The sequence below is a fragment of the Lissotriton vulgaris genome, chromosome 2_2, assembly GCF_964263255.1.
Source record: "Lissotriton vulgaris chromosome 2_2, aLisVul1.2, whole genome shotgun sequence".
NCBI classification, from domain to species: Eukaryota; Metazoa; Chordata; class Amphibia; order Caudata; family Salamandridae; genus Lissotriton; species Lissotriton vulgaris.
The window spans coordinates 4,341,877-4,413,965 of record NC_141688.1 but is presented as its reverse complement, the minus strand read 5'-3'; positions in this window follow the sequence as shown (position 1 = coordinate 4,413,965).

The window sequence follows — 72,089 nt, the reverse complement described above, 5'->3', positions numbered from 1 at the left end:
AGTGAAGTACTGAACGGCTATAGTTCACTTCCTGCCTCCATTAGAAAAGGCCTGAAGACCTTACATTCATTCAGTTGTCTGCTGGGCCCTGATATAATAGGTTGTCCTAGGGCAACAGTCCTAGGATATTCCAATAGTGCTCCCATTTTGAAATTCATCAAGACGATTTACGCCACATATGGAGAGATAGCTGCCTTCATTGTCAGAGCACATTGTTTCATCTCTAGCTAATAAAGAGTGGAGGCAGTAAAAATACGCTGGTATTATTTTACTGCTGCCAATGCAGGGTCTGGTACAATTTTCATCACACTGGTTGCTCAAGGTCATCATAAGTGGTGTACCACAAGAGATTCTGCCCTAAGTCGATCTAACACATGCAACAAAGAAGGGAACGAGCCCCTATAACCACCTGGAGCCTGGCTGCAACAATATCATATGCCAAACAGAAAAAAAGTGTGGCTCCAGCGGGAAGGATTAAAAACAAAATATTCGAGTGATAGATGGGATGGGAAAAGAAATTGACAAAAGTGACGCCATTGTGGGAGGGTTGGAGGTTGCCAGAATTTGTGAAACTGCAGGGCTTCAGTGGTTGGGACATGGTTGGGATCGCGGCAGTGGGTGACATACTCAAAGATGGGCACTTGTTCACCTTTGCGGCTCTTCAAACCGAACAACAGTTGATACAAACTCAAAAATACAAATACTTACAAATGCAACATGCTTGTTGGCTACAAAAAGTTGACACTACAGGCATCTCCGAATATGCACCATTGGAAGGTAGACTACTACAAGAGGAAATACACTCAAAGGCGGTTTCCTGGACATGCAAAACTCTAATAACAATATGCCTGACAGACTGATATTACTCAGGACTAAATGGGAGGAAACGATGGGTCCACTAGATGACATCGACTGGGAGGGTCCCTTGATGCACCCAAGAGAGGTGGAGATTAAGCTCTGCTTAAGGATGATGCAATTTAAACTCCCCACCGGGGATATTATGACAGGCTACACACTATGGGAAGAGCAGAAACACCCAACTGTCTACGCTGTAAAACAGACCGAGGCACCTACATACACACGTTAAGGGAATGTCAGCATGTACAAAGCTACTGGTCACGACTAGTAAAGGAACTTAACGATATACTAGAGGCACAGATACCTATGGACTCCGAATATGTTATACTCGACATCCCTACAGATGTTGATTTCCTTAGGCACAAACTCCTATTGAGCAACTTAGGGTTAATACTTGAAAAAAGAGACATTGCCAGACACTGAAGAGTGGAGGATTAGCTGAATGGCTACCCCAGGATGCTCAAAAAAGATTACCATAATATGGCAGTCATGGCTGAGATATTACAACGTAGAAATCGAGGGGGCTGACAATACACACCCAGCACACAGGTTAGCAAGTAGTTAGTGGATTTCTTCACTTTTTAAGAATATGTCAATGGGAAGGGCCACGTTTAATCCAGGGAAGTGGTATTGGTGAATGAACTGCCTAATTGTAATCTTTGTTTCCCTGAAAGTAATAGTGTAAAATCTATTATGTAAAAGGTTCACCTACTGATGTTCTGACAGATGTTTAAAAATACAAAGAGTTTTCAACAAAAAAGAAATCACAAAAGCCAACTAATTAATATACAGCCTCTGGTATAAATGCTTCCCTTGTCAAGTCAAACCTTTTTTGTATTATCGTATCGCTTCTATCAATCCAGAAATTTTTTAAATATTGCTGTACAAAAAGAATGGAAACAGAGAACCACAAAGTACTTCGTTATTCAAAACTTTTAATTTCTCTGTTAATACTTATCAAAAACTTAAATAATGCTGAATCCCATCACATAGTTATTAGAATTTGAAATTCAAAATAATTAGATGAAAGGGCTGTTAGCAAATATCGGTTAGTGTATCCTCCTTTGGGTAGATGAAGAAAAACGGTCTAAGGGATCCAATAATAATGCATTATATACCAACTGATGTCAGATTAATTAAGTCCAAAGTTAGTTATATGGTCTGCTCCACGTTGGGTTCTCTTCTTTTGTTTTGGATGTACAGTGTTGAACCTTAAGGATGAAAATGTTGACGCATTTTGGCCTCCAGATGTGGCCTCCTCTGAGCGATGCAGGACCCAAAGCTGAGTGGTTTTGCAAAAATAATTTTTTACGTTTGTACTGGGGGATCCGTAGGCGTGCGTCCCTCGGAAATACTGGTTGTTGCTGGTTAAAAAGTCCACACTCGGTGTAACGTTGTGCTGCTAATAATGACGCTAGACACTGTTGGTATTTACGAGCTCTTTATTTGACTTCTTTACTGTTCCCCGTCCCTACTCCATCGAACCCTTTCCTGTAGCTGCTCCTCCTCTTCCTCTGTCCCCCTATCTCCACCCACCAACAACTAGACTGCACACAGTATTACATCTCCCCCTTTGTTAACAAAATGATGAAATAAGAGTCTAACTTGATCATAGTTCTTCGACTAGCCGCACAGGTCGTCGAATGTCTCTTCTGGGTCGCAGGACCACACCTCTCTCTTCCGCTTCAGCTTCGGCCGAAATCTCAAGTCTCTGTACGGCAGCTGCACTGCCTGGTCTCTCGGAGCCTGGTTGTTCATTCATTTTGCTGAGGGCATCCTTAACAGCCGGAGTGCACCGTTGAAAATGCGAGACATTCTTAGTAATCCTCCTGTTCTCCGACTCAGCTGTTACCATTGTACCCTTTTGTTTGGTAATCATTAAAGGTTCAGCTCTAAACTTGCAATCTGTCTTTTTTCTGTTGTTCCTGCTTGACCAACACACAGTCCCCTTCGTGAAGAGACGGAGATCGGGCTCTCCTCCGGGTGTCAGCATAGGACTTCATTTTGTTCTTGTGCTGTTGGTCGGCTACCACTAACTCCTTATGTACACGTGTTGGCGACACCAGTCGCAGGGCTCCTTCCCACGTAGGTATCATTGTTCTGATCGGTCATCCTAACATGAGTGTGGCAGGACATTTTCCCGTAGTGGCATGAGGTGTCGTTCGATAGGCTCTCAGGACTTCATTGAGAGCCACTTGAAAGTCCTTCTTATCAATGGTGGCTTGTTTGAATGTTTTCTTTAGTGTTGCCATGAATCTCTCTACCATTCCATTCGCCTGAGGCCATAGGGGAATGATCTTGCGATGCTTGAAATTGAGATGCCTCGCAAATTCTCCAAACTCATGTCCATTAAAAGGTGGGCCGTTATCCGTCTTGAGTTCTTTAGGGACACCCCAGGAAGCAAACACTTCATCCAACACAGCAATGGTGCTCGTGGCACTGGTGGATGATACAAACTGTGCTATGGGCAATCTCGAGTATTCATCTATTATTACTAGGACATATTTGCCCTACTGAAGGGGTACATAGAAATCCATGGCTAGCTCTTGCCAGACACTAGTAGGTAGCTTTGACATCTGCAGAGGAGCTGGAGGCTCTCCATGATTGACCAGTTAGCACTGGGGGCAATCCTTTAAGGTGAGCTCCACCATCTGATCAAGTAGCGGGAACCATACTCGCTCTCTGAGCGCTCTTTTTGTAGCGATCACTCCACGGTGACCCTCATGGGCTAGATTGATGATGCCCAGGCGGAGTTGCTTAGGGATGACAATTTGTTGATCCCTCAGTAGGAGACCCTCTGAAGTGGCAGACAGTTCTTCACTCACATGCCGGAAAGCCTGCATCTCTTGACGAACATGTGGGTCGCACCCTTCCTCCTCGTTGTCGTGACGGCAGTGATTGGTCCGCAGTCAACACATCACTCTTTTAAGGATATTGTCTTGAGCTGTGGCCTCACATATCGCCTCCAAGGGAACCGCTGGTGGTCTGGCTTGGTCCACTACGAAGTGGATGTACTCTTCTGCCACGGATGGACGTGAAGCCTGTGATGCTTGAGGGTGTCTCGACATGTAATCGGCTGGATTCGCAGATTGTCCTGGTTTGTGCACTATTGTATAAGTGTACTCTTGTAGACGCAAACCCCAGCGCTCAATTCGAGGTGGCATTTTGGCTCTGGGGTTGCCGAAAATGGTGACTAGCGATTGATGATCTGTCACTAGCGTAAAATGTTTGCCGTATATGAAAATGTGAAAGTGCTCACAGGCCCACACGACATCAAGGCTTTCCTTTTCGGGTTGGGAGTAGGTCTTCTAAGTGTCTGACAAACTCCGGCTGGCATATGCCACGATGTGTTTCTGGTCTGTTTCGTTGTCAAACTGAGCCAGTATTGCACCTAGTCCCACTGGGCTGGCATCAACGGTGATTTTGGTGTGTCTCTTGGGGCTGAAATATGCCAAGTTGTCCGCTGACTCAACAGCTCGTTTTATTTCCTGGAACGCCTGCTCACATTGGTGAGTCCAAATGAATGGTTTCACTTGTTTAATAAGCACACGTAGTGGGTGACTGATGGTGGCGTAATCCTTTATGTATCTGGCACAATAGCTCGCCATGCCTAAGAACGAACGAATGTCGCTCACATCTTGTGGACTTTTGGTATCGTTCAGTGCTATCACCTTCTCAGGATCAGGCTTCATCCCTGCTCCAGAAAACACATGTCCAAAGAACTTAAGAGTCGATTGATGGAACTCACACTTGTCTTTGTTGACTGTGAGGTTGGCCTCCAGGAGAGCATGGCACACCCGGTCTAGTGCCTTGTCGTGCTCTTGGACATTTGATCCGTAAACTAGAATGTCATCACTATAGTTTAGTATATTTGGTATGTGATGTATGGTCTGGCGAATAGCTTCCTGAAAGATCTCCGCCGCAGATGAAATTCCAAAATGGAGTCGTTTGTAGCGGAACAACCCTAGATGAGTGGCAAATGTTGTTATATAGCGCAACTTTTCATGTAGTTCCAGCTGGTGGTATCCTTTATTCAAATCTAGTTTGGAAAAGACTCTGGCACCATTTAAGGATGAAATCATGTCACTTAAATGAGGCCCTGGGTGGCGCTCCCTTTCGATGGCAGTGTTTGGAAGCCTCATATCTACACACAGGCGCAACTTTTTGGGTATACCCTTCTTTGGCACGATGACTACTGGTGAAACCCACGTGTTGGCCCTTCTGTCCGCTCGATAATGTCCGTTCTCAATAACTCTTGGATTTCATCCTCCATTGCTTGTTGAAGGTGGAAAGGCACCGGCCTGTGATGTTGTGCGACAGGACGTATTTGTTCATTAATGTGCAACCGGATGTGGCATTTGTTCATTTTTCCCAGTCCGGTGAATAGTTTAGGGAATTTGTGTATGATGTCGGGGTCATCGCTTACCCTAAACAGAATTTCAACCAGCCTAAGACGCTCCGCAGGGGGCAAACTGAGGAGACAGTCAGCTTCCGGGCCTTCAATGACATGTACATAGGCCGGCACTGAGGTGGTCTTGTGCTTAAGTGTAGTTGCAAATTTTCCCAGGCATGGGAAAGGTTTCTACTACATCCACGTGAACACTCTGACATGGGCCGGGCTCAACGTGGGTTGTGGTTTCATTTTGTTGTATTCAGTTACAGGGATATAGTTCAGTGATACCCCAATGTCCAGTACGAACTTGGTTTTATGAGTTCCCACACTGATGTCTAATCTTGGGTATTTTTTTTGTTGGTCTGGACCAGCTACCATGCTGGCATACTTATCAGTGTACACCGATTCCAAAGACGCTGACCTAGATTCTCTGGGTGGAGACCTTCTCACCCATTGGGACCTGCGAGACTCTCTGCTGGAGTGTGAGGAAACTGAGGACGACTCCGGCCGATCCTGCACCGCCTTTGCATGATGTCGCCTTGTGTCTGGTCGAGACGATCTCGTTGGTTCTTTCATCCGTTCTTTGTGATATTCTCCGCACATAGCTTCAAAGTGATTTTCCCTTCCGCATTGCAGACCAAGTGCTGGACAGACATCTGTGTGCGGAAAGTCGTACCCGCATTGATAAAATTTTCGTGGGCGATCTCATTTCTTGTCTCCACAGCCAGACTCATGGCGTCTGCGCCCTGTGTACTGTTGGCGGGAAGACGGCCTGGATGACCTCCGTCGATCTCGAGAGTGTCTGCGAGTGCTCTTGGCTTGTACACAATAGGCTTGTTTCCGTCTCTCACTGTGTCTCATCTCCATTCTTCTAGCATGTTCCTCTGCTTGGTCATGCACCCGGGTCATCTCTTCTATCTCATCAAGGATGTGACTCTTCCTTAGTAGCCGCCTTCTGAGCGTTTCAGATTGGCACCCTTCAATAATTCGCAACCTTATGGCATCCTCCGTGGAGAATGTGTCAAACTCACAGTACCGAGACAGTCGTCGTAGTCTCATTATGAACGTAGTCATCAGTTCCTCTTTTTCTTGACGGGCTTGGTGAAACATGTATCTTTCATAGTCCACATTTCTTTTATGTAAAAACCTTTTATTTAACGCATCTCGCACCTTGACATATGATCCTGTTTCGGCTGTCGGCAATTCCTTTATTAACTTACTTACTTCTTTCCCTACCAGATTTCGTAATGCAATTAACTTCTAATCGTCATCCGTGACTTTTGATCCTTTCATATAGTCCTCAAAGTCCTCGAACCACTCCTGCCGTCTGGGGCCCTTTGCCCCTCCAGCTATCAGGGCCAGTGGTTCTGGGGCACGCAAGTATGAGATGCCCACCGTACTTGGCGTGGTTGCCGCTGTGGCCGCGACATTTCGCTGCGGTGATGTCGACATTTTGATGTATTACTTTATCTCTCTTTCTTTGCTCGTGTTTCCTTCTCTTTCTTTTCTCACTGTCTTTGCCTTGGCTTATGCTTGTTGTCTTGCTTCACCTCTTACATTTGCATGTGCTTGTTTGCTTATTTCACCCTTTGCGTTAGCTTGTGCTTGTTTGCTAGTTTGTCTCTTGCAGCAGTTTGTGCTTGTTTCCTGATCTACTTTGCATTTGCTTGGGCTTGATGACGAAACTGGAAACTGACTGACTTCAAAATGGCCGCTTCTTGGCCTCGAAAGGGGATTGGTGGGGACAGCCTGACCTCAAAATGGCCGCCGTGCTTGAAATCTCGTTCCTCCCGAGATTTTGCCTCCCTCCAATGCAATGCAGCTACCGGCCAGCTTCAGGACACTCATCGGGCACATGAGGTCTACACTGGATGCTGGGGCCTCCGCTCTTCGCCCCCTCCACTCGCGAAGGATCTCCTCTCACCAGGTAGGACCGGGGTGAGGTCCCGACGTTGCTACTGCGCCTGCAATTCCTCACGCATCTGGGGTGAGCACCCGATGCTAGCGCTCGGCAGTGCTTTTTCCGGCTGGGCAGCTTCAGCGCTCGACCACGCTTTTCTTGCTGGGGCTTCACGCGAGGGCAGCTCGTATTCACCGCTGGCCGCTTCTTTCTTGGCGGCGCTTCCTGCCAGGCACACGTGTCGCGACGGCGACTTCCTCAGTGTGCTGGACGGGACTGGGCACTCGTCTCCAGGGGTCCAGGGGTGGCAGACTGCACCATCCCACTCTCGTCGCCAGCTGTAGCGTCGTGCTGCTAATAATGACGCTAGACACTGTTGGTATTTACAAGCTCTTTATTTTACTTCTTTACTGTTCCCTGTCCCCACTCTATCTAACCCTTTCCTGTAGCTGCTCCTCCTCTTCCTCTGTCCCCCTAGCTCCACCCACCAACAACTAGACTGCACACAGTATTACACTCGGCATGCTTGTTCCGAAGTAGCTTGCAATAAATCTTAGAAGATGGAATGGTCTATCTATCTAGACTCATTCTGCAGCGCCTCACTAAGTTGATCTAACGGCAGATTATAGAGATTTTGTTAAATTCCTGGTCTTCAAGGCACCACAAATGTAATTAGAAATTATACTCTCATCTCCCCAGTCAGGAACTCACATAGAGTCACTTCCCAAACACAGTCTAAATACAAATGTTGCCACCCTACAAAAGAAGTTCAACAAATCAGCATTAAATCAACAACCCAGACCTCTTTCATCCAATGTTCTAAAGATTTGCACATTTAACAGGCCCACCACCATTTCATGACATACTATGTGATATTCAATCTGTTGCTATTTATCAGCTGAATATAGCTCCACAAAGTTTTTTTTGATTAGTATGTAGGGTAGTTTAGAGCCACTCTATGAATCACTTTGAAGAGTCCTTTTTCTTGTAGAGCATGTGTAGTTTCATAGTTGGACATTATGGTGCTCTCCTACATGTTTAGCAGCAGTTGTGTATTGTAAATTATATAATTCCCGATGTCTGTCTGAGTTCTAATCTGGCCCTTAGCAGCAACAGACTAGCCACCAAAGTCCAAACAATATTACACCCGCTGTAGTCCTAGGAGGATTTAGGGAACCATTTAATCTGCACGATCTGAAATGATTTTGGCCTAAGTGCTTTCTCCCTTCAGAGATTTAATTCCATGCTTCTTTAACTGCAAAGGTTTGATGAGGAAATACCACACAACAAAACTTGTCAATAAAGCAGGTGGCTGATGAATAGGTAACTATGTATTGCTGGGTTCAGAACAGGGATTCAGGTCTTTCAGAATACTTCAGGAAAAATAAATGCCCAAGCCAGTGGGTGTTTTGCGGTGGAACCAAACAAGAGCGAAGAATCTGATGTAAAGAAGGAACCACAATGAACAGTGACAAATTCGGTGTTTGGAAATGGCCCATCACCTGTGAGGTTTGAATGTATAGTTGGAATGTATGCGATGGCAACATTCTGTCTATGCCAGCAACAAAATATTTAAACCGGTATATTTAGGCAGGGACGTTAGAGGGGCATTAGAGCAATGTGGTGAATCCAGAAAGATTTTACCCTAGATTTAGCTTTTTGTGTAACTAAACGGGGAATAACAGGAGGTTTATATCATTCCCCCAGTTTGTAACCGTGTATTCACAGTTATTTTCCACTAGTCCTCTGGTGACAGAAATCATTCATAGCATTTCTGTGATGTGAAGAAAAAACCTGTATCACCAATATAAAATTTCTGCAGGACTAGAACCCCTGAACATGGGAGAAATATGTGGTAACAGGGATGCTGTCCAACACTCTAGTTTCCACAGGAATCTTAATTACCTCATCGGTAGTGAAGGTGTGTGCTTTGTTAACTTCTTTGAAATGGTTTTGGAGCATTTACCCTTTAGAGATGACATCCCTACAGATAGCATTGAGGCTTCGTTGGGGGTCATGTACCAGCAATGTTAAACAGATGGACTGGAAATTGGCGAAAATGTTGTTATTGTTATTGTTATTGTTAGTTTAGATTTGTAACGCCCTCAATCACCTACAGGCCTCTAAGTGCATTGGAAATAGATGTTGTTACAATAACTTAGCTTCACTCCTCCGAGAGACACCACTACAGGCCTACATTGCGGTCAGGGCTCTTCTGAACAGCAATGTTTTCAGGGATTTCCTGAAACGTAGGAGATTCACCTCCCTGCGTAGCCCCTCAGGAAGCTTGTTCCATAGCTGAGGGGCCAAAACAGAGAAGGCTCTCCCTCCCTTGGTCACTAATTTATAGCGGGGGCAAACCAGTAGCTGGGAGTCCGATGATCTGAGTGTTCTCTTCGGACTGTATACTTCCAGACGGGCTTTAAAATATGCCGGCGCATGGCCATAAATCGCCTTATGCGCTATACAGAGGCTCTTAAACTCAACCCTCTCTTTAACAGGGAGCCAATGAAGATTTTGGAGTAGAGGGGAGGCCTTTGTTCGTCTGGGTACTCCGAAGATCAGTCGTGCGGCGTCATTCATTACGACTTGAAGTCTGTTTGTCAGTGTTTTTGGGAGGCCAAGATACAGGGCATTCCCATAGTCGATCCGTGAAATGACGGTTGCTGCTACAATTGAGCGCATCATAGAATGAGAAAGGAGGGGGGCTAACTTTCTCAATTGTCTAATGATGTTCGTGCAGGTTCCAACAACGGTGGAAATTTGGCTGCACATTGACAGATCACAATCTAGTTTAATCCCCAAACTCTTCACGTTGGCACTAGGTTTTGGGGCTGATCCAAGCTCTGCAGGCCAAAACAGATCACTCCACGGTGAGGTGGTAGAGGGAATTACCAGTACCTCGGTCTTATCCGGGTTGATCTTTAGTAGGTTTTGCGTCATCCACCCCACGGTAAACCTCAAGATGTTTTGAGCTTGGATTTGTGCTGTCCCTGTATTATCAGTGCTCAGCACAAGCTGAGTATCGTCAGCATAGTTGAAGACTCTACAACCCATCTCAGCCAAAGACGCAATGAGGGGCTGCAGATAGAGGTTGAACAGGAGTGGGGACAGTGCAGAACCCTGCGGTACCCCGCACTCTAAGAATCCCACCTCCGATATCGACTCCCCCAGTTGTATCCTCTGTGTCCTTCCCAAAAGGAAAGATTGCAACCACTTAAAGGCCAAGCCTTTGACCCCAAAGGCCTCCAGTCTTCCCAGGAGCAGGTCATGGCTGACGGTATCGACGGTATCGACGGTGACGGGATGGATCCTAAAAGCAACACTAGTACCTTCATTTATAATTTGTGCAAACTACTTTGTGACCTTAACCAGTCCCTGTGTGAAGGTTAGTAGACCTATCCTGGACACTGCTGAAGCAGTAGTATGATTGATGATGGAGAGAGACTATGGGTCTCATTTACACCCTGAATATGAGTTACCCAGATTTCCCAGTACGGCCACTAATGTGAATTACCAAGTGTATTGGGCATCACAAGTGGTTGGCTATTATCGAGCCATGCATTGTTAGGTGTGGTAATATCACATTTTTTACTGGGGGCAATAGCTCCAGGTCATACCTAGAGGACCTCCACATTAGAAGAAGGGAATCATGAATCAGTTGGTTGGCTGGTCTGCCTGTCTGTCTGTCAGCCTGTTTGTCTGTCTCTTGTTCCATTTTTTCCCAGGTTCTTAGACTGCTAAAGAGACACTTTATACTGCTTGATTTTCTGTTAAAGCGTTTCTATATTTGCTTGTACAAACACCGGGGAGAGGGCAAACTTGAGATCGTACCTTGGCTCTGCAACTCCCAAAGGATGTGGTGGCGGAAGGAAATCCTGTAGGATGTCCCCAGGTTTGATAGGTTTCTATGCAGGAAAAATGGACAGGACGCTCAGGGGCCAACTGTGGAGCAAAAGACTTCAGAGGTCTACCATGGGCAGACTCACCTCAACCATCCTGATGTCAACCATATATGATGTGCAGGACAATGCTGGAGATAAAGAGGAACTACTTGGAACCCAGAACCACCAGCACCTAACGCAGCAGTATGTGGGCCACACATGCAAGTTCACAGTATCAGGCTGATAAGGGTACAGGTGGGTTCTTACACCATGTTCAGGGTTGTCCCCACCGCAGATCTTGCATTTTATGTGATTATTACACAAACTCTCAGAGCTGAGGTAAACTATTCCCTTGGTGTGCCCTTATGGGAGACAGAAGGGCCAGTTAGTCATCTGCCTCATCAGTTGCTGTTCTCACATCTAGTGTGAGGTGATTTAGACACTATAGAGAAGCCTCCTTGAAAGGGAAATGGATCTTACTCTAAAGTGGTAAGTCAAAGATGCCAGTGTGCTGCAATGCCTCATTTTCAAGTAGGATCTAAGTGTACCAGAGCCAGAGAGGGGAGAATTATCCTGTTTTGCACCCTGCAAAAATGTTTACCTTGAGGACAATGTAAACCAGGAGTCTCTGACTTTTTTGGTAGTGACAGCTATTTCTGATCAGTGAAAATCATTGTGAGCTACTGAGGGCGAAACAACTTGCACATTGTTTCCAGCTACCCAAACGCCCAACTTCATTGACTTTAAGCCTAAGATCCATAGAGCCAGATACTATGGTTGAACAAAATGCTTAAGTACGGGGCACTATGACAGGGCTGTCATGTTTGTCATTGAGAGCATGGTCTGTGAAGATGTATGAACAGGTATGTGTTTATGAATGGGATATACCTGTGTGGGTAACTAACAGACTGTGTTGTATGTACTTGCGATACAGGACCTACCTGTCTACATTAGTTATACCGTTACTTGTGTAACACAAATATACAATTATTTTTAATGGGAGAAATTTAAGGCATTATAAATTTCTCCAACTTCAAAAATAGCTATATTTTTTTCAGTATGAAAAATTTGATTTCTACCATCCACTGTGAGAAAGATGCCTGCTGTGTGTTAATGCAGCACTTTGAAATGGGAAAAGAATAAAACTAAGAGATTGGCAGAGCGCTCCTGGAGATCAGCCCCCTCTGCACTGAACCTAAAAAACCTGAAGAAAAAGAGAAATGCCTACTTCAGGAAAATAAAACGATCAAAATCAGACTTCTTCAGCCGTCAGCTAGACCAAGCCAAAAACCGTCCGAGAAAGCTGTTTGAGCTTATCCGTTCACAACCCAAAGAACAACCCCAACCTCTCAACACTATGTGCAATGCCCCGTCCTGTGAAGACTTTGCCTCTTTCTTTAACCAAAAAACGGATAACATAAAGAATGATCTCCTCATGGACGCAAGCCTCTATCCCAAACCCCACTACATAACACCCACTAAACCAAAAAATAATGCAACCTGGTCAACCTTTATCACCTACACGGAAGAAGAAATTGGCAAACTGCTCAGCACTCTGAAACCATCCAATCACCTCACGGACCCCCTTCCTGCTAACGCTGTAAAAGTCCTTACCCCGTCGCTCCTTCCACTCTGGACCAAAATCATTAACAGCTCACTTCAACAAGGGATGATTCCCGACTCCCTCAAAGTTGGACAAGTAACACCTTTGCTAAAGAAACCTACAGCCGACCCTTCTGACCTAAACAACTACCGTCCCATTACCAACATTCCGACTCTTGCCAAACTGCTGGAAAAATGCGCACAAATACAATTGACTAAACATATTTATCAATTTGATCTCCTCAACTCTCACCAATCAGGCTTCCGAGCCAATCACAGTACGGAAACTGCCATGATTCACATAATCGATGACGCCCTCCAAATACTAGATCATAACGATACCTGCCTCCTCATCCTCCTTGATCTCTCCTCCGCATTTGACACCGTCAAACATGAGAACCTACTCGAACTATTAAACACAAGAATGGGCCTATCTGGAACTGTGCTCAAATGGTTCACTTCTTTTCTGCATAACAGGTCGCAGAAATTCAAGAGCAACAACTTGATGTCCGCACCAAGACCTGTATCGCTAGGCGTACCACAAGGATCCTCCTTATCCCCAACTTTGTTCAACCTAGTTATGGAACCTCTCACCACCTTGCTGCAAGAATCCAATGTTCATTTCCACATGTATGCTGATGACACCCAACTTTATCTCAAACTACAATCACCCAAAGACATCACGCTTTTGAACTCAACGATCAGAAGCACCCAATCTTGGCTGGCCGCTAATCATCTCAAACTCAATGCCCTTAAAACAGAGTTCCTCCTGATCGCACCTCCCGCGAAGATCACTACCGCGCAAATGTGGCTTAAAGACCTAACGGCACTCAATGTCCAACCCACCATCGTGGACTCAGCGAAATCCTTGGGCATAACACTTGACACCAACCTCAGCATGCAGGAACACATCAACAAAGCAACTAAGGGAGCAAACTACCAAATCAACACCCTCAGGAAACTTAAACCTTTCCTTCCAGCCAAAGACTTCCAAACTGCGGTACAATCACTAGTCATACCTCGAATAGAATATGGCAGCACCGCCCTCTGCGGTCTCCCCCTAGCTACTACGGCACCCATAAGAGCCTCTCTAAACGCTGCAGCGAGACTTATCACTGGATCAAAAAAACACTCGCACATTTCCCCTGACTTCAAATCCCTGAACTGGCTGCCGTTTGAAGCCAGAATACACCTGAAAATCGCTTGTTTGACCCACAAGGCTGTACACCTGAGCTCACCTAGATACCTCCCTCAGAAGCTGACGATTTCTGGAGGCTCCAGGAACACTAGAGGCACAAACAATCTTTTGCTAAAGCCTAAAAGATTCCGCAAGGAAAAAACCTATAAACGCTCTTTCTCAGGAATGGCCCCCAGGATTTGGAACTCGCTCCCCCCTGAAACAAGGCTCATCACCTCTACCATACTGTTCAAGAGAGAAGTAAAAGCAATCCTCATGGCTAAATACACTTGAACGACTAATGGGGAAAACTACAAAGACTCGATACTCATCTGTACTACTTGTTCGAACCCTTGTATCTTATGTTGACTCTGAAATTGATTTTCTTGATTGTTTTATAATATCACTTCGATGTACTCCTAACATGATTGATGTATCTGCGTATACATGCTCCCCTCCTCTGTAAAGCGCTCTGATATCTGCGAAGACCTTGTTCGCGCTATATAAAACTTTCAAAATAAATAAAATAAATAAATAACTCAATTATTAAATTAACTCTTTATTATAATTTTCTCCCATTTAAAAGAAACTAGAAACATTGTTTTTCTCACACTCCAATATTAAGTTAACACCAACTTTTATTTAAAACGTAACTACATCAGTCCTTTGCCTCTGTGTCCTACCCTAGGTCATAAAGCAGAATTGAGCACTGATCATTTATGAGGCCCTGCTGTCTGTAGCTGAAAAGGTCTGACTAAAATAAAAACAGGCACCCATAACTTTAAAGGAAAAATGTGACACAACTCTGCCTTACTTAAAAATGAACTCAAGGCTGCGAGCTACTCTGAAGGTGTCAACAAGCTATCAGCAGCTCACGATCAACTGGTTGGAGACCCCTGATGTAAACATTTTATTTATACCAGCCTGCACACTCCCCTCCCCTCAGGGAAACTACTTCACTTGTGTGCACTTTCGGAGTCGATTCACCAAGCTTTCTAATCTAGGGAGTGAAGGGAGTAGTGCTCACAATGGTGTAAACAAAGCAGAATCTCTGATGCTTCACTTTCATCAATGTATACCTACCTCTTGCTTATCCTATTGACCTGCAAATGGTAGACATCTGATAGAGCGCCCTTTCCCCAAGGATGGTGTAGTTTGTGTTGACACAGGTCATCAAAGTTGGGGACTGATAGAGCGCCATGTTATTCTGAAAATTGTAGGGGTGCATTATATTCATGAGTAGTCAGCACCCGCATATTTAGAGGACTGTGTTAATGTGTGATTATTAGAAATGTAATACTAGGCCGAGAATATTGCAACATCTAGTAGCGTACTCATAAAATTTGGAGACTAATGTAGTGCTTTAACCGAGAATATGCCTTATGTAATACAGAAATTATTGTTTTGTGTCTAGACTGTTGCATTAGGAATAAGCTTGCCGTATTAGAAGCTGCCTGTGTAAGTTGCTTATTAATGAAAACATGTGATGCTCTAACATGAGAAAGAAAATGCCTTAGAAATATACAGAAATGTTATGCTTTGGAATGATTAATATAATGCTTGTGTTGTAGTATTAAAAATGCATTTAAACGTGTAAAGGCCTGAAACATGAAAAAGCCAGCGGAGGCCTAACTATATTTACTTAGCTTAGCTAAAACATTATAGGCTGAATTGTATTTTTCTTTGGGAAAAGGTTCCTGTTCGCAGTTGAATTTCAGATTGTAAATTGGAGCATATGCAAGGTTGTTTCTCATGCATTTCTGTTGCAGGTGCAAGGACACAAAGCTTGTTAGGTAGAATAATCCATTGTTTAGGAGTTAGGTTGGTAGGAGAGAGAACGAACGGAGTGGATCGGGATGCAGAGATGCTACATTTGGCGGAGAAGGTGCCTGGGACCCAAGGACACAGCAACGGTTTTTGGACGGAATAGAAGGTTTGCTGGAAAAGTCCAGGAGGCAGCACCTGCCCGAAGGGGTGTGTTTGGGGCGTGTTTACTGTTTTTGGGGTTTTGTATTAGGGACAGCACCCCAAGGGTGGAGAGCAGATTTTTGAGGCAGCGGAGGAACAGAATGTAGTCTTAGAGCAGATTTTGAACAGGCAGGTAGGAGACGGGTTAGGAAGAAGCATCTTAGAACGAGCTCTTTAGCTTGGGCTACTTACCTTTGGAAAGTGAGTATACTTCTTAGGAAATCTCCTCTGCTGACACCTTTATCTCTTGCCTGGGCGGGATGCTAAGTAGGGATGTCAACTTCGAGTTAGTGTAGGGACAGACGTACCTTTCCTTTCCTTTGTTTAAATGCAGTCGAGACTTCAAGCAGGAACTGTAATTGTATGGTTGATGCTTCTTGAGCTTACGCTGATTTTTATCTTGAGTCGTCTGAGACTCTTGCGGAGGATCATGTTTGTATTAGTGCCAGTTTAATTCTTGAACCTCTTGTTGAGGTGCTTGTATGTCCAATTATTCTTGGCTTTGTAATAAATCTTTTACATTTTACTTCGCAGTCAGTAGTCCTTATTGAAATTAGATTGATTTGTTCATTTGAATTGTCATAAGTAAGAAATTAGTGATCTTCCATTCTTCTTAGCAGACAAAAAGATTCGGTTGACCGTGGATTCTAAGGAATGGTAAAATACAAATCTAGTTAAGAATCCGGTCGTAACATATCCAATACTGTCCAGCTTCACCTTTGTAATATGGTAATAGCACTGTACAAATGTGATAACTACACCTTTCTCTAAAGCAGGCGAACAAAAGTAAGGCACAGCTCAAGTCCTAAAACATAGAGTGACATCACAGGAAGTGATGTCATAAGACATTATTTCACAGTCCTACCATCCATTTTCTTAATTTCAAAGAGAATTGACCTGTTTGTCAGGAACTTGGATCCTCTGGACCAGTCCCTCCCAGAAGCCCACTTTTTTGGCAGCTCCGACTCTGCCAAGGAACAGCACCGAATATCAGAGTGACTGGATGGTGGGGAGGAAATAAGGGAGGGTACTGAGGGGAAGGAGACCTGAAAGATGTACTCACAAAAACACAGATTTAATACCCCCCGATTCAATACGAACATGTGTAGTTCTTGGAGTGGTGCCTAGGAAGTCGTAACAGATATGTATCTTTCCTACCTCTATTGTACAATCAATCTGAATTTAGAGAGTTCTGTGGTATATATCAAGAGTGTTCTCCATTCTATTACAACTTTTAGAAACCTCAATACAAAAGGCAGTAGTTATACAATAATCAAGGCTCTGTGTTCTTCTGTAGCCTTTCAGTGTTAACGTCGCACACAAAAAACATCAAGTAAGTTCAAACATGAATGCCCACTGATTTGTTAGAACCAGGCCTACATCAGTGTAAAAGTCATACAATAATGCACCTCTGATTTCCCTGATTTTGAATTGTCTCTTGAGTTACTGCCTAAATCATAAGAAGAGGTTGCTGTTGTGTTTCCAGCCTTTGTTCATTTCAATGAGTCACTGAGTTCCAGCACTCAGTTAACAACCACCAAGGAAAGGTCAATGAAGAAAAGAAACCACCCAAAGCGGCTTTCCTACCCACTGTCCACTTCTTCAAACTTGTCTGGATACCGGCTGAGGATTCCTGCATTTTCTGCACCTCCAATAATCCTACCTGTTTCCTCTGCTGACCCGCCCCCCTCCATCATCCAGAAATACTCCAAATAACAGGCATGGGTGACCGCACAAGTAGCCTTTTTGTATAGCGGCTGGATTCAGGATGGCTACCAAAAGTTGGCGCTATCTTGCAGAGTACCCAAGCATCATGAGAGGTACAAAAGTACGGTGCAGGTAGGAGAACAGAAAACATGTGTACAGTTGTAGGCTAAAGGAAGCCATGACCTTGCTTGTTGATTTTGCTGACAAGCTAAATGTAGTATATGTCTTCTCCACTGTCCTTCACTAGATAGACTGTACCATGACATCTGTGACATCATAGAATGCCTGGGTGTCTCTCTGGCTCACAGTGCCTCTCTCTACCTCACTGTGGCAGTTGGTCAACTCAGGCTGAGCTGCTAACAGCTGGCTCTTGGTGGGGTCTTCCTATCTGAACTTCTTATCTTGTCCTATCAATGTGACTTGGAAGAAACTTACAATAAAGGAGTATAACTTACACAGTTGGACTGTGCATCATTCATTTACCACACTAAACTTAACGTGAGAGACAGGAGCTAAACTTAATGTGTCTCAGAGAGGTTTGTATGCACAGCTGGTGGAGGTGTGGGAGAGGTCAGTGGGGCAATCCTGGTGAGGGCTTTAATAGTTCTGTGAAGTAGGGGGAAACCACTCTCTGAAGGAAGGAGTAGCACTGCGGAGAACCTGAACTGCAGCTCCGAGCAGCTAGTTCAGGGACAGAAATAGATAGCTCGGTAGGTTTGCGATAGTGATGGGGAGAATTGTAAATAATTATCATATCTATGTAGGACATACATACGGATACATATTTTTTCTCCAACATAGAGAACATTAAAATGCTGTTTATTTCTTAAACTAGAGAGTGAAAATATTTGCTTTACTAATTGGGTCTCTCTTCTTATCTGAATGTTAGATTTAAAAGTAGCAATTTCAGATCCATTCGGACTCTTTTACTCCCCTGTCTAGTCGTTATATGGCAATTGGGGTTTTGCTTCCTATGAAATAGAGATAAAACTTCTATCTGATGAAATATGTAACAGTACTGCATCTGAGATACGCAATCTTCCCCAACCTGTTTTCATTTATGCGTTTTGTGAGTTTCAAATTTCTACCACAAGGATTTTTATACATTTTACCTTAGACTGTATGCCGTCTTTTACTTGCCACAGAGTGCTTTCATAGGGTGTATGGACATGTGCGTGAGGAACTGACGTTTGCTCTTGTACTCTGGGTTTGATACATACCCTTAACTGTAAACGTTCTGTGTGGATCTGTTTCCTTCCAACAGCCAAACACGACACAAAATAATCTTACACCTTCTTCTAGTGGTTCATTACAAGCCATTGCTGATTTTTTGCAGCAGTTCAGTGAACGTTGAAATTGCAGTATTATCTTTCACAGAGTCCATAAATAGGCTCTGGCGCATGTCACTCTAGGTGCTAGTTAGTGTGGCTTAAAAAGAGAAAATCTTGAAGAATGTGATCTTCCCTCTCTTCTTCCCTCATTTTCGTTGATTGCTGCATATGATGCTTTCCACCACTAAAGACTGTAGGTACCTGCATGTGTGACTATGTCTATTCTCATGCATTCTATAATACACTATGCTTTTAACCGGCGACATTCGACACACCATGCTCACAGTAAATGGTCAAATCTCACAGGCCTCATACAACATGTTACCTCTAGGTAAAAACCACAAACAACACCCTTTCAACTATGCACTCAAGAGGGAACCCAGGAACTTGATGCACTTCACAACTTCGTTAAAGTTATGAAGTGTTGAATAAATAATACAAGTGCTAAGACCCTTCCCGAGTGGGAGGAAATAACTAAAAAATGCCAATACATGCACATCTATTTTCTTGAATGCAAAGCAGTGAATTTACTTGGAAATACACACATTTCATTAAAAATAATGTGTACATTTATAAACATATACTAATGTTCATATTATTTAATAATGAACAAACGTACCTACTTTAATTAATAATCAATTAAACAAAAAATAAAGAATGCCGAGAATTCCTAAGACTTTGTTGCCTCATACAAGTTAAACCTTTACATTTTGAACTCATCAATTTCACATCAGGAATTACATATGAAGCAGTTATTATTTGCGATACATTATTAGTTTGTGCTTTTAAAATAGGGGTTGTGAATATGTTATGTTTTAAGACACTCTTATATGGCTTCCTCGCTGCACGAGAGCTTTACAAAACCTACAAATAAGCATGAACTCCCAGAGAAATGTAAATAAAGTTAATGTTTTCCAGTTAGGGAATTCAGCACACAGGGAGTCACAAAGAAGTTAATTTCAAACAAACATGTTCTTCTCACATTTGTATGTGTGATCATATTTTTTAAAGTATTATTTAGCTTAGAAACCCCAAAGTAGTATACAAATGGCAGACTGACAGAGTCAATAAAAGGTGTCTGGTATATTTTAAAGAGGTAATTGTTTAGGGTTCCTGTCTTTATTTCCTGCCCTTGTGTTTAACCATCATTAAAGCACACATTAGTCACATCTGGGCATCATTAAAGGACAGGATTTCATGCCAGGTGACCCCTCTGAAGTAAATCAGTAACAGTCGACATTAACCCAGCATCTCATCGAGCACAGATTAATGTCAATTCTGTTAACCTAATCTAACATAATTTACAGGAGGGTTACAATTATTCCGATCCAATTTAAATTATTGAATCCAAGTCAAAGGTTTGCATATATCATTTGAAAACAACTGCCTCATGGTACGTGTAGTTATGTTATTGTAATCAGAGAAGCAAAACTTCAAGCAAAATACAATTTATGAAACCACTTACACCTCACCTGTGGCAGTTTGTGTGCTGTTGATTTTATAATTTCGTGTTCCTGTGTGTTTGGGATTATTACTTACTAAGCTTTGTGGCTGCCTCTAACTTCATTACTGAAATATGATGGCTTCATTGTGCTTTGGAGGTCTTACCTGTGACAGCGCATGTGCTATTGTTTGTGAAACCGTTCATTAACAAACAAAACCTTAAAAAGAACTTGGGGACTGTTCTGTACTTACCATTGATTGGTTTAAGCAAATACCATTTTGCATGACCACCCCCCAAAGATTTGGACTGATGTTGCTGGTTTCTTAACTTTGAGAGTGCACTAAGGCCTGCTAACCATAACTCACTACCAGTGTTCTGACCCTAAAAGTATGTTTGCTTGTCTGCACCCATTTAGGCATAACTTTAGTCACTTATACGTCCATATTATATGGCACCAGTTGTATGCAGGTCCTGTATGTTAAAGTGTCCCACCAAGACTGCAGCAACTTTGTGGCCACCCTGAATGTGACAATGTGAACACATGTCTCCGAGCCTGCCACTGCAGACTGACAGAGCAGTTTCCAGCTGCAAACTATACATAAATCACCCAATACAGCAGGCCTATCAGGTCCTAAGGTAGGGTGCTGTATATTACAGAACCGTACATGTATCTGTATATGTCCTAACAGTAAAAAATTAAGTTGTCATTTTTTTCAGTGGAAATGGTATCAAGCGCGGAGAGCACAGGTAACAGCTGTGGGGCAAGGACAAGGGTGAAGTTGACAGATGACGGGATAAGGAAAGTAAAATTAAAAAAATAATAAAACCACTTACCATGCGCTCTCCGCATCGCCGACTCGACCCTTCACCTCGTCCAAAAATCCAGTGTTGCTTGCACCTCCCTTCCCACCATAAAATCATTGACGCATACACAAGACCTATTTTACTTTTTTAATGTTTTTAGCAATGTTACTGTAGTGAAAAATGGATTGAAGTAAAGAAAAAAATGCACCAAAAAGCACTTTTACATTTTACTTTCAGCAATGCAGCTCAGCAGTCGCGCTGCTGTGCATCATGGCTATACAAAACATTAACAAAGCAAATAGATCTCGTCGAGGAGAGACGTATTAGCTTCAGTGGTGACTCTTTTTTTAAAACTGTACTACCTTGCATTTTTACGAATTTTTTAATCTATTTGCACTTTTGCACAGTTCCACCTACCTGCACTTCTCTTCTCTGATGCCCTCTTGTTTTCCTCGTGCTCCCTGGTCCCCCGCGGGTTTTCCTCTTTGCTTTGGAGGGAGCATTCGGCAGGTTCACTTCCGGGCTAGAGGTGGGATGACAGACCTTAAATTCAAACGTTGGCAGCTCTGCGCAGCAGGTGTGCGCAGCAGGCGAGCCAAAGGTGCGCCAAAGGCAAGTTGTCTGTGCCCCTCCGCGGCCGGATGGGGCCTGGGGCCAGACCCCCTGCTCCAATTTTAAACAAGAAATTTTACTCTCTTAAAACTTTATATGCTCTTCCGCCTAGCCCCAACTGCTCACCTCTTAATTCTGATACAGTTTCTTCGAGCTGCTGCTGTTGTGGCTATATCTTTACAACACAGTACCCATAAGAAATCTGCATGTAACAAGTATAACATGAAGCCTCGTATGGCCAATAAGGGTTGCACCCCGTACTGAATTTTCTTTTTTCAGTCTCAATTGTAGGTCACTCCCCAAGCACAAGGGAGATATTCATGACCTCTTGGTTGATTCTCAACCTAATACCATCTTTCTAACAGAGACCTGGCTAAATGAGAGCTCGGGCCTGATATTGCTTTTGCTCTACCTCTCAACTATACGTTTCTCAGCAAGAATTGGAAAGATAAAATTGGCGGGGGCTTAGCAATATTTTTAAAACCTCCTATACCTGCAAATGGGAGGATTTATGCTTTAAGGACTGTGAAGCCAGTCTCTTTAAACTTTCACTCTCCTCTAACTTCACTCTTTCAGGGACGCTAATTTACCGCCTGCCTGGACCGGCAGGGCAATGGACAGCTACATCCCCTGATTCTATTGCCTCTTTAATATTGGAAGCCATCAATTGTATGATCTTAAGTGATCTCAACTTACATTTTCATAAAGCCTCCTGCACCATTAGCACCAATCTCATTGCTGATTTGGCTGCAATGAATGTTTCTCTTCACAACTCGGGCCCTACCCATAAGGTAGGACACCTATTAGACCCTATTTTTTTCCAATTTATCCATTGTGTCGTGCCAGACCGCTACTCCCATTCCCCTGGTCGGATCATTTTCTGGTGGAATTTAAGGTTAAACATGTCATGTCATGATAACTCCTCCATCCATCCGGGGTCCAGGAAATGGAGAAACTGGAAAAAACTTGATGCTAACTTATTATTATTATTAAAAATTTTTATAGAGCGCGTAGTCACCCTGAGGTATCCCAGCGCTAAGGATCCCTACACCTGTGGTGCCGGGGTGAGAAAAAAGGTGGGGGACAGCAATTTTAAACAGAAGTAGTTAAAAAAATTAAGGGAACAAGTGTGTTTTGAGTCGTTTCCTGAATCGCAGGTAGTTCGGTTCTTTCCTCAGGTCTCGGGGGAGAGCGTTCCATAGGCGAGCTGTGTGGATCGAGAAGCGTCTTCCACCCGTGCGGGCTTTCTTGAATCTCGGCAAGATGATGAGGGACTCCTTGTCCGATCGGAGGGATCTGGGGGCTTTATACGGTTGTATAAATTTCCTCAGAATGGGGGGGCCCTGATTCTGCAGTAGTCTATGGGCCAGGCTTAAGGCTTTGAATATTACTCGTTCCCTCACTGGAAGCCAGTGAAGGAGCTTCAGAGCAGGTTTGGCTGAAGCTCTGGTAGGGGTGTGCGTGAGGATCCGGGCGGCATCATTTTGGATTTTCTGTAGTTTGTTTAGGGTTGTTTCGGGTGCGCCCAGGTATATAGCGTTGCTATAGTCAAGCCTGGACAGTATGAGGCCTTGGATGAGCAGTCTTTGCGATGTGGGTGGAAGAAGGGGCAGGATCTTTCTCATCGATTTGAGTAGCCCGAAGCAGGTGCCTGCTACTTTTTTGGCCTGCGTGGAGAATGAAAGGTCTTTTTCAATCCATACTCCCAGGCTTTTTACTTCCTGTTTGGGGGCAGGGGGGGTCCCAAACAGGGTGGCCAGATGTTCAAAGGGAAGGTGAGTCCTTTCTGACCCAGAAGGAGAATGTCAGTTTTAGAACCATTCAGCTTTAAGGCTGAGTTATTCATCCACCCTTGGATCTGCGTCAAGCATTTAAATAGGTCCGCAGGTTGTTGACTAGGGTGGGAAAGGGAGACAACTAGTTGTGTGTCATCCGCATAACTGACAATGCTCATGCTCACTCCGAACGGGGTGACAACCTCCTCCAATGGGGACATATAGATGTTAAACAATGTGGGGCTCAGGGAGGAGCCCTGAGGCACGCCACATTGGAGGGGTGTGTCGGAGGAGCGGGTGTTATTCTCCCAGATCTGGAAGGAACGTTGGGCCAGGAAGGAGGAAAGCCAGGATAGAGCGGTGCCTTCTACTCCTACCTTCTTGAGCCGTTTGACCAGGAGTTGGTGGTTGACGGTGTCAAAGGCCGTGCTCAGGTCGAGGAGGATCACTGCCACTGATCCTCCCTCGTCCAAGAGCGCTCTGGCCTCCTCCACTGCTGCCAGGAGGGCGATGTCGGTGCCCTGTCCTGGGCGGAAGCCTGTCTGCGAATTTTTTAGCAGATTATTGGATTCAAGAAACTGGGAGAGTTTCTTATTCACCAGTTTCTCGGCGACTTTGCTGGTCCCGGGGAGGAGGGATATTGGTCGGTAGTTGGCCAGTTCAGCTGGGTCCAAGGAGGGTTTTTTTAGCAGCGCCTTAACAACTGCTGCTTTCCAACTAGGGGGGACGACTCCCTGTTGAAAAGAAGCGTTAATCAGATGGGTGAGGGGGGGGATGATGATGGGAGCGACTTCTTTGAGGGTTCGTAGCGGTGCAGGGTCCCTAGGGGATCCGCTTTTGATGGATTTGAGCGTGTTCTCCACTTCTTCGTTAGTTATTTGTCCCCAGGAGGTTAGGCGCGGACCGATCGCAGTGTCGGGGGGATCGTCAGTGTCGCTCGGATTAGTCGAAGGGATGGAGTCAAGAATATTTTGGATTTTTTCTTGAAAGAAGCTGGCTAGCTGGTGACATTTTTCCTGGTCTGCCTTTGGATCTGGGGGATTTCTAGGTGCGGGGTCGGGGACCTTAAGAAGTTCTTTCAGGATGGTATAGGTTTCTTTGCTTGAACAGGCTGCTTTTTCGATTCGTTCCTGAAAGAATCGACTTTTTGTCTTGTCGATCAAAGATTTGTAGGCTGATAAGGAGATGGAGTAGGCGTCCTTATTAGCGTTGGATTTTTCCTTCCTCCATGATCGTTCAGCTCTTTTTCAGTCCTGCCGTAGCGACTTGAGCTCTGGAGTATACCATGGGGCTGAGGGTATGCGTTTGTTGTGTCTGAGGGTGGCGGTTTTGGGGATAAGGGTGTCCAGAGAGGAAGTGATCCAGGAGCGAAACTGTTCATCGGCCTTTATGGCGTCGGAGGAAAGCGCCGGGGTAGTGTTGGAGAGGATGTCCGACCATTCTGATGGTATGAGTTTATGCCATCGTCTGTCAGTGACATTGATTTTCGTCAGCTGGGTGGTAACAGTAGGGGCCTCCCATGAAATGGGGACTAAAAGGTGATCCGTCCATGGCAGTGGCAAAGGTGGACTGGTGGTGATATTGGCATTAGTGAGGACGGGATCTAGCAGGTGTCCTTTATCGTGGGTGGGCTCGTTATTGACCAGCCTGATAGTAAGTGACAAAAGGTCAACTAGCAGGTCAGAGGAAGACCGGTCAGTGGGATCTGTAAAGTGGAGGTTCAGGTCGCCAACGATGAGAAAGTTGGAAACGGAGGCGGCTAGTTCAGAAGCCGTTTCGGTGACTGCATTGAGAAATTTCCCAAGAGTACCTGGGGGCCGGTAGATTAGGAGTCCCGAAAGGGAGTGCGTCAGGGAGGATTGAAGGGAAAATTGACAACTTTCAGAGTCATCAATTTGGGCGTCACTGGTTCTGCAGGTGAGATGTTCCCGGTAGATTATGGCCAACCCGCCTCCTCTTCCTCTTGGTCTTTGGAGGGTTTGGATGAGGTAGCCTGGGGGGAGGGCGGAGACAGCATCCGCATCGGTGCTGTCAGAAAGCCAGGTTTCTGTTAGAAATAATGCATCCAAGCCTTGGCCTTGGATCATCTCATTGATTTCAAGAGCATGCTTGGGGAGGGAACGGCAGTTGAGGAGACCAAGCTGTAGCCTGGGGTTGGCTGTGGTCTGAGTGGATGGGTAGCAACGCGTGCAGCTTGTAAAGGGTTTACCTGCATCGTGAATATATCGACAGCCGAGGTTTTTTTCGGGTCGGAGCTCCAGTAGCGTGTCTGCTAGGTACATCAGACGACTGGGAGGTGGATCTGGCAGAGTCCCTGAGCCTGGGTCCGTCCGGGCCCGGACGGGCCCAGACAGGCTTGCCTTTGGCGCGCCTTCGGCGCGCTGACGGCGCGCCCGCTGTGCCCGTCCGCTGCGCGTACGTGAGATGCACATGTTTAAGTAGGCAAAGAGGGCGTGGCCTCGAGCGAGTGGGCGTGGCCACAAGACCGGCTCACTGGCTGTTGGCGGCGAATCTGGGCGTTCCCGCTGCAGCGATTAGCTCTGCTGCTTGGGGCAAAGAGAGGCGATCAGCCCAACAAAGGCACGATCAAGTGAAGGAAGGGGGGGGGGGCAGTGACACAGTATACACCACACAAGTTTTTAAAATCAACAAGTTACAAGTTTCTAAAAAGCGATCCCGGCTGTGCCTCAGGAGTAGTGATCTGACCAGAGCTCGTGATCAGCTCTGTTTAAGTAGGCAAAGAGGGCGTGGCCTCGAGCGAGTGGGCGTGGCCACAAGACCGGCTCACTGGCTGTTGGCGGCGAATCTGGGCGTTCCCGCTGCAGCGATTAGCTCTGCTGCTTGGGGCAAAGAGAGGCGATCAGCCCAACAAAGGCACGATCAAGTGAAGGAAGGGGGGGGCGGTGACACAGTATACACCACACAAGTTTTTAAAATCAACAAGTTACAAGTTTCTAAAAAGCGCTCCCGGCTGTGCCTCAGGAGTAGTGATCTGACCAGAGCTCGTGATCAGCTCTGTTTAAGTAGGCAAAGAGGGCGTGGCCTCGAGCGAGTGGGCGTGGCCACAAGACCGGCTCACTGGCTGTTGGCGGCGAATCTGGGCGTTCCCGCTGCAGCGATTAGCTCTGCTGCTTGGGGCAAAGAGAGGCGATCAGCCCAACAAAGGCACGATCAAGTGAAGAAGGGGGGGGCAGTGACACAGTATACACCACACAAGTTTTTAAAATCAACAAGTTACAAGTTTCTAAAAAGCGCTCCCGGCTGTGCCTCAGGAGTAGTGATCTGACCAGAGCTCGTGATCAGCTCTGTTTAAGTAGGCAAAGAGGGCGTGGCCTCGAGCAAGTGGGCGTGGCCACAAGACCGGCTCACTGGCTGTTGGCGGCGAATCTGGGCGTTCCCACTGCAGCGATTAGCTCTGCTGCTTGGGGCAAAGAGAGGCGATCAGCCCAACAAAGGCACGATCAAGTGAAGGAAGGGGGGGCAGTGACACAGTATACACCACACAAGTTTTTAAAATCAACAAGTTACAAGTTTCTAAAAAGCGCTCCCGGCTGTGCCTCAGGAGTAGTGATCTGACCAGAGCTCGTGATCAGCTCTGTTTAAGTACGCAAAGAGGGCGTGGCCTCGGGCGAGTGGGCGTGGCCACAAGACCGGCTCACTGGCTGTTGGCGGCGAATCTGGGCTAACTGCATAAACTTCCATTTTAATAACGCCATGCCTGTTATCCCTGTAATTCATATAGATGATTCTGATATTATTCATAACTGGCTGACATCAACGATTGACACATGTCTCCCACTGTCCAACAATAAACTGGATTACCATTGCCCCCCTGCCCCTTAGTTTTCCGAAAGTCTTAAGCTAGAAAAAACCTAATGCAAAATTTTAGAAAGGCGCTGAAGGAAAAACTATGAGCCGGCTGCTAAAATCACGTATACATCCGCTCTAAATAGCTATCAAGCATTATGCAATACTGGTCGGGCTGAGCATGCTAATCACACCATTTTGTTGTCACAAAACTGTCCTAAAGTTCTGTTTAAAGTAGTGAGGGAACTGTCAGGTACTGCTTGTCAACCTGAGCCCCCGGGACTTGACTCTAAACACTGTGATGATCTGGTGGAATTTTTTGTTAACAAAATCGATAAGATTTACTCCGAATTTAATAATAATACCACCACTGAAGATCAACTACCCAATAATTCTGCCCTACATTGCGATGGCGCCTTGTTGGCTCGCCCGCAGGCGGACTTTCAAGATAAATGGGATAATCAGATCGAGGAATGGGCACCGCTTGACTTTTCCTCCTTTTCTTGTATTTTAACTAGCATTAAATCCGGTTCTCCTAAGGATCCTGTTCCAGCTTCCTTGCTACAGAAACTGGATCTCCCTATACTCAGTACCATCATGGATCTCATCGCTACATGAAGCAAGGGTTCCAACAGCCTGAAGAACTGGGGTTTTAGAACCCAGCGGCACCAGGGGCATGCCCAAAGTCTTCGGATTCACCTGTCTTGGTTTACAGAGACACAGGAATACTTCTGGGTGGCATCAGAGACCAAGTTTATTAGCTGCAGCCAGTAACAGTGATCCAAGAAATACAGCATGGAGGTATTTTAGGAGACTGCTCAAATTCGTAGAGCAAGACATCTCCTTTTATACACAATATTCACATTTACAAGCATACACTCCCACTGAGCAAAAATCTGACCAATGAGGTACATTCTCAAACAAAGTATCACACGACGAAAAGCTCAGTTTTCAATGTCCCAACCCAAAGTTAATCATTTAGAATGTCCCAAATCCAATTTCCACAAGCAGGACAAACCCATAATTGAAAAGCACAATGCATGTAATAAAGAACATAGAAAAGGAAACAATGTCTGATAGTAAGCAAGATAAGGCATGTGTAAGGAGACTAAAAGTTAACGATGTCCTGAACAATGATTGGCAATCTCAGACAATGATCAAACCAGGGAAATTGACTCTGCAGGGTCAGTTTCAGGTGAAGGAATCAGATCTTTGCAATTCACCTCGAAGTCAAGAAAGAAAGACCCTGTTAATGTATACCAATACGTGAAGGCCAGGCCGCTTCGTTCGTTCGACCATATTCGTCAGCCTGCATGATGGCAAGACAAAATGGAGGCTTAAACAAAATGGAACCCATGTTCGAAACGAAATCTCCAAATACATGGTGAACTCGCTAGCTATTGTGACGAATTCACTCCACATTAGCCGTATTCGCTAAATACGGTCCGACATCACCAAAATCGTGACAGAACCATGACCTTATATGACAAGGCCCGTTTTCACAGAACCACAGCCCTCCTTTTGCCATTACGTAGGCAATAACCTAAACTCACGTTAATCTGAATCTAGGTCTATCATCATCAGACCATCACGGTGTTGTTGGAGCATCAGCCTAATACTCTCTACTTCTCTCGAGACAGGTCTCCGCACACACATCATAGCACAAAGACACACAAACGGTGGGAGCACACTGGATACAAAGACAACAAGAGAAGAGAATAGCTAGAGCCATACCAAGGAAAATCAGAACTTTCCATCCCCATTTAGACAACAGTCCCCAAAACCATCCAATCAACGACCAGTTTCCTTCGTCTACATGAATAGACTCTGAAACCTTATGCAATCTGGAAATGGCTTGGTACACTGTCGGGGCATTATCTGGTATATAAACACAGCAACTAGATTGGAACAATTTGCATACCCCTCCTCTATCTACAAGTATGACATCTAACGCAACACGATTCTGCAATTTCATAACACGATCAGCCTGTAGCTCCACGGTAATATTGCTGAGAGCACCTGCAGTTTCATTTATGGTGGCCTCAACCACTCTCGTAAGCTGTCATATGTGTCTGCTATTGGCCATAGGAACCCAAAAGGGTAGGAAACCCTTATAAGAAATCTCCTACTTCCTGTGCTGCGGTATCTTCCTGATCGAAGACACCTCTAACATATCTTGTCCTGTGGTAATCCATAGCAGCCGTGTATGTAGGGGGAGGCAAAAACGCCACATAACATGTGCCTGAAAAATCAGGTGGCAACCATGTGTAGGCTCTATCGTGACAAACAAAATATGTACCTTTAGCTGGCACAAACGGAGGAGAAGTCTGGGATGCATAAACGTAGGTTTGAGCACATACACTCTCACCTAACTGAGCTCTCGGATTTCGACCATTACCACGTAAACAAAAGTGGCCTCGATGGGGTACGATCCAAATCGGGGGAGACCTCTTTCGTCTCTCCTTCTCTGTCAAACTAGTGCTATACCCAGTGATATCCCAACCAATATATGCCTGCGCTTCATCCTTAGGGTTAGCATTGTATGCATCAATAGCTCTGATCATATCTACTATTCCCTTTATCAAAGCACTATTACTCGGATTGTCTCTCATGGAACATATAGGGTATACCTCATTCGCATAGATGAACATAGTCTGCAAAGCCCATACAGACCCATTGGAAGAGAAAGGCAAAACCAGATATGGCATACCTCTATCTGTCGTATGAGGCATAAGACCACAAACCCAAAAATTTGTAGTATTGACTACAAACTGAGGCTGATGCAAAAGCTGTATAAATGAGTTGTTTACAAATTCCGATCTTCGTGTCTGTTCATGGTCAGGCAACATATAGAATATGTGCAAAGAAATAGTAGTAGAAGAAAACATAGGTTGGATGGTGGGTGCAGAAATCAATGGTGTATCATATACAACCCAACCCACACAAGCCAATTTGATACTTAAAAACACAAAAGAACACAGTATCATAAAACATTTGTTACGAATCAATGTACACAATCTCATTTTAAAATTCATTTTCTCAACAACTCTAACCGTTACAAAAGACTCCATCCTCTACCATGCTGCTCACGGCAATTTTCCCTCTTCACTTAAGTGTGCGTCCAGGCGTCCTAGACACTCCCAGAACCGCAAACCTTGTGTCAATACGCGGGTCACCCCTTAAGATCTTATACCGTGACCCTGCAGCTGAACCCGGATGGTGGTTCGAAAATGAAAAAGACAAAAAAGTCTCTTGTCTGATAGAGTATAGTTCACCAAAAAATGTGTAATCTTTATTTGGCCTTTTTACTTCGCAGATTATAGCATTCTTTACCAGACACAGTCTGATCCTGGAAGAGCGTCTCTGGATTGGTAGTGTCGAGTCTCATCGACGGAGGCACAGCTTCTTGCAAAACTTCATCATCCTCACGTGATGCACATTTCAAATGTGCATCACTAAAGGGGACAAACTCCACAACTCTCTCGCATTCTGAATCTGCAATACCATCAGCAATGCATTGGTCATACGGCAAAGGAAGTGGAAGCTTTTTGGCATGGGTGGCATACACCCAATTTTTCTTCCCGGAAACTTTGACAGACGTTTGAGTAGCCAAATTGACCTGGAATGGGCCGATCCACCTGGGCTCGAGATTCTTCATCCTCTGGAAATTCGGGACCAAAACCCAATCCCCAGGTTGAATCGTATGACCTGCATCCACAGAAGCTGAAAGCAAGGTATCGTGCACCTGTGAAGAACACGCAATTTAGCAGTCAAATCATGTAAATAGTCAACCAACATAGGGTACTCGATGTCACTATACTTCTTTAGCCTCGGCGCACCCCAAACATTCGCCGGGCGACCAAACACAACCTTGTATGGACTAAGTCCCATACGAGAATGAACTGTCGTCCTCGCTGAGAAAAGTGCCAACGGCACAGCATCGAGCCATGCTAGGCCAGAGCTCGCTTGTATCTTAGCCAACTTCAACTTAAGGGTGCCATTGTAGCATTCGACCAAACCAGCTGACTGGGGATGATTCGCATCATGACATTTCTGCCTTATTCCCAAACCTGCACACACTTTCTTCGTAATCTGGACCACAAATTCACTTCCGTTGTCACTCCATACCATTCTCGGCAATCCAAATCTAGGGAAAAACTCCTGCAATAGAACCTTAGCTGTAGATAAGGCAGTATTATCCTTTAGAGGGTAAGCCTCTATCCATCTTGAAAAGGCGCAAACAACCACAAGGACATACTTTAGGTTTTTGCATCTCTCCATATGAATAAAGTCCAACTGTAGAACCTCAAATGGATACGTCGGAGGAGCAAAATGGCCTGCTGGAGTTGGAGTTCCCTAACCAGGATTATGCATCAAACAAACCATACAATTCTTCACCAGATTGTCAGCACATTTTCGAATTCCAGCATTCTGCCATACTGGAGCCAATAACTTACATATCCCCTTCACACTGATGTGAGCCAATCCATGTGCCATCGTAACCACTGGAAGCACATACGCATCAGGCAACAACATTGCTGGTGTTCTGACAACTCAATCCAACAACCAGTCGAATACACCATTCCCGTAGTCTCTCTCCACACACACAATTCTTTCTCAGTGGCTTCAGCCTGAATCGATTTCACACTCTCTATTGTATCTTCACACATTCCTCTTTCCGAAACCCATCTAGCAGGGCCTGCAACATACATTCGACTCGTCACATCTTTCGCCGTTTCTCTCGCTACTTCATCCGCAAACGCATTACCACGACCAACGTCATCCGTAACCTTCTTATGTGCACTGCATTTCACAATCGCAACTTGCATCGGCAACGTAAGTGACTCAAGAAGTTCATTCACCAACTGTCCATGCTGAATCTTCGTACCATGGGAAGTAAGAAATCCTCTTTCTCTCCACAAACGTCCCAAACTATGAGCAACACCAAAAGCATATTGGCTATCTGTATACACAGTCACTCTCCTTCCTTTCGACAACACACACGCTCTCGTCATTGCAATCAACTCTGCTGCTTGAGCTGAATTCTGTGGAATACGTGCAGTTTCAACAATCGTGTGCAAAGTCGTAACCGCATACGCTGCAGTCATATCACCATTCGGATGCTTAAAGCATGAACCGTCTACCCATAAGGTACCATCAGAATTCAAAAGAGGAATATCTTTCGGATCAATTCTACCCTTCGTTTCTTCCTCTGTCCGGAGAAAGCAATCATGCTGTTCCTGAACATCTGTCTCTACAAAAATCGGCAACAACGTAGCTGGATTCAACGCGTTGCATCGTTTTATATGCACATGGCTCGACAAGAGCGTCAACTCATAACCTGATAGACGTGCACTAGTAAGGTGCTGAGTCTTTGTCTTATTCACTAAAGTATCCAGTGCATGTGGGACCATCACAATCAACGTATTATCCAATACCAGACCAGCAGACTGTCGAATAGAAACAGCCGCTGCCGCTGTGGCTCTCAAACAACTCGGCAACGCCGTAGCTACTGGATCTAAAGTAGCCGAGAAATACGCACATGGACGTTGCCTGTTTCCAAACTGTTGTGTCAACACTGACAACGCACATCCTTCTCTCTCGTGCACGTACCGCGTAAAAGGCTTACTGTAATCGGGGGTACCCAACACCGGAGCCGAACACAATGCATCACGCAATTCAGAAAAACTCTTCTGACATTCGTCAGACCAAGGAAGAGGATTCGGTGTATCCTTAAGAGTAAGTGCCAACAGAGGTTTCGCCAATAGGGAAAAATTCGGAATCCACTGTCTACAATACGAGGTGATACGCAAGAAAGCACGTACTTCTCTCTGTGTGGATGTTACAGTCATTTGCGCAATTGCTTGTATACGCTCTGGGGTCAATCGTCTTCCCTCCTTCGACAAGAGATGACCTAAGTAGGTCACTTCTTGGCGACAATATTGCAACTTCGAAAGTGACAATTTATGATGCCGTAACAAAGAAAGCGTAGCTTCTTTACAAGTCTCTTCATCATCAGCAGCAACCAACAGATCATCCACGTACTGAATAAGAGTCACACCAGAAAGCAAAACAAAAGAATCAAGCTGAGTCTTTAACGCTTGACTTTAGATTGATGGACTCTCACAATAACCCTGAGGGGCATTCTTGAACCGGAAGTTCGGCCTCCTAAAGAGAAGCCAAAAATATCTCTACTCTCTTCAGCAATAGGAATACTAAAGAAAGCATTCTTCAGGTCAATCACAGAAAACCAAGCAGCCGAAGCTGGAATCATAGTCAATAAAGCAGTAATGTCCGGGACACCATGAAACTGCGGAACAACAATCTTATTCACTTCTCGAAGGTCGATCACAAACCGATACACAGGTGGCTGAGAAGAGTCAGTACGCTTAAAAACAGGCAAAACCGGACTGTTACACACATTACCTATTGTTTCTTCAATCCCATCTTTCTCAACCAAATCATAGATAATCGCTATAAGAGCTCTCTCGCCATCACTAAAGATTCGGTATTGTTGAATGCGAGGCAACTTAGCATTCGCCTTGAGGCCCAAAGAGTATCAGGGAGAGAACGCAATTCCAGTGGAAGCCGATCTTTAGACAAATACATCGAAGAAATCACTCTCTTACCCAATGTAAGATGTACTCCTGCAGGAAAACAATACAATGTAGCATTCAATCTTTTCAACAAGTTCAAACCCAACAGATTCTCAACACAACCTGTCATTAGAATCAGAGGTGCTTCCAATTCACAAGGCCCAACAGAAAGAGAAAAAGGACAAGAAACCGGGTTACGAACTGGGGCGCCAGAAAAACCTACCGAAACATTCGTCAAGCCAGACAAAGGTGCGCCAGGGAGTTTAGAGTGCATGATAGAACTCTTTGCCGCACCAGTATCCAACAGAAAAGGTTCTGACACACCTGATGTAATCACTTCAACATAAGGTCCACTCTGGTCTACTGGAACTGACACTACTCCCTCTCTTTGTCTATGGCTGTCCTAGCTATCATTAAGATCAACATTCTCACTCTTAACATAGTAATCATCAGCATAGTATTGAGTCGACTGACCAGACGCAACGTTCTGTTGATCAAAACAATTCATAGAATTCTGTGGGGGAAAGGAACGTCCATTCTGGGGGAACACACCACGTCCTCTACTCCTAGGTACTTGCTGAAAACCGCGACCTCTCACACCAGTCACACCATTCGCACGTTGTAGCAAAATCGGACAACTATGCTTGAAGTGGCCCTCTTCCTTACAATAAGCGCACTGATTAGGGCCTACCGGAATTCGCTGCGGAAAAGACTCTGGCTTCTGCAACACTCTCTGAAACTGTGGGGGTTGCTGAATCTCACGCTGATTAAAACGAGGCGGATACGCCTGTTCCAAAAGAATCTTCGTCTTCAAGCCTTTTTCTCTGCTTTATCCTTCTCATCTTTATCTCTATTCTCATAATATTGTGCAGTAACCAATATCTGGGCTGAAGAAGAAACAGCCCATGAACTCTCAGAGTCCTTCAACTTATTACAAAGCTCGGGGAGCAAATTATAAACAAACTTATCCACAAACAACCTTTGGCCACCTTCTGTACCCATATCTTGACCACTATGATCTATGAATGTCTCTTCAAACCTAGTGAAGAAATCAGACACACTTTCGTCTTTCTTCTACTTATATGCTGCTAACCTATCCCAATTCACTCACATAGGAGGCATCAGAGTCTTCATTAAAGTAATAATCTTACCAGGGAGTTCTGTAACTAAAGGCTCAGGTTTAGCCCCTCCACCTTGACGACCATCTGCAGCAACAATATTAACCCACGTATCTCCTAACTCTACTGCATGATCCTCGTGACAGATCTTCGCCCACAAGGGTTGAGGGACTACATTCCCCAACAACATATCTATATCATCTAAATTCATCACACACGCATCAACTGTCTGGGACAACTCTTTATAATAACCTGCAGGATTTTTACGGGGGTCAGGTAGAGTCTGCTTAAGAGCCAGGACTTCAGCTCTCTTCCAAAGAACATGTACCCAAACACGCTGAAAATGAGCCGGTACTGCAGCAATACCATTAGCGACATCAGCCAAAACTTCCTCTCTCCATACTGGTGGAACTTCTCTCATCGGATACTGCTTCACTTTTCTCCTAACAGAAGGATCAGGTTCGAACAACGGCTGAGAAGGAAGTCTACACCTGAACGCAAGAAGCGTCTCTACCGCTTCCTCAACATCGGGACCCACTATCGTCCCTTTAGCAAAGTCGGACTGAACATTAAGTAACTCCGATGGAATCGGACCCAATTCAGTATCGTCCCACTCTTCACGGAGGAAAGTACACCTAACATCAAAAACATACCTTTGTTTTGGCGCTTTCCACTGTAGGAAAACATCCATAACCGCTTGCAGAACATACCTGGAGGCATTCAAAACCCATCTACGAGCAAGGAGATCTCACACAGTCCACTCCTCGGAACTAGGGAGCTGACTAAGCGTTTGTTTCCATATAGAAACTAGGGTCATTTTAAACGACCCAAAAAGAGGAGACAAAAGGCTAGTGGCAGTTTCAGCCATTCGTTGTCGAGTAGAAGGAGAAGAAGTCGACATGAGGACAGGAGACAAAGTATTCTGAGACAACAAAGACGTAGGGTCAGTAGAAAAGGAAGTTAAAGGCAAAGGAGTAGAAGGCAAAGGAGTTTGAGGCAAAGCTGGCGGCCCTAGAGAAGGCTGCGCCAGAGGTGGGAGAACCAACTGTGGAAGAACTGGTGGCTGTACAACAGCAGGAGGTTGAACAACTGGAGGTTGCACAACTGGGGGTTGCGAAGGTGCTGTAGCACTCTGCACATAAGGGGGTGGTGATCTCAACAAATGCGACATCAAAGGATCCTTTTCAGGGTCCTTTGTCACATTTGGGACAAGAGGTGGCAAAGCCGATAACACTTATCAATGGCCATGCAATGCTGTCTATCTGACACCTCAATCGCACGATCTTCTTCATCTTCTTTAAACTGCCTAGCAGCTTGCATTATCGACATATTCTTATCTTTCCTATCTCTTTTAGCTTGCTTAATTTCTCTCTGTTTGGCTTCCTTACGCCAGAGGCGGAAAGAGTCAAACATCGCCGGCTGGGCTTTCTTCCTGAATAGCGCAACTTCCAAATTATCTAAAACATCTGATTCGAAACTACCATGTTGTGGCCATTTTGAAACACCATCTTTTCGTGTATAGCGGACCCATACTTCATTATACGTAATGGGACCCACACCATGCTTTGAATAGAGCTCATAAGTCGGAGTTCCAACCGGAGGTATCGGACACGAGTCCTCCAATTGGGAATCCCTGTTGCAACTACAACAAAACAAATTCCTAAGTTGGCTAAGACCAGGCATCTTCGCTCACTAATCTAGCTTCAAACTTCAAGGGGTTATCAAACATGATATACTCGCAAATGTACGAGCCCCTCAGCTTTGGTATTTGCAAAAACCAAATCAAAGAACCCAAGAAACAAAGCCAGGTCGTGGGAGCGACCCACTTATACTTAACCAAAATGTCTTGTCACGCCACCAGAAGACCGTCTATCGTCTCGATCTACAAATCATCACAAAATGGTCCAAGACAGGGCGACAGTCAGGGCAGCAGTCCTTCGTAGCTGTCGGAAAGGGGAAGCCTTGCAGCAAAAACCTTAAGTCCACATTCGACATGCCGGGGTCGATGAAGTGGGGGCCCTCTTCCAGAATTTCCTCACAAAGCTCCTCACGATCTTCGGGCTTGGACCAGTACCGCTGAAGTTGCCCCACATTGGGCGCCAAATGAAGAACTGGGCTTTTAGAACCCAGCGACGCCAGGGGCACACCCAAAGTCTTCTGATTCACCTGTCTTGGTTTACAGAGACACGGAATACTTCTGGGTGGCGTCAGAGACCAAGTTTATTAGCTGCAGCCAGTAACAGTGATCCAAGAAATACAGCATGGAGGTATTTAAGGAGACTGCTCAAATTCATAGAGCAAGACATCTCCTTTTATACACAATATTCACATTTACAAGTATACACTCCCACTGCGCAAAAATCTGACCAATGAGGTACATTCTCAAACAAAGTATCACATGACGAAAAGCTCAGTTTGCAATGTCCCAACCCAAAGTTAATCATTGGGAATGTCCCAAATCCAATTTCCACAAGCAGGACAAACCCATAATTGAAAAGCACAATGCATGTAATAAAGAACATAGAAAAGGAAACAATGTCTGATAGTGAGCAAGATAAGGCATGTGTAAGGTAATGATGTCCTGAACAATGATTGGCAATCTCAGACAACGATCAAACCAGGGAAATTGACTCGGCAGGGTCAGTTTCAGGTGAAGGAATCAGATCCTTGCAATTCACCTCGAAGTCAAGAAAGACCCTGTTGATGTATACCAATACGTGAAGGCCAGGCCGCTTCGTTCGTTCGACCATATTTGTCAGCCTGCGTGATGGCAAGACAAAATGGAGGCTTAAACAAAATTCACTCCACATTAGCCGCATTTGCTAAATACGGTCCGACATCACCAAAATCGTGACGGAACCATGACCTTATATGACAAGGCCCGTTTCACAGAACCACAAGCCTGGAAACATGCCATGGTCCTTCCTTTGTTAAAAAAGGCAAACTCTGATCCAGAGGTCCTATCTAATTTCCGACCTATCTCCCTACTTCCAGTTTTCTCCAAAATTCTGTAAAAACACATTAACCATCAATTGACAAAGTTTGTTGTTCTACAGAACATTTTACATCCTTCCCAATCAGGTTTCAGAGCTGGCTTTTCTACGGAGTCCATGCTTTTGGGAGTGACGGAGACTATTTGCCAACAGGTCGACAAAGGAGACACTGTGGCATTCATTTTACTAGACTTGAGTGATGCGTTCGACACTGTATCCCATTCGTCTCTTTTACAAATTCTACAGTCGAAGGGAATTGTCAGCTCAGCCCTCAAGTGGCTGTCCAGTTTTTTGTCCAACAGGACCTTTCATGTCTTCTCCGCAATCGCTGACTCTCAGATTCATACTGCTCTGTATGGATTCCCTCAGGATTCCATACTTAGCTCACTGCTTTTCAACCTCTATGTCAGCCCTTTGGCTGCGATAGCAGAAGAAACAGGGCTGGCAATATATTCTTATATGGATGACACCCAACTTATTTTCTCTTTATCCTCCAAAGAGACTGCTAAGGGATCATCTCTTCAGCTGTGGCTAAAAAAGATACCCGACTGGATGCACGCTAGCAAAATGAAACTGAATGGTGGAAAACGGAACTCCTTATTTTCGGTGGAAACGAAAACTCTTTGGGGCCTCCAACACTGGCCACCTCAAATGGGTGATCTCCCCCTACCTTCACAATTGGCTCATAACCTTGACATTATCATTGACGACCAGCTGTCTATGAAGCCACAAGTGGTTAAGGTCGCCTCTATCTGTTTTACTCTTTTAAAGTGGCTCAGAAAAATTATCTGGATGCTTCCGCCTTCCACACAAAAAACCTTCATCCAGGCCCTGGTCGTGTCCAGACTGGAATACGGAAACGTGCTATATCTGGGCGCAAGTAAGGAAGTGCTTCGTAAGCTGCAAGTGGTCTAAATTCGGCAGCCAGACTACTGTGCCAGCTACCCAGAATGGCCTCCACCACCGGTCCCCTCCGTGAACTTCACTGGTTGAGGGTTGACAATCTTTAAAGCCCTCTGCTACATGCATAGGACAAATATGGGCTTCACAATCCACTATCTAGGTGCCTTGGTGCATCCCTACCTCCCCTCATGCCTTTTACAGTCCTCTAACCAGTTGAAGTGCCAAGTTCCCACAATTAAACAAGCTAGAATGGGCAGCCGCTCTTTTGCCTACTTAGGTCCTTCCTTGTCCATTTACGTCACAAATTCTGGAAAGATTTAAAACATGGCTATTTAATCATTAGAGCTTCTTAATGCCTGTCTATAGGCACCGGGAAACATCCGGGTAGCTGTGCGCCATATACATTTAAAATATTGATAATAATATTAATAATAATAAACAGAGCCTTGTTCGATAAAATTAATTTGTTGTAGACAGAAGCATCTAGAAGTCTTTCAATGTGCTATAAGAATGTACCCACTAGATTGCTGCTGCAGCATTCATTACCACTGTGCCCCTACGCTTTGACTCATTACACTTGAGGCAGCCATACCTCCATACACCAACCCCTCGGCATGCACATTTTGAATAGAATGATCCTTCCCCCTCCTACTCTTTTTGAGTTGTCTCAGATATTTAAGAATGAGTAAGTGCATTTGTGGAGGCACCAGCATGTAATTCTGTACTTAATCGCTATTGTGCAGGGCTAGTGGTCGTGCTCTAATGACTGAAGGGTTTTCCCTGGAGGCATGGCTCTGCACAGATGAAAAACCATTGTCGTAGAGTGTGTTTTGACAGAGTCATAGGGCACAGCAAGTTTTGGGTCATCAGAAGGCAGTGGGATGGTTTTTGAGAAATCTACGGCCGGCTGGGCTAGGTCTGTGTAACCTGGAAGTCCAGCTTTGACAACAGCTTCTCAGGTACAGGACCTGATTAAGGCTGCTGATACGAAGGATCTACACAAAGATATAGAGGGCAATAAAGCACATAAGAAGAAGAAGAAATGTAATGTGGAACATCCCCATTCCTCAAATTGAATTCAGAAACTCCCAGCATCTTTTCGTCAGGAAAATGTATGAGGGGGGAGACATTCTACAGTTGCAGAAGCATATTATTAAAATATTGAATTTTGATAATTTACTGCCTTTAGGGGTCTGAACATCTCTTTCCGCAATCTGAAAAGACCCCAAATGGATTGTTATGCTTGTATATCCCAAAGTAAAAGATATCGGGGCAGATTTAAGACAACTGGCGCATCCCTGCAAATCAGCAGGGAAGTGGCAGGTAAGATGCGTCACACAAGTTTATCCTTGCGCCACCACAGATGCGCCACATTTACTATTCGGCGCATCATGGCGCAAGGATAAGCAGATGCATGACGGAAGGGTGATGCATTGCTGGAGTCGTGTCGCAGGCGTGATGCAACTACAACAATGCTCGTGGCCTGCCCATACATAAAGTGGTGCGTCACGCCTTACGCCTACTTTAAGCAGTTGCAAGATTTTCGTGCAGCAGCGTCGGAAAAGTGACTACGTGGAAACTTGTAGATTTCACTCAGGCACTTTACTGAGGCTTTACTGTGCCAGAAGGCCCCCCCCCCCCATGCCGGAACGTCCACTTGAAACCTGATGCAGGTTTAATGCAGTTCAGGGCTTTACAACATGATGCATCTCCCTAGATGCGTCATGTTGTAAATAGGGCACAAAGTTGTGCATGGTTTACGCTGCCGCTGCGTCACAAAAGACTAATCAGCATCTACTTGCTAGCCAGAAGCCTTATAGAATATCTAAAGCAGTCCTTTCTCCGCTCCTGTTACTTCAGTGTCTCAGTCTCCTTCCGCCAGGCACAGAAATGCAGGCATCACACAAACACTGTCTGGGAAGTTGTCCTCTCCTTCATCTACCACCAATCTCAACCAGAGGCCTCCAAAATGGATCCCAATATGCTTTTTGGTAATACTGTGAGTCAAACATTATGAGCGAACGTCTAAGGACATCCTATTCAGAGTTTGAAAAATCTCCTATTCAGTATTGGCATTATTTCCCCCACATAAAATCTCCCACCTTCTTATTATCAGAAAGTTATTGGAGCCTTCCAGCTTTTGAAATGTACCTATATATGCTACAACCTTGTAGTGTAGTTCCTATATTCCCAATAGGCTCTGCACATTGGAATAATATATCCTATAGATTAGACGTAGGACTGAGGTACTAGGTCTCTATCGAATATATTACATTTAATAGTGAGTGCCAGCTAGCTCAAAGGTCACTAGAAACTTTCTTGAATTCACAAAAAGGGATTCGTTTCTGACAACCATATAAACATGACAACTTTGTTTCCCAAGAATAAGAAATATATCTCTAGAGTCATGGAAACAATAGATAAGTATTTCACTCAGTCACTCGTGCATGCTCGTTTCGGCACACGGCACCCACTCCACTTTATTATGTACGACATTACTAAGTTCTAGAACACATAAAACGTATCTAACATGATTCATTCAAAGCATATAGATGACATTTAAAAAACGTTATCCAAATGAATCATGAAAATACATTCTTGAAATGGCTCTTAAATACAGAAGAAAAAGTCGAGACCATTCCATGACAGAATATATAACTTGTTTGGTTGTGGACAAGGTCAAATATTGTCTCTCTGAAGTATTCAAAGAATTCTTCTCTAGGAATAGTTCCACTTTAAGCAGATTACTTTGTGCCAAAAAGAAAAAGTTCAATTTTGGAAAAAAGTCAAATCATAGAAAAATAGAGTTCCAAAGTTAGAAGTTTGTTTTGGAAAGTGAAGGTCGAAATCAGAGTCTCACAGAACACTGTGTGCTAACTTCAAAAGTCAGTGGCATTGTTTGGAGAAAACATAAAATCTTCTAAGCTGTTAAAGAATTTGTCTATTACTGTAGGTGAAAGTTGGACTACCTTCTTAAGCAGATCAATTGCACATAGATGAAAAGCATTGCTGTCAGCGTCAGCAGCATTAGCAAGGTTCGAAGTAGATGGTACCTGTGTGTTGCTCCACATATCTCAATGTCTGCAGTTGGCGTCTGTGAGATCTCAACGAATGCCGTCATCAGGATTGGTAGCCGCTGGGGACAACACAGTGAATGAGCCATTACCAGTTCAAGCAAAGCATCGACTTCCGTTGGCAGGACTGATTTTAGAGTCAGACAGATGTCTAGCACGCATTCTTCTCCACATAGCAGGCATCGTAGAACAGGTAAGATGCATTCTTGCCAGATTGGTCGGAATGATAGAAACCACGTGGTATTCAAATTTCTTAAACGAGTCAAGCCCAGTATTTGTATCAAGTGCTCACAACACTTCAGTGTCAGCAGGGTGTTCTCCAAGGTGATCTGGGTGTCGATGGTTACTTGGCTTGCCATATCGGAGCAGAAGGAGAAAAAATAGTATCCCTGCTACGAGTCCCAAAACGAGAGGCAGGCCGCCGAACACAGAGTGCACGAAGTTTGGAAATATGCGTAGGACCGCTTTAAAGGGTGCTAACAGTCCTGAAAAAATCATCTTAAATACATGTACAATACCACTCGAATCAGACATAGTTAAGATAGGATCTAACATTTCTGAGAAATGTATAGGGCAGTTTTTGGATAAAAACACATGTATCTCTGCAGAAGTCCTTTCAACCTGCAGATCATACGTCTCTTTTACCGAGGTCAGTGGCACAGTTTTTTGTAAAAGAGTGGCTTTCAGTCTGCTTGAAGTATCAATTCATAAAGAAGTTTTAGGAAACAATACTTGCATACAGCAAGTGACCCTAGCTGACACAGTTACGAGATAGGGGGTTCCTGGCAACATGCCACAACAGCTGTGATCATTCAACATAATGTAACTTCCATTAGAAAACTGCCTAAAAATAGGATCTATCACTGCAGCCGGAGACCCTTGCAGGTGCAGGATAAGTTGTTCGAAGAACCATCGCAGGCCCCGTGTAAATTAATACCCTGACATGTGAACCACTTAGTGCATTTTTGCAATTTGTACCACTAAGAAACACTTCTTTTTCCCCACTCCAACATTTGTGTGTATAAGGTAAATTCCAGGATGTCTTGATGTTTTCTTTACCTAACCTTTCATATAGGCCTGCTGGTATATGTTTAAAACAGTACTGAAAATGGAAAACAGGCAGAGTGATTGTACCGTGTATTATCCATTCTGTTGCTGGTTTCTCAGAAACAGTTAATGGTAATCTTTCCAGTTTTTCAATGCTCAGCACCATATAGTCTGCTTCCCTCTGAGCCAAAGTGATTTGTTTATCTGTAAGGTTACATTCAGAAAACAATGATGTGGTATTGATTAGACGCCACGGCACATAGCCTAAATGAAGGTTTTGTAACGTCAAGCCCAATAGAATTATAGAACGCAATTGTGACTGACCATGTTTTAACATGACCAAGTCCTGTTCCATTATGTCAATGGCAGAGGATGCCATGCTGTCCAAAGAATATATTCTGGATGACAGAGTTGTTAACCCTTTGTCAACTACAGAGAGAGATTTCTCTAAATTAATATAATCAATTTATCGTATTTATTCTGCAGTCTCCGCTTGCGTTGTTTTCCATGCTTCATTATTAATGGCAAAGATACCGACATATATAAAATGTTTATGACGCGAATTTGTAGGTCCTTGTAAGAATTCCTTTAAATCAACGCCATCTTTAAGTAAAGATAAGTGTTTTTATTACTTCCTTTAGTGTGGATTTTTGTAGCCACTCAAGTCACAGTTTTACCACACTGTATGATGTTATTATCCCTGGATGTTTTCTCTGGACATATCTTGGATCTGACCTAGTGAATGTGAAGCCATGTGTCTCATTCAGGAATCTATCTTGACAGTTGTTTGTGTCTGTGGGCCAGATTAACAATTTTTTCCAATCAGGATCTGTTCTGTTGTTAAGTAAAATAGTTATTACGTCAACCACCCCTTCTGTGGTGTTATTACTATCTGGTGTAGGTGTAGATATGGACGGTTTGTTGAAATATTTTATCTTAGCTTATCCAAGACAAGATGTCTGTTCGACAGTGTCATTCAAAAACATTATTTGTTCTGGGATAATGCAGGCTCTAAATAAGGGTTCTAATCCCTGCACCTGCCAGTCTTTCGTGCCCTAGACAGTTTTTGTCTCAATGTTGTCTTTCCAAAAGTCGAAACCTAATGAAGACAGCTGAGCATAAAAGGCTGCAGAAAAAAATTGCTTTGTATTCATCAACATACTTTTCATTCCTGTTCTATTAACATTTCTAAAGTAAAATGTTTCTGGATTTGAAAAATTAAAACCTGAAAAGTATGGAAATTTGTCATAAAATATTTTTGATCTACCCTTTGGTGGCGTTGGACAATGTTCCCATTGGTTATAAGTTAATACATTTCTAGGATTTGCAGATGTATGCAAGAAATGACGAGCATAGTGATCATAACAATACATTTGTTCATAATCTGATGAACCTAAGTATTCATGATTTGTAAATTTTGCAGACATTTCTAAGTCTGACATCATATTATTAACAGTCTCAAAGTCCCAATCATCAGAAAAGGTGCTTGGGGAAACAAAGTCACTGAAGGAAGCCTTGAATTGGTTTGGAATCTTCAACAGCTCCGCCGGACCAAGACTGTCATATTCAGTTCTATCCCAAGCTATACCACCTGGTATAGGAACAGCTGTGATGTTCACTGCTGACAAGTCTCTTTATTCACACTGGGATGATTTGTGTGGCTTGAGGAGTAAGTTGATGTTCTTTTTTACTGTTTCCTTTGTACTATATTTTCTATTGATCAGCATTCCCAAGGTAAATACCAGAGTCAATCAAAGTAGAAGAAGAATTACACCTAAGACAATCCATACTTTTTTCCAGTTGGTGAAAGAGTTTAGTTGCTTGTTCTTTAAACGTTTTTTTAGATGGCGTCGTTTCAGGTTCACTTGTATCCTCAGAAATCGTATCAAAGTTAATGAAATAGCCAGAGGTAGTTCTGTTATGTTATGTTATGTTAAATTAAATTTATTAAGCGCACGTACGCCCGTAGGCTTCATGGCGCTGTGGAAGACTGGCGAAACATAACATGTGACAGAAAAAAAACGGAGTTAACTAAGGATAAGCTTGTTTAAAGAGCCAAGTTTTAAAAGCCTGTCTAAAGGCTAACAGATCTTCATGAAGCCTTAGCGTCAGTGGCAGAGAGTTCCACAGGGAGGAGGCCAAGAAGTGGAAAGATCCGCCTCCCTGGCATTGTTTCCTGATCCGAGGCACCACTAACAAATTCTTTTGACCTGAGCGGAGAGCACGAGAGGGAGTGTAACTGACAAGCAGGCTGCTAATGAACCCAGGGCCCTTGCCTTGTAGAGCCCTGAAGATAATGCATCCCGCTTTAAATGCTGCTCTCTGCGCTACTGGCAGCCAGTGGAGACTGGCCAGTCCCGGTCTGATGGACTGCCACTTAGGAATCTTGCAAATCAACCTGGCCGCTTGGTTCTGGACCAGTTGAAGTCTCTTGAGCTGCCCCGCTGGAAGACCCAAATACAAACTGTTGGAGTAGTCCAGACGGGACAGCACAAGAGCAATGATGACCTGAATCAGAGCAGGGTGGGTTAAAAGGTGGGCGATCTTCTTAATCTTACGAAGTTGAAAGAAACTTGCAGATACCACAGTCCCTACCTGACTTTTGAGCGAAAGATCTTCGTTGAAAGTGATTCCTAGGCTTTTGACTGTTTGGGACTTAGCTGGGGGGTTTCCCATTTCTGGAGGCCAAAAGTGTGGCCCCCAATACAGTTCACTCTTCCCAGGCAAAATCAATTCGGTTTTGCCTGGGTTGAGTTTCAGGTGATTTAGGCCCATCCATCTCTGAATGTGGACCATGGCCTCCCGAAATTCGGTGGCCGCGCCAGGGGAATCCAAACAGAAGATCAGTTGCAGATCATCTGCATAATTAAAAATTAAGGCTCTAAACTTTTTTAATGAAAATAGCAGGGGTCGTAAGTACAAATTAAATAAAAGTGGGGACAGGGACGAGCCCTGAGGGACTCCGCATTTGTTTTTGATTTTGGGGGCTGTAAAGGTTCCTAATCTCACTGCCTGGGTGCGTTCCGAGATAAATGACTTCAGCCATCCAAGTGCCGAGCCTCTCAGGCCTGCCTGTTCGACACGGTCGACCAAGATGGTATGGTCGACCGTGTCGAATGCGGCCGACAGGTCAAGAAGTACCAGTGCTTGGTGAATGTCCTTGTCTGCATTGCATCTTAGTACATTCTGGACCGCCAGTGTCACCATCTCAGTTGAATGCCCTGGTCGAAACCCTGCTTGATTGGGCTCCAGGTATCCAGTGGTTTCAACGAAGCTAGAGAGACAGCTAGCAACGTGTGCCTCCAGAATTTTTGAAAGGAATGGCAGCAAGGATATCGGGCGATAGTTAGATGGATCATGAGGATCAAGACCGGGTTTTTTGATCAAGGGAATCAGTAGAGCATGTTTAAACCCTGCAGGTACCTTTCCCTGATCAAGTGAGTCGTTAAGCAGAGAAAGGATCCCGTGAGGGATGGAGTGCCCAATCTCTGTAAAAATGTGGGGTGGGCAGATGTCATCGGGTGAACCAGACTTGACCCGTGCCAGGAGAGTGGAAAAGGTTTTAGGGTCTATAGCAGGAAGGGTATCTAATGTAATAGGGTTATTAAAAATATCATCCAAAGGAGACGATTTAGGAGAACTAGCAATGTTGCGTTTTATGGTTACAATTTTCTCTCTGAAGAATTCATTCAGGGAGTTACACAACTTCTGGGTGGGGGCTATTGAGGGGGCTGTCCTATCATCGTCACAGAGCTCATTGACTATGTTAAAAACATCTTTAGTTTTGTTGGAAGAAGTTAAAAAAATTTGGGAGAAGTAGTTGGTTTTATGTTGGAGCAAAGTTTTTTGGAACTCCTTTCTTGCGGTACAGTACACTATCCTGGCTTGAGAGGAGTAACTTTGTCTCCATTTCCGTTCCTTCTGTCGAACCCCCAGTTTAAGATCTTTCAGTTCTTGGGAGAACCATTTGTGGGCTTCATTCCCTCTAATGTTAGGGACCAGTACCAGAGGGACTGAGAGGTCAGCTGCATTGCGTAGCCAATTAGACAGCGCTCTCTCGCCAGTGTCCAGGTCATCGTGCGGTGGTGGTACGGTTTTACTTAAAACATCAATGAATCCCGAAATCTGTCAATTGTAAGGATTGCTTCAGGATTAGATGAAATCGCTGGAACCACTTGATCACTTGTCATATTAGTATACTCGGATGATATATCATTGTAAAACACACAACATGATGGACGGAATGTTGCACAATGGCAAAACTTTTACCCCCAGTCACAGATCTGGGTTTAATCCATCGTTATTTTGCTCACCAAGCCACCCCAGTTCAGACATGGCCATATGCAAATGAATCTTTACCCTGTGCCTCATGGGAACAGTCCACACCAAACTGCCAAGCCATGTCTTCCCTGGACCGGAATAAAGCATCCTAGGACCGGTTTCTGGCTATCAGCCGTCTTCAGCCAGGATAGTTTGACTCCAGTGGCATAGAGAGCATGGGACCCACGTCTGGGCATACCCTTCCCACATAGGGTAAACAGAAAAACACACAAGCTGATGGACGGAATGTTGCACAATGGCAAAACATTCACCCCCGGTCACAGGATCTGTGTTTAATCCATCGTTATTTTGCTCATCAAGCCACCCCTGTTCAGACATGGCCATATGCAAATAAATCTTTACCCTGTGCCTCATGGGAACAGTCCACACCAAACTTCCAAGCCATGTCTTCCCTGGACCGGAATAAAGCATCCTAGGACCGGTTTCTGGCTATCAGCCGTCTTCAGCCAGGATAGCTTGGCTCCAGTGGCATAGAGAGCATGGGACCCACGTCTGGGCATACCCTTCCCACATAGGGTAAACAGCAAAACACACAAGCTGATGGACGGAATGTTGCACAATGGCAAAACATTCACCCCCGGTCACAGGATCTGTGTTTAATCCATCGTTATTTTGCTCACCAAGCCACCCCTTTTCAGACATGGGCATAACCAAATCAGTCTTGACCCTGTGCATCATGGGAACAGGGCAGACCGAACTGCCAAGCCATGTCTTCCCTGGACCGGAATCAAGCATCCTAGGACCGGTTTCTGGCTGTTAGCCGTCTTCAGCCAGGATAGCTTGACTCCAGTGGTGTAGTGAGCACGGGACCCACGTCTGGGCATACCCTTCCCACATAGGGTGAACAGCAAAACAAACAAGATGACGGATTGAATGTTGCACAATGGCAAAACATTCACCCCCAGTCAAAGATCTGGGTTTAATCCATCGTTATTTTGCTCACCAAGCCACCCCAGTTCAGACATGGCCATTTGCAAATCAGTCTTGACCCTGTGCCTCATGGGAACAGTCCAGACCGAACTGCCAAGCCATGTTATGTTATGTTATGTTATGTTATTTTTATTTGTACTGCGCACAGCTGCCCCAGCAAAGGGGGTCCTGGTGCTTTGACAAGGTCAACACAACACAACACCACAGAATATCAGGGGGACCATAGAACACAACATGGAGGCTAAACAAATAAAATGGTCTTGATGGCCCGTCTGAACTGAAGAAGATTATCAATAACTCGAATATGCAGAGGGAGAGAATTCCACCAATTTGCCGCTAGGACTCGAAAGGAGCGGCCACCATCTCTACTTAGTCTGAAACGCGGAACCACAGCCAGATTTTGACCCAGGGATCTGAGGGTTCGCGAAGGAACATACGGTGTCAGCAAATTCTCCAAGATTTGGGGAGGCGTACCCTTGAGAATTTTAAACGCAAGGCATGGAACCTGAAATTTAATCCTCTGGTGTATGGGAAGCCAGTGAAGAGAATGCAGAGATTTAGCAACCGAGCATCGCCTTGGCAGACCTATCACTACTCCGGCTGCCGCATTTTGAACTTGCTGCAGCCGGGAGAGTTCTGATTGATTGATCCCAGCCAGAAGTGAGTTGGCATAGTCCAGCCGAGACAACACTGATGCTTGAACCACCAGCTGCCTAGTGGAAGCATCAAAGAATGTAAGGATTGGCCTAAGTCCTCTAATAATGCCACAGCAAGAAGCCGCCACCTTCTTGGTATGGCAGATGAAACCGAGGGACGGGTCGAGCCATACCCTCAGATTTTTTATCTCCGATGCTGGAGATGGAGTCACACCTAGTTCAGAAGGCCACCACTTGTCATCCCACAGTGCCGCCTGCTTGCCGACTACCATAATCTCAGTCTTCTTGGTGTTTAACTGGAGACATTTGGAATTAATCCAGTTAGCCACTGCCCGTAAGCCGTCACAGAACCTGAGGGCCTCCGTGTCTGAGTCCCCACTCAGCGTGACCGCCAGCTGCGTGTCATCTGCATATGAGACCATCGTCAGGCCCCAATGCTTTACGACCGCTGCCAGCGGCCTTAAATAACGGTTGAATAGAGTGGGACTCAGCGATGAACCCTGTGGGACCCCCAGATCTAGCGGATAGATTTTAGACTTACCGGGTGGAATCGCAACCAGGAATGACCTATCAGCAAGAAAAGATCGAAAACCAGCATAGGGCGGAGCCTGTAACCCCCACCTCCTCAAGTCGCTGAAGCAAAATCCTGTGCGAGACCGTGTCGAACGCGGCACTTGATCCCTGGACTGGAATCAAGCGTCCTAGGACTGGTTTCTGGCTATCAGTCATCTCCAGCCAGGATAGCTAGACTCCAGTGGTGTAGTGAGCACGGGACCCACGTCTGGGCATACCCTTCCCACATAGGGTGAACAGCAAAACAAACAAGATGATGGATTGAATGTTGCACAATGGCAAAACATTCACCCCCAGTCAAAGATCTGGGTTTAATCCATCGTTATTTTGCTCACCAAGCCACCCCAGTTCAGACATGGCCATTTGCAAATCAGTCTTGACCCTGTGCCTCATGGGAACAGTCCAGACCGAACTGCCAAGCCATGTTATGTTATGTTATGTTATGTTATGTTATTTTTATTTGTACTACGCACAGCTGCCCCAGCAAAGGGCGTCCTGGTGCTTTGACAAGGTTAACACAACACAACACCACAGAATATCAGGGGGACCATAGAACACAACATGGAGGCTAAACAAATAAAATGGTCTTGATGGCCCGTCTGAACTGAAGAAGATTATCAATAACTCGAATATGCAGAGGGAGAGAATTCCACCAATTTGCCGCTAGGACTCGAAAGGAGCGGCCACCATCTCTACTTAGTCTGAAACGCGGAACCACAGCCAGATTTTGACCCAGGGTTCTGAGGGTTCGCGAAGGAACATACGGTGTCAGCAAATTCTCCGAGATTTGGGTAGATGTACCCTTGAGAATTTTAAACGCAAGGCATGGAACCTGAAATTTAATCCTCTGGTGTACGGGAAGCCAGTGAAGAGAATGCAGAGATTTAGCGACCGAGCATCGCCTTGGCAGACCTATCACTACTCCGGCTGCCGCATTTTGAACTCGCTGCAGCCGGGAGAGTTCTGATTGATTGATCCCAGCCAGAAGTGAGTTGGCATAGTCCAGCCGAGACAACACTGATGCTTGAACCACCAGCTGCCTAGTGGAAGCATCAAAGAATTTAAGGATTGGCCTGAGTCCTCTAATAATGCCACAGCAAGAAGCCGCCACCTTCTTGGTATGGCAGATGAAACCGAGGGACGGGTCGAGCCATACCCTCAGATTTTTTATCTCCGATGCTGGAGATGGAGTCACACCTAGTTCAGAAGGCCACTGTGAGAAGTTGGCCTGGTATATAATGCTCACTAGTTCTAGTGATCACTTTGTACCATGCCAAGCAACCCTTATGATGATGGTTGTAATTCAACCTTGTAGACCAGTTATCCTAGTGGTAACGTGGACAAAGCAGTCTTAGGCTAAACTCTGAAAGGCATGTGAAGCCAGCTGTTATACCATACACAACCCCCTTGAATACCAAATGAAAGGGACACCACACAGATATATATTGAAAATATATATTGATTTATTAACTATTAAAATCCCCTGGACTCTTTATGAGCACAGAAGCACAAGCGTTAAATCACAAGACAGTTTAAAATACACAAAAGTTGCACAATATGGATGAGCCCTAGGGGCCACCTAAACCATATACTAAGAAAGTGGTATAAGAGATACCAATAGGAAAGTGAAGAGGCCTAGGGCCTTGGGAATCGCTGGAGCTATTCGAGACTGGAAGTAACTAAGTCGGGAAAGGCCCACGGGACTCGGGTGCAGTGTTCAAAGTGCACGCACTTTTCAATACAAAGTCTATGGTGCGTAAAAAGCACAAAGTTAGAAAGTTAGGAACCTTCCGAGTGACCTACGGAGCTGAAACTTAAAACACAGGCCTTTGGGATGTGTACCAGTGCAGGAGCACCGGCGGAGCTGAGTTACCTCACCCACAGGAAGCGGGTGCACAGGGTCGAAGTAGTGTCGGGTTTCGTCACGCTGGTCGATGGTGCTTGGAGCTGAAGATGCTGCAGGCGGCTCGATGAGAAGAGTTCCGGTGGATCCAAGGGTGGATCTGAAGATGTGAAGACCTGAAAGCAGAGGGGACAATGTTCAAAGTCACTAGCCAGTAACTACCGTGGAACCAGATTGGAACCAGGCGATGTCGGGTGCAAACAGGCGTTGTCGGGTAGCTTCTTTCTGCAGCCACGTGGATACCCGGGGTCGAGGACGTCCAGGAGTCGGTCACGAGCTGTCCCACGCAGGCTTCTCGCTGTTGGCGGTGTCGGCACCTCGATCGGAGCAAACAGACCTTGGCAAAGGCAAGCCAGGCAGAAGTTGAAAGATGCTTAACACTCGGACCAGCAAGGTCAGAGCGGGTGCTCCTTTTCACAGGAGCTTGGGTAGGTCTGGAGCAACCAGACCTGCTGTGTAAATCTTCGGGTTCGTCGCCAAGATGGCCGCTGACCACGTGGCTAGTGGCCGGGATGGCGCGTCGAGTGGCACAATGCAAAAGGGCCCCACGCAGATCGTGGAGATGCTGGAAGGCTGATCTTCAGTGCAAGGGCTGCTCGGTGGTGGGGGTTCTCAATCCCCAAAGCACAACGTCGAGGATGCCTCAGAAGCTGCGCAGTCAGCTTTTCGAGTGTCTTCCAAGAGGTCCGGTCCCACGTCACTCGGTGCCTCCACGGGTCCCTTCTTTGCAGGGACTGTGGATCGGGCTCTGAGAGGTCTGGGAGTCTGGTTCTTGTCGGGCTCTGGGCTCGGTCTCCGGCGGGAGGCGGCGGCAAAGCAGACGTCGGGTCGCTGGTTGGTACCTGTGTCCACAGGGTGGCCACTCCTAGGCCACAAGGGAGATTCTCTTCAGTCTTCTGTGCAGCAGAATGTCGAAGTCCAGTCTTCTTCTTTGTTTAAAGTTGATTTCAGGATGATCTGCTGTGCAATGGCACTGCTCCCGCTCTTATTCCCAATCTGAGGGGTGGATCACCTACTAGGTCCCTCCTCTGGGAGGAACCAGGAAGGGGGGCGGTTACACCCGCTTTCCTTTGTCCAGCTCCTCGCCAGGACTGGGGCTGGAAGGCCCCAGAACCGGTTTGGACTGGCCTATGCACGGGGACACCTTGTGTGCCCCGGGCATGTCTGATTCTATTCAGCCCTGTCCTGCCCAATACACAAAATCCTGTCTGGGGTGGTGCTCGCACCTCCCAAGGCAGGAAACCCTTTGTCCAGGCCACCATCTGCCGAGTTTCGGTCAGCAGCAGGAGGCCAGACTTGTGTCTGTGGTGGCAGCGTCCATTTTGTGATGCTGAGGCTCTGTTTAACTTTAACCGGGGTTAAGGCTACACACATGTCGTGTCCCTCTAGAAGGGTGGAATGCTATCCCCGTCGCCAGAATTGGCGAGGGGATAGTATTCCAATTCGTATGACACCTTACTCGACATGTTTTGATAAAGCCAAACCAAAGATAGCATTTAACCGCGAGGATTATAATGCACTTAAGAGTATATGGTATGGCAATATCCCGGAACAGCTTAGGGAGTGGTTCCCGACAGCTGCAGACAGGCTCAGCTCATGCCAGAGCACCATCTCACATATTTCCAAGCACTCTGCCTCCAGGATTGATGAGGCCTTCCATAGGAGTGGCTGATAGGAACATATGTGTCCAGTTTAGGGTTAGGCACAGACATACTGTACCTAAGTAAGAGGTGGTTACACCGACTTACCCCAGCTGAGTGATCAGCCAGTTGTGTCAAATATGGAGGCCAGGCCAGGGGTGGCACAATACATGCTGCATCCCCTGGTAGGCCTTGGATGCACCTATGCCCTGGGCACCTAGGGTGCACTTATACAGGGGCTCATAAGGTGAACCAGTTCCAATTCGTAATGCACCTAGAGTGCATTGGCAGTAATTTAGAGAGAGAACAGCAGGCTGTGGGTCTGATTAGCAGGCCCACAGCCACATTAAGTCAGAAACCAGTGAAGCAAAAAGCAAAAATTTGGGGTGACCATAGGATAGCAGACCCTACTCTCCTACATAACCCCCCCCCAAACGCAGGGACATTAGACTAACCTTGACCAGTTGTGTCTTCATGTTCTAAGTGGAAGTACCTGGAGAGACCATCTGCGTTGCCATGGTCAGTCCCTGGGCGGTGCTCCACTGTAAAGTCCATCCCCTGTAGGGAAATGGACCACCTGAGTAGTTTGGGGTTTTCACCCTTCATCTGATTAAGCCATAGGAGGGGCTTATGGTCGGTCTGAATCTTGAAGTGAGTACCAAATAAGTATGGCCTCAACTTCTTCAGGGCCCACACCACAGCAAAGGCCTCCCTCTCTATAGCTGACCAACGTTTCTCTCTGGGGGTCAGCCTTCTGCTAATGAAAGCAATGGGCTGGTCCTGGCCATCTACATTAAGCTGTGAAAGCACTGCTCCCACTCCCAACTCAGAAGCATCTGTTTGGACAATGAACTCTCTTGAGTAGTCAGGACTCTTCAGGATAGGTGCAGAGCACATGGCCTTCTTCAGGTCATCAAATGCCTTTTGACAGATTTCTGTCCACTGAACCTTTTTGGGCATCTTCTTGGATGTCAGATCATTAAGAGGAGTCACAATGGACCCATAGTTCTTAACAAACTTCCTGTAGTACCCAGTCAGGCCCAAGAAAGCTCTGACCTGAGTCTGGGTGGTTGGAGGGGACCAGTCCTTGATGGTCTGGATCTTACTCTCCAGTGGTTGAACTTGGCCTCCACCTACAAGGTGGCCCAGGTATACAACCTTGCTCTGCCCTATCTGGCACTTTGTTGCCTTGATAGTGAGGCCTGCCTTCTGCAGAGCCTCAAGCACTTCCTTCAGGTGGACCAGGTGATCCTCCCAGGTGGAGCTAAAGACAGCAATATCGTCCCGATAAGCTGCACAAAAGTCATCCAACCCAGTGAGGACTTGATTCACCAACCTTTGGAAGGTGGCAGGTGCATTTTTCAAACCAAAGGGCATCACCACAAACTGATAATGCCCACTAGGGGTAGAAAATGCTGTCTTGGCTTTAGACTCCTCAGCTAACCTGATTTGCCAGTAGCCAGCTGTCAAGTCAAATGTGCTCAAATATTTGGCAGAAGCCAACTTGTCAATGAGCTCATCTGCCCTTGGAATAGGGTGGGCATCTGTCCTGGTGACAGCATTGAGTCCTCTGTAATCCACACAGAACCTCATCTCCCTCTTGCCATCTTTGGTGTGAGGTTTGGGGACCAGAACCACTGGGCTAGCCCAGGGGCTCTCTGAAGGCTCAATGACACCTAATTCCAGCATCTTTTGCACCTCAGTCTTTATACAGTCCCTGACGTGGTCAGGTTGCCTGTAAATCTTGCTCTTTACAGGAAGACTGTCACCAGTGTCCACCACATGTGTACACCAGTTAGTCTGACTGGGTGTCAATGAGAACATATGCCTGTATGCCTGTAGAACTTGTCTTCAGTCATGTTGCTGATGTTCAGTGAGGCTGCCACCTAAGGCCACACCATCAACTGAGCCATCCTCAGGGTTCTGAGTGAGCAGGTCTGGGAGAGGGTCACTCTCTTCCTCCTGTCCCTCATCTGTAGCCATGAGCAAGCCCATGTCTGCCCTGCTGACATATGCCTTCAATCTGTTCACATGGAGCACCCTGTGGGGGCTCCTGGGAGTTCCTAGGTCCACCAAGTAGGTAACCTCTCCCTTCTTTTCCAGAATTGTATGGGGTCCAGACCATTTGTCTTGGAGTGCTGCTGGGGCCACTGGCTCCAACACCCATACCTTCTGTCCAGGCTGAAATTCAACAAGGACAGCCTTTTGGTCATGCCAAGCTTTTTGTAATTCTTGGCTAGCCTCAAGGTTTTTAGATGCCTTTTCCATGTACTCTGCCATCCTGGAGCGGAGACCAAGTACATAGTCCACTATGTCCTGTTTAGGCTTTTTGAGAGGTAACTCCCATCCTTCCTTCACTAGACACAGGGGTCCTCTTACAGGGTGCCCAAACAACAATTCAAAGGGGCTGAAGCCAACCCCCTTTTGAGGGACCTCTCTGTAAGCGAACAAAAGGCAGGGCAGAAGGATGTCCCATCTTCGCCTGAGCTTTTCAGGTAATCCTTTGATCATGCCCTTTAGGGTCTTGTTAAATCTCTCAACAAGCCCATTGCATTGTGGGTGATAAGGAGTGGTGAACTTGTAGTTGACACCACATTCCTTCCACATAGCTGTCAAATATCCAGACATGAAGTTGGCACCTCTATCTGATATTACCTCCTTAGGAAACCCCACTCTGGAGAAAACTCCAAGTAAGGCCCTGGCCACAACAGGAGCTGTTGTGGTCCTAAGTGGAATTGCCTCTGGGTACCTGGTGGCATGATCCACTACCACCAGTATGAATCTGTGCCCAGATGCTGTAGGGGGATCCATTGGACCAACAATATCAATCCCCACTCTTTCAAAGGGAACCCCCACCACAGGTAGTGGTATCAGGGGGGCCTTTGTTGTTCCACCTGCTTTACCACTGGCTTGGCAGGTTTCACAGGAGCGACAAAACTCCTTGGTGTCTTCAGACATGTGAGGCCAGTGAAAGTGAGGGACAAGCCTGTCCCAAGTCTTGTTCTGGCCTAGGTGTCCTGCTAAAGGAATATCATGGGCCAAGGTGAGTAGGAAGCCCCTAAATTGCAGAGGTATAACCAACCTCCTGGTAGCACCAGGCTTGGGGTCTCTAGCCTCTGAATAAAGGAGTCCATCGTCCCAATATACTTTATGGGCACCTTGAGCATTCCCAGCAGCCTCAGCAGCAGCCTGCTGTCTGAGGGGTTCAAGAGAAGGACAGGTTAACTGAGCCTGCCCCAAGTCTGCCCTAGAAGGTCCCCCTGTCCCCAGAAACTCAACCTGATCAGGTTCAAGTTCTTCAGAGACAGTTCCTTCAGGGGTCTCAAGATCAGTTTCCTGTGAAGCCTGATCCTCACTTGTAGGCAGTTGGGAAGGCGCAGCCTTAACCCTCCTGTTCTTCTTCTTGGGAGGTACTTGGTCCATTGTTCCAGGATCCAAGACCTGAGGTTCAGAGAGGCACTTTTTGGCCTGTGACCTGGTCACAGCAAGGACATGTGATGATATCCCTAACATCTCTGCATGAGTCCTGTACTCCACTTCTGACCATAGAGAGTTCTCCAGGTCATTGCCCAACAAACATTCTACTGGGAGATCAGCACTAACCACAACTTTCTTTAGGCCAGTTACCCCTCCCCAGGAAAAGTTAACAAGTGCCACACTATGTGTAATAGTGACATTGCTGGCATTGGTCACCAGATAATCATCGCCTGGCATGTATTGTCCAGGGTCCACAAAGTTAGGTGTCACCATAGTGACACTGGCACATGTGTCCCTGTAAGCTTGAGCCACTTTGTTGTTGATCAAAGGTGTCTGTCTGTATTTGCCCAGGTTACTGAGACTTATGTCAGGGGTCAAATCTATGTCCCCTTCACAAACCAGAACAGCCTGTGTAAGGGTTCTGACTAGGTCAGAATCTCCTTCAGTTCCCAAAGTGATACCCACTAAACCCTTGGCTTGAGGACCAGCACTGCTAACTGTACTAGTGGGTGCAGGTGCCTTAGGGGCTGCAGTGCTGGGGGCTCCACCCTTTTTACACTCACTTGTCCAGTGAGAGGTGTTCTTACAAGTTTTACACCAGGGTTTCTTCTGACCTTATTTCTTCTTCTTCTTGGAAGTTTGGGACCCACCCTCTGTCTCAGTTTGGGGCCCTGTTGAAGACTTCTGGTCTTTAGCTTTCTGCTCCCCACCCTTCTGGTCTGTTTTCTTCTGGTCACCACCCTGGTTCTGGTTCTGGTTCTTTTGCTTAACTCTGGTTCTTACCCATTTATCTGCCCTCTTTCCCAATTCTTGGGGAGAGGTCAAATCTGAGTCAACCAAATGTTGATGCAACTGCTGGTTCTGACAATTATTTAAAATTTGTTCTCTCATCAGCAAATTATACAATCCTTCATAGTCTGTAACCTTGCTTCCCAGCAACCATCCCTCCAGAGCCTTAAATTCAGACCAGTCCTGAGTCTGTGTCTTCTGGGTATCTCTGAACATTAACCTGTACTGTTCAGTGGTTAAGCCTAACCCATCAATCAGAGCACTCTTCAGGACCAGGTAGTTTCTAGAATCCCCATCACTAACTGTGAGGAGTCTGTCTCGGCCTCTACCTTCAAAGGAGAGCCACAAGTTTGCTGCCCACTGCTCCTGAGGGATCTGCTGTACTCTGCAGGCTCTCTCCATTGCAGTAATCCATTTATGGATATCATCCCCAGCTTTGTAGGGGGGCACAATCTTACTCAGGTTTCTATTATCAAAAGACCTGTCTTTATCCTTGTGGATATTGCTGCCACCAGTGGGTCCTATTACCCCACTCTCTCTAGGCTGTCTTGCTCTAGCAAGTTTCTCTTGGGCCAGGGCAATCTCTAACTCTTGTCTCTGGACTCTCAATTCAGCCTCTCTAATTTGAGATTCTCTCAATTTGGTCTCATGTTCCCTTCTCTGAGGGCTAGTCATCCTTCTTCTGGAGTGACCATGAGAATCTCTAGAAGCATGGGAGTTGTCAGAGTCACCTGAGTGAGTCCTTCTCCTCCTAGGCTCCTGGTTAAGTCCACCTGGGGGTCTGAATGGGTTGTTACCTGATTCATTCCCAAGTAAGCTTAAGTTAGCCTGGTTCAGTCTACTGACCAGCACCTGACTATTTCTGTCATCATCTGACTCACTGCTTTCCACCTCCTCCTCTTCCTCTTCCTCTTCCTCCTCATCTACCTGAGGAGCTCCAGTGGTGGAGGCTTCCTCATCTACCAGGATGATAGGGGCAGGGGTGTCTACAGTGTCATCCTCTGAAGGATGGCCTCCTTCAGCATTCCCTGTGGGGTTTGCTTTAGAGGGCTTTAGAGTCTCAGACTGGTCTAAGAGCTCTCTTAGGTGGTCTGTAGTAGGGGAAGGCCCTGTCTTCAGACTCCTTAAGACACAAAGCTGTCTTAATTCCTTAAAGGAAAAAATAGCAAATTTGGATGGTGCCCTTGGAGGGTCACTCTCAACAGGAGTAAGTCCACTGGACCCCTCTGCTCCAGACATTGCTCTAGTGTGGGTGGATGTGTTGCAATCTACCTACACTGGTGTTTACCTACTAAACCTATCTAGTAGTTGTAGCTAGGGTGTGCTACTCCCTTTGCTCTACAACAACTAAGTTCAGTAGAACTTAAGTATACTAGTCTTGTTTTATATGTACCTAGCAGGTACCTGTATGATCTTTCAAGTGATAATCTCAAAGATTGTAATGGTAAAACAACAGCAAGCTCAGATCCCAATCCGCTGCTCACCAATGTGAGAAGTTGGCCTGGTATATAATGCTCACTAGTTCTAGTGATCACTTTGTACCATGCCAAGCAACCCTTATGATGATGGTTGTAATTCAACCTTGTAGACCAGTTATCTTAGTGGTAACGTGGACAAAGCAGTCTTAGGCTAAACTCTGAAAGGCATGTGAAGCCAGCTGTTATACCATACACAACCCCCTTGAATACCAAATGAAAGGGACACCACACAGATATATATTGAAAATATATATTGATTTATTAACTATTAAAATCCCCTGGACTCTTTATGAGCACAGAAGCACAAGCGTTAAATCACAAGACAGTTTAAAATACACAAAAGTTGCACAATATGGATGAGCCCTAGGGGCCACCTAAACCATATACTAAGAAAGTGGTATAAGAGATACCAATAGGAAAGTGAAGAGGCCTAGGGCCTTGGGAATCGCTGGAGCTATTCGAGACTGGAAGTAACTAAGTCGGGAAAGGCCCACGGGACTCGGGTGCAGTGTTCAAAGTGCACGCACTTTTCAATACAAAGTCTATGGTGCGTAAAAAGCACAAAGTTAGAAAGTTAGGAACCTTCCGAGTGACCTACGGAGCTGAAACTTAAAACACAGGCCTTTGGGATGTGTACCAGTGCAGGAGCACCGGCGGAGCTGAGTTACCTCACCCACAGGAAGCGGGTGCACACGGTCGAAGTAGTGTCGGGTTTCGTCACGCGGGTCGATGGTGCTTGGAGCTGAAGATGCTGCAGGCGGCTCGATGAGAAGAGTTCCGGTGGATCCAAGGGTGGATCTGAAGATGTGAAGACCTGAAAGCAGAGGGGACAATGTTCAAAGTCACTAGCCAGTGACTACCGTGGAACCAGATTGGAACCAGGCGATGTCGGGTGCAAACAGGCGTTGTCGGGTAGCTTCTTTCTGCAGCCACGTGGATACCCGGGGTCGAGGACGTCCAGGAGTCGGTCACGAGCTGTCCCACGCAGGCTTCTCGCTGTTGGCGGTGTCGGCACCTCGATCGGAGCAAACAGGCCTTGGCAAAGGCAAGCCAGGCAGAAGTTGAAAGATGCTAAACACTCGGACCAGCAAGGTCAGAGCGGGTGCTCCTTTTCACAGGAGCTTGGGTAGGTCTGGAGCAACCAGACCTGCTGTGTAAATCTTCGGGTTCGTCACCAAGATGGCCGCTGACCACGTGGCTAGTGGCCGGGATGGCGCGTCGAGTGGCACAATGCAAAAGGGCCCCACGCAGATCGTGGAGATGCTGGAGGGCTGATCTTCAGTGCAAAGGCTGCTCGGTGGTGGGGGTTCTCAATCCCCAAAGCACAACGTCGAGGATGCCTCAGAAGCTGCGCAGTCAGCTTTTCGAGTGTCTTCCAAGAGGTCCGGTCCCACGTCACTCGGTGCCTCCACGGGTCCCTTCTTTGCAGGGACTGTGGATCGGGCTCTGAGAGGTCTGGGAGTCTGGTTCTTGTCGGGCTCTGGGCTCGGTCTCCGGCGGGAGGCGGCGGCAAAGCAGACGTCGGGTCGCTGGTTGGTACCTGTGTTCACAGGGTGGCCACTCCTAGGCCACAAGGGAGATTCTCTTCAGTCTTCTGTGCAGCAGAATGTCGAAGTCCAGTCTTCTTCTTTGTTTAAAGTTGATTTCAGGATGATCTGCTGTGCAATGGCACTGCTCCCGCTCTTATTCCCAATCTGAGGGGTGGATCACCTACTAGGTCCCTCCTCTGGGAGGAACCAGGAAGGGGGGCGGTTACACCCCCTTTCCTTTGTCCAGCTCCTCGCCAGGACTGGGGCTGGAAGGCCCCAGAACCGGTTTGGACTGGCCTATGCACGGGGACACCTTGTGTGCCCCGGGCATGTCTGATTCTATTCAGCCCTGTCCTACCCAATACACAAAATCCTGTCTGGGGTGGTGCTCGCACCTCCCAAGGCAGGAAACCCTTTGTCCAGGCCACCATCTGCCGAGTTTCGGTCAGCAGCAGGAGGCCAGACTTGTGTCTGTGGTGGCAGCGTCCATTTTGTGATGCTGAGGCTCTGTTTAACTTTAACCGGGGTTAAGGCTACACACATGTCGTGTCCCTCTAGAAGGGTGGAATGCTATCCCCGTCGCCAGAATTGGCGAGGGGATAGTATTCCAATTTGTATGACACCTTACTCGACATGTTTTGATAAAGCCAAACCAAAGATAGCATTTAACCGCGAGGATTATAATGCACTTAAGAGTATATGGTATGGCAATATCCCGGAACAGCTTAGGGAGTGGTTCCCGACAGCTGCAGACAGGCTCAGCTCATGCCAGAGCACCATCTCACATATTTCCAAGCACTCTGCCTCCAGGATTGATGAGGCCTTCCATAGGAGTGGCTGATAGGAACATATGTGTCCAGTTTAGGGTTAGGCACAGACATACTGTACCTAAGTAAGAGGTGGTTACACCGACTTACCCCAGCTGAGTGATCAGCCAGTTGTGTCAAATATGGAGGCCAGGCCAGGGGTGGCACAATACATGCTGCAGCCCCTGGTAGGCCTTGGATGCACCTATGCCCTGGGCACCTAGGGTGCACTTATACAGGGGCTCATAAGGTGAACCAGTTCCAATTCGTAATGCACCTAGAGTGCATTGGCAGTAATTTAGAGAGAGAACAGCAGGCTGTGGGTCTGATTAGCAGGCCCACAGCCACATTAAGTCAGAAACCAGTGAAGCAAAAAGCAAAAATTTGGGGTGACCATAGGATAGCAGACCCTGCTCTCCTACATAACCCCCCCCCCAAACGCAGGGACATTAGACTAACCTTGACCAGTTGTGTCTTCATGTTCTAAGTGGAAGTACCTGGAGAGACCATCTGCGTTGCCATGGTCAGTCCCTGGGCGGTGCTCCACTGTAAAGTCCATCCCCTGTAGGGAAATGGACCACCTGAGTAGTTTGGGGTTTTCACCCTTCATCTGATTAAGCCATAGGAGGGGCTTATGGTCGGTCTGAATCTTGAAGTGAGTACCAAATAAGTATGGCCTCAACTTCTTCAGGGCCCACACCACAGCAAAGGCCTCCCTCTCTATAGCTGACCAACGTTTCTCTCTGGGGGTCAGCCTTCTGCTAATGAAAGCAATGGGCTGGTCCTGGCCATCTACATTAAGCTGTGAAAGCACTGCTCCCACTCCAAACTCAGAAGCATCTGTTTGGACAATGAACTCTCTTGAGTAGTCAGGACTCTTCAGGATAGGTGCAGAGCACATGGCCTTCTTCAGGTCATCAAATGCCTTTTGACAGATTTCTGTCCACTGAACCTTTTTGGGCATCTTCTTGGATGTCAGATCATTAAGAGGAGTCACAATGGACCCATAGTTCTTAACAAACTTCCTGTAGTACCCAGTCAGGCCCAAGAAAGCTCTGACCTGAGTCTGGGTGGTTGGAGGGGACCAGTCCTTGATGGTCTGGATCTTACTCTCCAGTGGTTGAACTTGGCCTCCACCTACAAGGTGGCCCAGGTATACAACCTTGCTCTGCCCTATCTGGCACTTTGTTGCCTTGATAGTGAGGCCTGCCTTCTGCAGAGCCTCAAGCACTTCCTTCAGGTGGACCAGGTGATCCTCCCAGGTGGAGCTAAAGACAGCAATATCGTCCAGATAAGCTGCACAAAAGTCATCCAACCCAGTGAGGACTTGATTCACCAACCTTTGGAAGGTGGCAGGTGCATTTTTCAAACCAAAGGGCATCACCACAAACTGATAATGCCCACTAGGGGTAGAAAATGCTGTCTTGGCTTTAGACTCCTCAGCTAACCTGATTTGCCAGTAGCCAGCTGTCAAGTCAAATGTGCTCAAATATTTGGCAGAAGCCAACTTGTCAATGAGCTCATCTGCCCTTGGAATAGGGTGGGCATCTGTCCTGGTGACAGCATTGAGTCCTCTGTAATCCACACAGAACCTCATCTCCCTCTTGCCATCTTTGGTGTGAGGTTTGGGGACCAGAACCACTGGGCTAGCCCAGGGGCTCTCTGAAGGCTCAATGACACCTAATTCCAGCATCTTTTGCACCTCAGTCTTTATACAGTCCCTGACGTGGTCAGGTTGCCTGTAAATCTTGCTCTTTACAGGAAGACTGTCACCAGTGTCCACCACATGTGTACACCAGTTAGTCTGACTGGGTGTCAATGAGAACATATGCCTGTATGCCTGTAGAACTTGTCTGCAGTCATGTTGCTGATGTTCAGTGAGGCTGCCACCTAAGGCCACACCATCAACTGAGCCATCCTCAGGGTTCTGAGTGAGCAGGTCTGGGAGAGGGTCACTCTCTTCCTCCTGTCCCTCATCTGTAGCCATGAGCAAGCCCATGTCTGCCCTGCTGACATATGCCTTCAATCTGTTCACATGGAGCACCCTGTGGGGGCTCCTGGGAGTTCCTAGGTCCACCAAGTAGGTAACCTCTCCCTTCTTTTCCAGAATTGTATGGGGTCCAGACCATTTGTCTTGGAGTGCTGCTGGGGCCACTGGCTCCTACACCCATACCTTCTGTCCAGGCTGAAATTCAACAAGGACAGCCTTTTGGTCATGCCAAGCTTTTTGTAATTCTTGGCTAGCCTCAAGGTTTTTAGATGCCTTTTCCATGTACTCTGCCATCCTAGAGCGGAGACCAAGTACATAGTCCACTATGTCCTGTTTAGGCTTTTTGAGAGGTAACTCCCATCCTTCCTTCACTAGACACAGGGGTCCTCTTACAGGGTGCCCAAACAACAATTCAAAGGGGCTGAAGCCAACCCCCTTTTGAGGGACCTCTCTGTAAGCGAACAAAAGGCAGGGCAGAAGGATGCCCCATCTTCGCCTGAGCTTTTCAGGTAATCCTTTGATCATGCCCTTTAGGGTCTTGTTAAATCTCTCAACAAGCCCATTGCATTGTGGGTGATAAGGAGTGGTGAACTTGTAGTTGACACCACATTCCTTCCACATAGCTGTCAAATATCCAGGCATGAAGTTGGCATCTCTATCTGATATTACCTCCTTAGGAAACCCCACTCTGGAGAAAACTCCAAGTAAGGCCCTGGCCACAACAGGAGCTGTTGTGGTCCTAAGTGGAATTGCCTCTGGGTACCTGGTGGCATGATCCACTACCACCAGTATGAATATGTGCCCAGATGCTGTAGGGGGATCCATTGGACCAACAATATCAATCCCCACTCTTTCAAAGGGAACCCCCACCACAGGTAGTGGTATCAGGGGGGCCTTTGTTGTTCCACCTGCTTTACCACTGGCTTGGCAGGTTTCACAGGAGCGACAAAACTCCTTGGTGTCTTCAGACATGTGAGGCCAGTGAAAGTGAGGGACAAGCCTGTCCCAAGTCTTGTTCTGGCCTAGGTGTCCTGCTAAAGGAATATCATGGGCCAAGGTGAGTAGGAAGCCCCTAAATTGCAGAGGTATAACCAACCTCCTGGTAGCACCAGGCTTGGGGTCTCTAGCCTCTGAATAAAGGAGTCCATCGTCCCAATATACTTTATGGGCACCTTGAGCATTCCCAGCAGCCTCAGCAGCAGCCTGCTGTCTGAGGGGTTCAAGAGAAGGACAGGTTAACTGAGCCTGCCCCAAGTCTGCCCTAGAAGGTCCCCCTGTCCCCAGAAACTCAACCTGATCAGGTTCAAGTTCTTCAGAGACAGTTCCTTCAGGGGTCTCAAGATCAGTTTCCTGTGAAGCCTGATCCTCACTTGTAGGCAGTTGGGAAGGCGCAGCCTTAACCCTCCTGTTCCTCTTCTTGGGAGGTACTTGGTCCATTGTTCCAGGATCCAAGACCTGAGGTTCAGAGAGGCACTTTTTGGCCTGTGACCTGGTCACAGCAAGGACATGTGATGATATCCCTAACATCTCTGCATGAGTCCTGTACTCCACTTCTGACCATAGAGAGTTCTCCAGGTCATTGCCCAACAAACATTCTACTGGGAGATCAGCACTAACCACAACTTTCTTTAGGCCAGTTACCCCTCCCCAGGAAAAGTTAACAAGTGCCACACTATGTGTAGTAGTGACATTGCTGGCATTGGTCACCAGGTAATCATCGCCTAGCATGTATTGTCCAGGGTCCACAAAGTTAGGTGTCACCATAGTTACACTGGCACATGTGTCCCTGTAAGCTTGAGCCACTTTGTTGTTGATCAAAGGTGTCTGTCTGTATTTGCCCAGGTTACTGGGACTTATGTCAGGGGTCAAATCTATGTCCCCTTCACAAACCAGAACAGCCTGTGTAAGGGTTCTGACTAGGTCAGAATCTCCTTCAGTTCCCAAAGTGATACCCACTAAACCCATGGCTTGAGGACCAGCACTGCTAACTGTACTAGTGGGTGCAGGTGCCTTAGGGGCTGCAGTGCTGGGGGCTCCACCCTTTTTACACTCACTTGTCCAGTGAGAGGTGTTCTTACAAGTTTTACACCAGGGTTTCTTCTGACCTTCTTTCTTCTTCTTCTTGGAAGTTTGGGACCCACCCTCTGTCTCAGTTTGGGGCCCTGTTGAAGACTTCTGGTCTTTAGCTTTCTGCTCCCCACCCTTCTGGTCTGTTTTCTTCTGGTCACCACCCTGGTTCTGGTTCTTTTGCTTAACTCTGGTTCTTACCCATTTATCTGCCCTCTTTCCCAATTCTTGGGGAGAGGTCAAATCTGAGTCAACCAAATGTTGATGCAACTGCTGGTTCTGACAATTATTTAAAATTTGTTCTCTCATCAGCAAATTATACAATCCTTCATAGTCTGTAACCTTGCTTCCCAGCAACCATCCCTCCAGAGCCTTAAATTCAGACCAGTCCTGAGTCTGTGTCTTCTGGGTATCTCTGAACATTAACCTGTACTGTTCAGTGGTTAAGCCTAACCCATCAATCAGAGCACTCTTCAGGACCAGGTAGTTTCTAGAATCCCCATCACTAACTGTGAGGAGTCTGTCTCGGCCTCTACCTTCAAAGGAGAGCCACAAGATTGCTGCCCACTGCTCCTGAGGGATCTGCTGTACTCTGCAGGCTCTCTCCATTGCAGTAATCCATTTATGGATATCATCCCCAGCTTTGTAGGGGGGCACAATCTTACTCAGGTTTCTATTATCAAAAGACCTGTCTTTATCCTTGTGGATATTGCTGCCACCAGTGGGTTCTATTACCCCACTCTCTCTAGGCTGTCTTGCTCTAGCAAGTTTCTCTTGGGCCAGGGCAATCTCTAACTCTTGTCTCTGGACTCTCAATTCAGCCTCTCTAGTTTGAGATTCTCTCAATTTGGTCTCATGTTCCCTTCTCTGAGGGCTAGTCATCCTTCTTCTGGAGTGACCATGAGAACCTCTAGAAGCATGGGAGTTGTCAGAGTCACCTGAGTGAGTCCTTCTCCTCCTAGGCTCCTGGTTAAGTCCACCTGGGGGTCTGAATGGGTTGTTACCTGATTCATTCTGGAGTTCTGGACTTTTTGGTTCCGTCCAGAGGTGTCAGGGAACAACACCCAAAGACCCCGGAGTTCCACCTGCCTTGGTGCGCAAATGAACAGAAACACGGGCTTCTCGAAGGTGGCGTCAAAGACCAAAGGTTTATTACTGCAGGGACACTGATAGAGGAGCCTTTTTATCAACCCTGGTAGCTTGAAGGCCCTAACTGGCCCTGCTAGAGTAAATCTGAAAATATGCTTGAAATCCCACAATTTTTGCTATGTATAATCAGCAAATGGGATCCCACAGATTCCCTGAATTTCAGGTTTATGGGCCCGAGCAAAAGGCCAAAGGTCACACCTTATGTTAGCAAAATCCACTGGGCCTAAATCATTTTTAAAACGTGCCTTTCTAGTGTGCAGGACACAGCGAGGTAACTTGAGCAACTTTGGAAAAGTACAGAAGCCTTTCACAAGCGCCATTTCAAGACACCCCACTCTCACACGTACACGAGACTCAGCTGGTGCAGAGGCAGATTGACACATTTCAGGGACTTTCCACTGAAACACGTAAGTTCCGCTCGCAAATATATTTTTAGAAATGTACAGGACAAGAAGTCTTTGTCTATGTTCTGGGGTCAAGCAGGGCCAACCAACCATTGGGACACCTGACCGCCCCCACTGTCCTAGGACAATGAGGTCAAAGCCACCTGCGTCAGAAAAGGCGTCAGAACAGTGTTAGTTCTGCATTTTTCAGGTATATTAGATTCAGCCCGTCAAATCTAAAGCCAGAGCTCTGCTGATGCGACCTTTGCATGCAAGCTCTCCGGCTAGCCGATTGTCTGACTTGGGACTTCAAATCCTCTCTCTCAGGTGGTAGACTTCCTAAGCCAGATAATACTTTTGTCTTTTTAAATCTCTGTCCTTGCTCTGTATTTTCCATTCACACCCAATTCCTTGCATTTTTAGGTTCCCTTAAACTACTAGGCCCTGCTGGGATAGTCTTCATAGTTAAGGTGCTTCAAGGCACTAGACTTTATAGAGTGTTCTGCTTTCCCTAACTAATTTCTATTGTGCCTTTTAAAAGATCTCAGTCCTTTTCGCACCTTGGATCTCTTTGGAATGTTAAACTTGCTTGGGTAATGTCTTCAGAAAAGCACCTTTGTAGGCGCTATGTTTTCTTTGAATGTATTCTGAGCCTTTTTGAATCGCCTACTGATTTCGATTATACCGGTTTACAGGTCCTCATTCCAGCCTGTTTTCTAGGCTCTTGCACATAATGAATGTGAACTTGCGTTTTGTTTTTATCCTGACAGATTAAAAGTCAGACTTCCAAACATTTCATTGCTCAGGCTGATCAATTAATAAATGCATTTTCTGATGTACTTAAGACTTAACAAATAAAATGCCACTTTAAATGTGATCTTTGTCATCTCATATCATTGCTCCTTGTTCCTCAGTGAAGTGTGCGTCGGTGACCTGTGACCACGGCTCCTGACCACAGCAGGGTGGTTTGTGCGTTGTGACTCGTGACCACACCCCAGAGGGCTTTCCTTCCCCCTCAACAGCTGGCGCCCAACGTAAAATCGTACTACGTACTGTTTGCGGCGGATCCGGTGCACATCCACGACAGGTCCCTGAGGGGTCCGGGCTCCGCTCCTTTGCGGCAGAGACCACGGGTAAGACAAGGTTTTTTTTCCCTTGATTCTCCTGGGTTTCTGCTGCCTGAGGGTGTGACCGACTCTTTTTGGACTGTCTCTGGCTGCCACCTGTCCCCTGCAGCACTATCTCTAGTCACGATTTGAACCCTCTCTCTCTCTGTCTTTGTGAGGTCACGATTTGTCACTTTTTTGTCAGAGGCCAGTATAGGCTTTTCTGCTGCATATTGGTTCATAACAGTTGTGCCTTCAAGGTTGGTGGTTTTCCTGTTTTGCACTCTTGTTTGCCCTGCCGGTTCCGGTCCGGAGGGAATGATTATAGCATCAATGGTTCTAGGTTTTTGATCCCTCGACAGTTAAGGTCTGTGCGCAGGGTGTCCCCCGGAGCCTCTGTGTCCGGGGTCGGAGGTAGAGTCTCCCCTTCTACAGTTCAAATCTGTGGGCAGGTTTATGATCCCTCTCCAGTTCAAGTCTGTGTGCAGGGTGTCCCCCGGAGCCTCTGTGTCCGGGGTCGGAGTTGAAGGCTCCCCTAGTTCTCCATTGTTGCATTATGGTTTGACGTACAATTGCATTTTGTTCTTTGCCATGTTCTAGGTTGATAACACATTACTACTTTGCATATAGTATTTTCTTTTTTATTATTTTTTTTTTTCTCTCTCAAAACTGTTTATTGCCTATTTACATAGCATTTTGTGCTCTTCCTCTGTTCTGGTCTGTTCAGTTCTCATCTTCGCACTTCCTTGTTGCCCATTCTTCTCTCCTGGGCCCTTCCTCTGCCACTTGTGCCCCTACGTTCTCTTCCATGAGGGCTGCCTTCACGCCCTTCCATTGTTTACTTTCTTCTCCTCACGATTTATTTTAGCAAGGTTTGGGTGTCCATATCTTTTGTTCAGTTCCACTTTTAGTCTGCTTTACTGACTGGCTTTGTCAGTTGCTGCCGTGTTCTCTCGTTCCGCGAAGGTACAGAAAGAGGAAGTAGCTTGTGGTATTTTCAGATTCCCCCCTCCTTTCTCGCCCATTCTTGCACACTGTGGTGCTCCACCGTGTTTAGTGAGATTTAATATCTAGGTCCTTTGTACTGTACTTTCAGTTTTTATGACGCATCTTTTTATATCTTTTTGATTTGTCTTTGAATATGTTGTCATGGTTGATATTTGTTTTTTGCCTTGCTGTTTGATTTGTCTTTGAAAGTATTGTAATGGTGGATATTTGTTTTTGTTCCATGTAAACTGTCCATTGCTTTGCTCTGTGTAGTAGTTGTGCTTTGATGGTGCTTCTCTGTGCGTCCAGTGACATAGCGTCTCAGTCCTAGTTGCACCATCTCCCACAGCCGCCAGGTGCCCTACCTGGCCTTCCCTTTCCCATTGGTGTCTGGGTTGTATCTCCCTTTCCTTATTGCAGCCCTGCTAGGTAGGTGGCTAGCCGTCTAAAGATACGCACTGACGTTGCTTCTCCTTGCCTCTGGAATAACGAGGGTCTTTGTCTATCATTAGCCATAGCGACTGATAGCCAAAAAGGGGGGACGTGTATCCAAGTATTCCTCCTAGCCCCTTGACGTCCTCATCACATCCTCTATATCCGTGATGTCCAACACCACCCCACGTACTATAAATTGCTCTATCCATCTGGTACATGACGTCCCTATATCAGTCCATAACACCACTTTTAACACGTTAACAGAGCTTGATAACAAGAGCCGAGAGAGACTAGCCACTGCTTGGGAACTTCTGGGGTTCATCTTCACTCCCAACACCCAGGTTCACATCTCTACCATTTCCATGACTGACGTATGTGCAACCACACATACATTATTCTGCAACTCTGACAACTCGTCTAGTTCTGACGCCCTATCCACGTCCCACTCCGCTCATTCGATCCATTCCGGTCTCTCAGACGGCTCAAACTCCATTGTCATCACTGATGGGGAAGACTCAGATTCATCAGATTCAACGCAGTCTGTTGTAAGTCCACCCATTCGTCACCACCAAGACAAAAATCCCCATGCAGATGCGTCAGGCAGTGTTTGAGAAATGAACACTAGATCGATTCCCCAACTTTCCCAACATCTAGGGTAAAGATACAAGCAGGGCACACCCAAGCAAGCAAATAACATTTCTCCTCACAGGCTCACAGTGAACAACACAGATACTAGTGTCCCTATGAATAAGATACTGAGTTCTACTATATATAAGAATACCTACTGACTTTGACATATATTTTATCTTAAAATTGAAAATTGGGAAAGACTGCTAGTTCTATCAAGCTTTTGAACAAAATACCCATGTCAGTCTAAGATTGCCTATGCCAGTTGTGGCAGCCAGCTCCACTACCCTGGTTGCGCCGCTGCACAGGATCAAGAATTATAAGACGGTATATACCCCTGTGTCATTAAGGGTATAGAAGAGGGACCTATACAAGATCTCAATTACAGCAACTAAGAAGGAAGAGTATAGGCAGAGAGTGTCACACCATAGACCCCCATTAAAAGATTATCCTGCATTTGTACATTTAACTGGGGGGGGGGGGGTTTAACATGGAATGCTTCTAGGTGGGCAATAAATAGCAGCTAAAGCTTCAATGACCCTAGCACCAAGGAAATGGTATGAGGAATAAGACTCCCAGTGCTGCATGATTTATTACTCCAAAATAAGCTTTACAAATATTGGCAAATTCAAAAATTGTTTCTTCAAAAATAACATTACGCGTTTAGAAAATACCAATCTTTTATATCAAATATGTGCGTTTCAATTTTGATATACATACATTAATTCAACAAAACACTAAATAGGTTTTAATTTCGTAAATTGAACTACATACTGGAGAGCTACCAGTAGCTCAAGAGCTACTGGTTGGAAAAGCTTGTTGCAATTACAAAGCAGTAGTGGTTGACATGAGCATGTAGTGTGTTTTTCATTGTAGGTTACATTTTTAAGTAGTTCCATTGATTTAAAATATTATTGTTTGCATTTGAATGAGTCTGATTTGCACTCTAGAATGTGCATGTAAATGCCAAGACTGCCAAATGCCCAGCGTAATGTTGAAAACAGTTCTTCTACTATATAAATGAGGTATTTTCTCTATAACGTGCACATCTATTTATGTCATAAATTTGCAAAGCACCCCCTCAAATAAAAGCCGACTTGGTTTAGTGCCACAGGACCATGACAGTTCACCCTTTCATTGCATTTGTATGTGCTTTAAAGTTGTAAATTCGTGCACGCTTAAAATTTCTGCATTTAGGGATTTCTGACTGATTGCTATTGAACTTTTAAATAGTCATTCTGAACTAATAAGTTGTCATGATAGCTGCACCTGTCAGTCAAATGACGGCAGTCAATATACCGCCTGCGCTGCTACAACAGCTCACCATGCAATACATCCAGGCCCCATTACAGCCTGCCATATTATACGTAGCGACCCAGCCACAACAATATGCACAATACGTTCAGGCCCAACGACAGCCAGCTGATCAGTACATACAGCCACAGCCCCCAGTACCATACATAGCAGCACAGCATGCCTACAGAAATGACCAACAAAATTATTATATAAATAACAGAAAGAATGCCACCAGAAAATCAGGTATACAGGGAAGAGTAAATGGAATGGTACAACTGAGGCTCCAATCACAGCCAACACAGCGCACTTGTTATTATTGCCACAGAATAGGTCACATGCAAAGACAGTGCCGCAATAGGCTTCGAGACCAAAGCCAGCAACTTATGAGTCCAGCCCAACAAGGACTAAGCCCCTATGGCCCCTATGAATGTGGCCCAAGTCCAACAATAGTTCCTGTGAATGCACGTTCCCATGCAACAGCAACAATAGACACCTATACACAAAATAATGCGCCAAAAAGAAAGAAATGCTGCAGCACCCAGGTACTAAATACAAAATAATTTATTCTTACCAGCATCCGAATTCAGTCCCAGTTTAAGTAGGCAAGTAATGGTCTGAATGCAGGAACAGATCGGGGAGGGTGTTACAACAGGGCACTGACAGTTGATGTTCGCCATTACAAAATAGGGTTTTTGAAATTTTGGCTTGCGTTCAAGTTGAATGATGCCACTAGCCTTAGAGCAATGTAGATGTCGGAGCAGATAATAATAAAATAGAAAAATCTCCCACAATTTCTTATGCACAGAAATAGTGAGAGAATAGGGGGATAAAATTATGGAATGGAATATACGGCGTTTACTCAGCATGCACGACATACAGAGAACATGAGCCTGTGTTTAATGTGATGTTAAATATTCTGGTCAGCATAGCCTAC